A 72,089-nucleotide genomic window follows, 5' to 3' on the forward strand; every position below is an offset into this window, starting at 1 on the left:
ATCCACTCGGCTCGAATTATTATTTTTATTAGTATATATATACATATACACATACACATATAAACATATATATACACATACACCTATATATATACACGCATTACACATACATATATACTTGAATATAAATTAAATTATAGTTTATATATACCACTCTATTAGATTTTGGTCCCCTAATACACGTTTACAACTATATCTATACGTATTAGCGCAACCACGCCAATAAAAATTAATATCAATTCTAAAAGTTAAACCCTAAACCGATAAACGACTGATTGCTCATCACCTCAATGTTTCATGTCGTTACCCTAAGTCGATCGTCTCCTGCTCTCAACGTAATTGTTCGTGCAATATGATCATCGCCTCTTCGGCCACAACATTGTAATTCATAAGAAAAATATTATGCCATGAAATGTGTATGTTTTAAAGACATAAAAGCTTGAGATGAAACATTGTCACTATATCTCTCAGCAAATTTAAATCGGATGACATGGTTGTTCAAATCGCTCTCGAACATCACTCGAAGCTTGCTCGGAATATTTACTGCTCAAAAAATGCTTTCTTGATTTGAGTCTCGGTTTTAAATGAGCCGCTCTGCTCAGTTGGGTTTGTAAACGAGTCAAGCACGAGCAAAGGTCCACTCGGTTGGGTTCGGTATCATATATCAATTGTTTAAAATAAACATATCATTACCACATATTCAAAAATTTTTAGAACCTTAAATTTTAAAATTTATAAAAGAAAAATAAAGGACAATTTTTGAGTGAGGAAAAACATATAAATAAGTATACGCTATAAAAGGAAGATACATCCAAATGAAAGGGGGTGAAAAAATAAATTTTGTAGGTTTAAAATACAACTTGGATATTTGTGGATTGTTAGAGGTTTCTCATCTTCAAATATATAATTTAATTAAAATCGTATTTTAAGTTAACTCCCTTTTATAAAACCTCGCTTACATCTAATTCCTCGTTCATGTCTAGGGCCATTCAAATCGCTCGCCGCTCTCGCTCGACGCTCGCTCGGAAACTGCTAGGAAAATACTTCTTCGATTTGACGCTCGGTTGTAAACGAGCTACTCTGCTCTGCTCTGTTCAGTTTGTAAACGAGCTAAGCATGAGCAAATGTTCGCTCGGCTCGGTTCGTCTCGAATTATTATTTTTAATTAGTATATATATGTGCAGATTAGTTACACTAGTTAGCTAGTTTGTATTTTTTTTTCTTTTATTGGGGTTTTGGTTGTTTCTCTTTGTTTAGCATATATACGGTATGTCGTATATATGAACTGGTGGGAAAATCAGCCTATCCACTTGTACTTATCTTTTTTTGTTGTGAAATGAATTTACCAGGGTAACCTTTACCCAAAAAACATGTATATACATATATATATTCACACACATATATATATATATACAAATATAAATTATACATATACACACACCTATATATTTACACACATTACACATACATATATACTTGAATATAAATTAAATTTATAGTTTTATATATACCACTTTATTATATTTTGGTCCGCTAATACACATTTACAACTATATCTATACGTATTAGCCCAACCACGCCAATAAAAAAAATTAATATCAATTCTAAAAGTTAAACCTTAAACCGATAAACGACCAGCTGCTAATTGCGTCAATGTTTCATGTCGTTACCCTAAGTCGATCGTCTCCTGCTCTCAACATAATTGTTCGTGCAATATGATCATCGCCTCGTCGGCCACAACATTGTAATTCATAAGAAAAATATTATGCCACGAAATGTGTATGTTTTTAAAGACATAAAAACTTGATACCAAACATTGTCACTATCTCTCTCAGGAAATTTAAATCGGGCAACACCGTTGTCCAAATCGCTCAAACCTCGCTCGACGCTTGCTCGGAATATTTACTGCTCAAAAAATGCTCGCTTGATTTGAGGGTCAGTTTTAAATGAGCCGCTCCGGCTCGGTTCGATTTGTAAATGAGTCAGACATGAGCAAAGGTCCGTTTAGTTCGGCTCGGCTCGTGAACGTATCATATATCAATAGATTAAAATAAACACATCATAACCACATATTCAAAAAAAAATTAAAACCTTAAATTTTAAAATTTATAAAAGAAAAAAAGGACAATATTTGAGTGGGGAAAAACATATAAATAAGTATATGCTATAAAGGGAAGATACATCAAATGAAAGGGAGTGGAAAAATAAATTTTGTAGGTTTAAAATACAACTTGGATATTTGTGGATTGTTAGAGGATTAATATTTTGATTACTTTCTCATCTTCAAATATATAATTTAATTAAAAAAAATTTATGTTAACTCTCTTTTATAAAACCCCTTTTACATCTAATTCCTCGTTTAGGGCCGTTCAAATCGCTCGTCGCTCTTCGCTCGCTCGACGCTCGTTCAGAAACTGCTCAGAAAATACTCGTTCGATTTGACGCTCGATTGTAAACGAGCCACTCTGCTCGGTTCGGTTTGTAAACAAGCCAAACATGAGCAAAGATCTCCTTGACTCGGTTCAGCTCGAATAATTATTTTTAATTCGTATAAATATATATACATATACATATACACATACATATATGAACATGTATACACATATAGAGTAGGGATCCTGCGGAAAGTGTGTTTTTCCTAGAAAGTGTAGGAATGGCATTTTCGTAATATCTGTGTTATATAATTAGAGACTTTTAATATAGTAAGGGTATTTTGGTAATTGGACGTGTTTTAAATCAGTCAAGAAACTGCCATATCAATAACCAATCCCTAAATTCATGCGATCCCCCCCTCTCTCTCTAAACCCACCTCCAAAAACCTCAAAACGGTGATGGCCGCAACACGAAGTGGAGGAGGGGTTTTGTGGGGTTAGGTGGCGGCGCAGGATGACGCTGTGGTGGTGGTGCTCAGCAACCAGAAGGGGGGTAGGGTAGAGGTGTTGGGGGGTTGTTCGTGACGTGATGTTCAGCAGTGGTGAAGGAGGCTTGCGGCAGGGAGGAGCGGCTGGCGTGACGCCGCCGCCGACGATGAGTCAAGGGTTCCAGCGAGCCCTTTTGAAATCTAGTTCAGTCTCATTTAACTCCAGGTTAGGTTACCTGATTCACTTTCCTATCTTCATTGTATGTTTTAAGGTTGATGTGTTTTACCATTATAAGGTTGATGTGTTTTACCATTTTAAGGTTGATGATGACAGTGTGTTCTAAAATGACACCTGAATATGTTGATGATGACAATGTGTTTTAAGGTTGATGTGTTTTACCATTTTAAGGTTAATGTGTTTTACCATTTTAAAGTTGATGATGAAAGTGTGTTGAAGACGAAGACACTGGGTTGTGTTGAAGACGAAGACACTGATTGGTGTGGTTGTTATTTTTTTATTTTTCTCTGGATGTTATGTTCAAAGTAGTGTGTTTTATGTTATATTTCTTTGTTTGGATTCCTTTTTTATGGTTGTTGGGCAAACTGAGTATGTATTTTAACATAAATGATCTAAATTGTTTGTTTGAAATGGATACAAATATGTTAGATAGTAGATGTAAAACACAATGTCAAGAAATCCTCCAGCAAATCAAACAAAAAATCAAGTTTAATACACAATGGTATTAGTATGTTTTCTGGTAAAACACAATGTTACGATTTCTTCCAGCAAATCAACAAAAAATCAAGTTTAATAGTCAATGGTATTAGTCCGTTTGCTGGTAAAACACAATGTCAATAAATCAAGAAATCCTCCAGCAAAAATCATTGTATGGATTGTATGATTTCAATTAATTAAAACACAATGGTATTAGTCTGTCTGCTGGTAAAACACAATGTCAAGAAAAAAAGAAATCCTCATAAAAAATCATTGCTGGTAAAGATGTTGTGAAAGACCAGATACGAATTCCTGTGAATATATTGTATGGATTGTATGATTTAAATTGAAACTGTGAACTTGAATTAAATGGGATATTTAGTTTTCGTAATTTTCTGATTAATTAGTTATCCTAATAATATAATCCATGATTAAAATAATATTCAAATTACACAATTTCCCTTTTAGTTAAAATCCTTCAATGCCATATGCCGCGTTCTTATTGCTTCCTAGATTTTCTAGGAAAAACACACTTTCTATCCAACTTCCACTCTCTCTCTCTCTCTCTCTCTCTCTCTCTCTCTCTCTCTATATATATATATATATAGGGGACTGCTAAAATGAGAACCACTTCGAGTTGTAAGAGCCGTGAGAACTACACCGTACGAGGCGAGATGGACCATTTTTTTTTTCATAAACGTAGACGCGTGTATTATAAACACATTTGTAAAAAGATTCAAAAAAAAATATCGTGTGTGTAGTTTTGAGCACCACAAGTTTGTGTTTACGGGTATCGTAAATTAAACCAGAAATTTTTCGGTACCCGTAAACACAAACTTGTGGTGCTCAAAACTACACACACGACATTTTTTTTTTGAATTTTTTTTTACAAATGTGTTTATAATACACGCATCTACGTTTATGAAAAAAAAAATTGGTCCAACTCGCCCCGGATCAAGTAGTTCTCACGGTTCTTACAACTGGAGGTGTTTCTTATTTTAGCGCAATTCTATATATATATATATATATATATATATATGTATATATATATATATATGTATATACACACGAATATAAATTACACATATATACACATTCTCCTATATATATACACACATTACACATACGTATATACTTGAATATAAATTAAATTTTTAGTTTTATATATACCACTCTATTAGATTTTGGTCCGCTAATACACATTTACAACTATATTTATACGTATTAGTCCAACCACGCCAAGATGTGTATGTTTTTAAAGATATAAAAATTTGAGACCAAACATTGTCACTATCTTTCTCAGCAAATTTAAATTGGGCGACACGGTTGTCCAAATCGCTCCAACTTCGCTCGACGCTCGCTCGGAATATTTACTACTAGAAAAATGCTCGCTTGATTTGATGCTCGGTTTTAAATGAGCCGCTCCGCTCGGTTCGGTTTATAAACGAGCCAGGCACGAGCAAAGGTCCGCTCGGTTCGGCTCGGCTCATGAAGGTATCGTATATAAATAGATTAAAACAAACATATCGCAATCACATATTCAAAAATTTTTGAAACATTAAATTTTAAAACTTATAAGAGAAAAAAAAGGACAATTTTTGAGCGGAGAAAAACATATAAATAAGTATATATTCAAAAAAATTTTAAAACCTTAAATCTTTCTCCGAAGTCTCCAACGATGTCCCGAACAACCTGTATTTTATGTTAAAATCTCAAAAAAAAAAAAAAATTCTATCACCAAATTTTTTTCTGGACACTCGTCTCGTTGTCATGATCAAAAAATTATTTGGAACGAATGAAGCTAGTTCGTGTGACTCATTTTGACCCAATCGCGCGGATGAGACATGTTTATTCGTGTGGATGAAAATTATGATTTGGAACGAATGAAGCTAGTTCGCACGAATGACTGTTGGTTCGTGCGAATAACTGCTGATTCATGCGGATGAAAGTTGATTCGTGTGAATGACTGACTGGTTCGTGCGGACGAATACAATTTTTCAAACAGATCAGGACTTGTTCGTGCGGATCTTGCGCACGAATATGGCACACGTCCGTTCGAACGCTGATGTTCAATTTTTTTGATCCAAACTCATTATTTCTTCGAATTTGATGATGATTCTTCCATAGACATGGTCGAAAATCATTTCTGATCAATCCTATGGCTTCAATTTGACTTTTCATTCGTGGATTGACCTTCAATTTGATGTTTTACGTCTAAAAACCCATAATCATGAGCGTAGCTGATTCAATCAACTGTTAGATCGATTGAATCGGTACCGTAGCTGTGATACCAATTGAAAGTTCTAGATCCGGTGGATTTAGATGAAAGTTTGAATAAGATAAAGCTAATACGATAGAATCTTGTAAGAAGAATCAAAAGTAGAAAGCTTCCATTAATACCAAAAGAGCATATATCATTTTACAAGCCGGAGAGAAATCCGAGGTCTCTCCAGCCGTTCCTAAAACTTTTCAAAACTTATCAACTATGAACACATGACATCCTATTTATAGACATTGGAGCGCATACTCTAAACTATACAATATTGACACCTCTATCCAGCCTATTCGAACAGTGACGGACAAATAGTTTTGGGCTAAACAAATAATTTTGGAGATGTGATAACCTAAATTTTGTTATATTGATAACTACAATTTTGTGTATAATAAAAATAAACTTTGCTAGATGTGATTAGTCTTTAAATTGGTGGATTATAAAATTGGGCTTGTGATACTTAGTTAAATTAAATCATATAAATTACGACCTAGATTAATTAGACATCAACAATAATTTGGTGTCTAAAATAAAATACTTAAAAAGCCATATAGTTAACGTTTTATATATAGTTATTGTTTTTTATATATAGTTAATTTGTTTTTGTTGGTGTAGTATATTTTAAGGTAACACTTTCGCTAGTTGAGTTTTCTTTCCAATTTTTCCATGCGGTTAACCAAGACAATATAAATGCATCAAGTGAGTAATCTTTTTCATTTTCCCCTTTTAATTTCATAAACTTTTGGGTGCATCATGTTATACAAATATTTGATTTATTTTACCTTTGGCATGCTATGTTCAACGTGTTAATATATAGATGTCTATATGTGTTAACTTTTATTTTATATGTTATGTCATGTTAGTCTATTACATGCTATCTTGTCATGTGGATCCACGGCTGTCTAGGCTCCCCATGGCCATAGGTTGTAGCCTAGTATCACCACCAGTATTAGACTCGCTCTTCGGGGCTTGAGACTAATGCACGCTATAGTCTTGAGTCTTATATTTAGTTTGTTTCGTATTGCTAACTGATTGTGCATTCTTGTTTGGTATATATGGATATGTTGGCTATGTTGTTGATATGAGACAATCTTCATACTAACCTTGAAAAGCATGTTAAAACTATTTTCCTAAAAGTAAATATATAATTATTTTTCTATAAAATGAGGAAATTGCTCACCATTATATTTGTTGACCTAAAAATATATTTTCTAACGTGATGTAGGTAACCAAGGTTGATGATCTGGATGATGAGGATACATAGCATGGGCCTTAGGAAAATAAATTGAAATCTTATATTATGTTATATTTTTGAACAATGTATGAACAATTTTGGTTATTATATGTTATGTAACAAATTAAATGGATGTGCTTTAAATATTGTAACAACGGTTAGTTGTCATGAGCTATGGACAATCATCATGCCCCGTATCATTCCTCTGCAGGTCGAGGTGTGACAAGGCTGAACAATGCCATAAGGAAGGATCACCTTCCTCTTCCCTTTAGTGCTCAGATGCTCGAGCAGTTATCCGGGATAGCAGTTCTATTGCTTTCTTGACCGATTCTCCGGTTATTTCCATATCCCCATTACACCAGAGGAGGATCAGGAGAAAACCACCTTGCATATTCTTATGGGAATATTGCGTATTGTCACATGCCTTGTGGAATATGTAACGTTCCTGCTACTTTTCAGAGATGTATGGTGGCGATTTTTCATGATATGATTGAGAGCTCCATGGAGGTGTTAATGGATGATTTTTCGGTGTTTGGGAGCTCTTTTGATCATTGTTTAGCCAATCCAGAGAGGATGTTACCTAGATGTGAGGAGACAGGCTGAAGTTGAATTAGGAAAAATGCCACTTCATGGTGAAGTAGGGCATAGTGTTAGGGCATAAGATTTCATTAGCTGGTATAGAAGTAGATAGAGCCAAAATTGTGACCAGTACTCAGTTACCAACCAACGCTACTTCTGTCAAGTTTGTTTGGAGCTTCTTAATTCACACGGGTTTTTATCGTAGATTCATAAAGGATTTTTCTAAGATTGTGCGACCTATGACGCAACTCCTTGAGAAGGATGTCGTGTTAGATTTGAATGCGGAGTGTATGAGGGCGTTTGATACTTTGAAGGAGAAGTTAGTTAGCGCCTCGATTCTTGTGCTCCCGATTGGAGCTTGCCCTTTGAGCTCATGTGTGATGCGAATGATTTCATAGCTGAGGCCCTCTTAGGACAGAGACACAATAAGCATTTCCAGCTGATTTACTACGCTAATAACACTCTTAATGATGCTCAGGAGAACTACACTACCACTGAGAAATAGCTCGTGGTGGTGGTTTATGCTTTTGATAAGTTCTAGCCTATCTTATTCTTTCTAAGAACATCATTTTATTCCATAACACAACATTGAAGTACTTGTTCAATAAAAAGGATGCGAAGCCGCGACTAATTCAGTGAGTGTTACTTCTTTCTGAGTTTATTATCAAGTTGAGACAAAAGAGTGGTGCTGCGAATGTAGTTGCTGATCATTTATCTAGGTTAGAGAAGTTGGGAGGTACAAAGAGAGAGTAGTGCGATTGTGGATACCTTTCCCCATGAGTTTTTGTGTGTGGTGGCAGAGAGAGGGAGGGGGAGGATGAGTTACCTTGGTTCACTGATTTCACGAACTTTCTTTCATATGGTTTCCTAAGGAACGACAAAACGTACCAACAAAAGATGAAATTCTTTGCGGACATGAAACACTACCTTTGGGGTGACCCTCATCTTTTTAGGATTGACGTGGACCAAGTGGTTCGTTGGTGAGTGGTAAGGAAGCAGAAGAGGTGCTTAAGCATTGTCATGAAGGCCCTACGAGAGGCCGTCATGGAGTTTTGTTGACCGCTAGGATTTTTTTTTGTCTCCGCGTTCTATTGGCCGACCTTTTTTAGGGACGCGGCTTCATATGTTAAGAGTTGTGATAGGTGCTAAAGGGTTGGCAACATCTCATCTCGGGATGAGATTCCCTTAAACATCATGCATCCAAGTATCAATGTATGGGGTATCAATTTCATGGGATCGTTTATGTCACATGAGAATAAGTACATACATTGCCGTTGATTGTGTGTCTAAGTGGGTGGAGGTACTTCCTACACCTACTAATAGGGCGAGATTTGTAGTGGGATTCCTATGGAATTGTTTTGCTCGTTTCGGTACCCCAAAAGCCTTAGTTAGTGATAGGGCACCCAGTTTTCTAATTCATTAATGGAGAAGGATTTGCAACGTTGTAAGGCCTATTGTGGGCAAGTAGAGGTGAACAAAAGGGAAATCAAGAGGATCCTTGAGAAGACCGTAGGGCTAATAGGTTTTCTTGGGCTAAGAAGCTTGATGACTCACTTTGGGCTTTCCACACAACTTATAAGACACTCACCGACTCCATGCCATTTAAGATGATCTATGGGAGGGTGTGCCATCTCCTGGTAGGGTTAGAGTCCCGTGCTCATTGAGCATTACAAATCGTTAATCTTGACATTTCTTTAGCGAATAATAAACAGCTTCTTAAGTTGCACAAGTTAGAGAAATTGAGAGATCATGCATACGAACACACCCATGATTACAAGGTTTGTATGAAGGAGTCGCATGATAGGAAATTGGAGGGGAATAAAGACTTCAAGTGTGGGGACAAAGTACTTCTATATAATTCAAGTTTAGGTTGTTTCCCGGTAAGTTGAAATCTCGTTGGTCAGGATCTTTGTGGGAAAAGAGGTTTTCTCGTATGGGAGTGTGAAGATTAAAGGAAAGGATGGAGAGATCTTCAAGGTGAATGGACATCATTTGAAACCTTATATAGGAAGATCGATTGAGAAAGATGAGGTCGAGGTTGCGTGCCTCGATCATCCTACTGAGTGATAGTTGATGGGAGATTCTAAGGCTATAACCCAAATGTAGAGTTTGTATATTTGTGGTTTTCATGTTGTATGTTTTGTTTTTAATTTGTTTTGCAGGGATTCATAGCTTATTTGGTGAGGAAAAGCATCAACTTTGAAGTTCCATGTAAGTATATATATGATTTTATGGTTGGAACATGTTTCTAGAGGTATTTGGAAAAATTTGGGAATGCTTCACAAATTTTTCTAAGGCAAAATTTCAATAAAAAAACATTCTGTGCAAAAGTGATGTTGGCACGTCACCAGCACCGGGTGCCATCACCCTCGCGACGCGCGAGGGAGCTTGAGTTTTGGAAAAACACCCTCCTCGTATATCGCAAGGAGGTGGGTGCTTTTACGTCACGACACACCAAGTGTCTGCTTCCAGGAAAATTTGATTTTTGGTAAATAATTTAATCCCGTTCACACCTAATACCTACTTTGACACCTTTTTGACTCTCGGACAACTTTTCGCTCACTTTGATTTTAGCGTTTACGCGTTTGTTGGATTCCAGGTACGTGCCCTTCCCTATTTTCTTTGAGTCTGTAATTTGAATGAGTTTTTACTTTTATCAAGTCTCGTAGTCTAGGTCGAGTCTTTATGAGTTGGTATGGTTTAATTATTCTTCGAGTCTTTGATTGAGTTGGTGTAACTGTGTTAGGCTTGATTTAAGCTTATTTTTGCAGGTTTGGATCGAACGACTTGTTCAGAGTCTCCATTCAAGCAGCGGATGATCTAAAGATTATATACATGTAAAGGCCACCTAACAAGAATTTTAGATACGACCGCGGAGGAAATGCTATATGATCATATGGTTAGATTGAAGACATGCACAACCGGCACTAAACTTACCATATTAACCAGCTAAGTCTCTTCTGATTCATGGTATTTTCCTTTTTAGTAGTATTCTATCCTACATTGTGGAAAATGTAAGTTTTAAGTGTGGGGATAGGTGACTGTCGTCTTAAGTTTGTATTTTGTGTCTATTTTATTTTTTAGGTAATTTTTATTTAAAAATGAAAATTTGAAAAAAATGTCACTGATTTTCTTGCAATTAAATGAAAAAAGAAAGTAATATTCGGTTTTGGTTGTCGAATATTATCTAGCCTGCGTACACACAAGTCTAACTTTGTTAAATCTTACTGCATGTCCCGGTGGAATATAGTTATTCATATGGGTTTGGGTGAGCGGTGTTAAGCAGTTAAGCGAGTGCCACCTTGATTGATTGGAATCCTTAGAATCTATTTGACTTTTATATAACTGATTCAATAATACAATTAATAACACTTATTAATTAGCAAAATGGAAACATGAATAAAATACACAACAGGCACAGTTCCCGCCAGGGATCAAGTTATAGTAGGATTAATTAATTATAATATAAACAGAACCATAGTGGGTTTTAGATTGTACCGCAACAAATACCAATAACTTGCACTCTGGATGCAATGAACAGTTCCGCTAGTAATCCAAATCACAAAATGCCCGACTCGCAGACACCAGCGCAAGAACCAACTGAACCATATACAAGAGGCGGTCTCAAGCAGTGGTTCGCAGGCGACGCGACAGCCCCGGTGGTAGCAGTTCGCCAGTGGTGCGACGGGGCCGGTGGTAGTGGGGCGGCTAGGGTTAGGGTTTTGTGAGGAATTTATAAAACCCTTCTTGATAATTCTTTAATTGTGTAGATTAAGTTCCTTATTTAAGAAACTTAATCACACTCTAATCCTCTAATTATTGACTTGTCCAACAAGCATCCCCTTTGATCTTTCATTCTATTACCCAATAATAAAAGCTAATTCATCTAACTTGTTAAACAAAAGATCAGTTATATCCTCTAGTTCAATATCCAATAGCTAACTTTATTTCGCAACCATAATTATTTCTCCAAATATTTTGAATGTTAAATATTTAATCACCACAAGTCTATTTTCGCCTTTTGTGATTAATAATATTTAACACTTAAATACTATTTCTTTGTTTTGTCTAGATTGTAACTAGTTGGATTATACCTCGACAACCACGTTAAATAATCAATAATTAGACACCTAGTTCCGACACACTTGTCTTGCCGGAATTCGGTTATTTATGTATTTTTTCTACTCGTGATGTGTATGAGCAGGATGAAGGGGAAGTGTGTGTTTATTTAAGACGGAGAAGAAGAGCAGGAGAGATGTCCACCATTGGATGATCACCTAATCAATGGCCAGGAGAAGCTGTTGCTGGCTCACACGGATCGTCACCATTAGCAGCGACACCTTTAGCCGCGACACAGGGCATTAGCAGTGACACGCGATGTTGTCGCCGCTAATGCCATGCGTCGTCGCTAAAGGTGTCGCCGCTAATGGTGACTTTTCTTGTAGTGTGGTTTTAGTGATTGTTATTTTAAATGCAATCGTCACAGAGAATATTCATCTTAAGGATTTTTTTGCATCTTTAAGAAAAATTTGGTTCAAGGTGTGAACAATCTTAAGGATTTTTTAGCATCTTTAAGAAAAATTTGGTTCAAGGTGTGAACAAGGTTGGTAAATCCTACACCAGAAATATGAAGAATAAATCATTCATAACACTACTTGAAAGCTGCCTACTTTGTGACAGCCAAATTTGTAGCAGATTTATAGCCAAATTTGTAGCAGATTTATAGGAAACTGGTCTTACCTACAGATTTGCTACAAAAAGGGGTTTCGTGCAAAATAAGCTTGTCGAAAATAAGGTTAACGACAAAATTATGACAAAAATTTCCCACAAATTTTCGACAAAAATCTATCATCACAAACGTTGCCACAAAATACCTACAAACTGGTTTTTTATGTTTTTTCTACAATTCTTCCACAATTATGCCTATTTTTATATTTTATTTTATGATATTTTACTTTTAAAATTAATAACACTAATGAGAAAAATTATCCATAATTACGAATAATTATTTTTATTTTATGACAAAATTCGTACAAAATTATAAAACTTTCTCTTAACAGTTTGCTACAAATTTCCTACAAATAAAATATATATTTTTTAATGTTGCGACAAATTTCCTACAACTTAGAAACTGTTTTTTTTTTAAGTTTTGTGACAAAATTCCTACAAACAAAAAAAAACAAAATTTAAAGATTACAACAAAATTCCCACAAACCAAAAAAATTTTTTAAGGTTGCCACAAATTTCCTACAACTCAGAAAAAAAAATCTTGCGGCTGTTTGCTACAGATCTGTGACAAACTGTATGAAATTAAAGAAATTAAATAAAACTATTTTTTATGAAAAAATGCAGCAAAATTACTATTATATTCCAAAAAAATTGCAGCAAAAATCTTAAACATTCCAAAAATATTAAAGCAACATTCCGAGACATTCCAAAAATTTTAAAACATTCCAAAACGCAAAAAAACAATCCTAATTCAAAGCATTCAAAACTAATCCAATCTTTAACATTGCAATACTTAACAAGATGAGAGTTTTTACTTATTTCTGATGTTTTTTCAGTTTTTCTTCCATAGTTTTTTGTCATGCCGCTTGGTCGCCTAGCTCTTTTTCGCGCTCTTGTTGAAATTGTTGGAAACAGGATTCTATGTTTTGTCGGGCCTCTCGTTCTCTTTCTAATTCCGCTTGAACTTTTTGAAGCTAAAAGCTGTAGAAAAAGATATAATTAATACGTATTAACAAAAACATATAGTCGAAATACACATATCATTAAACAATAACACGATACTCGAGTCGGGTGTCGGGTTTTAGGCAAAAAGGACAGACCTAATTGGTATGGCCATCTTGAATTATACAAGAGCTGCCTTAGATCAAACCTATTATCGTCATCTAGTGAATAAATCTATTTCCTAGTTATTTACATCTATTTTGTTTCAAGATGGCCATACCATTTAGACGTGTCCTTTTTACTCCACACCCGACTCAAATATCGTAGTATTATTGTTAAATGCCTTAGATCAAACCTATTATCATCTAGTGAATAACTCTATCTCCTACTTATTTACATCTATTTTATTTCAAGATGGCCATACCAATTAGGCCTGTCCTTTTTACCCGAAACCCGACACCCGACTCGAATATCGTATTATTGTTAAATGATATGTGAATTTTGACGATATGTTTTCGTAACATGACGAATTTTGATAATATTTTTGAAAAAAAAACACATGTTTTTTTTTTCATTTTACAGCTAAACTAGAAAAACACATGTTTTTTCATTTTACAGCTAAACTTGAAAGTCGGGTGTCCGGTAAAAAGGACGGGCCTACCTTCAATACCACCGTCATATGGAACCAATATCAGCAAACTCATTCTTCCCAATATCTTAAATTTTTTTACGATATCAAAATAACAAGAATACATATGGAACCCATATCAGCAAACCCGTATCATACCGTATGGTATAGTATAGTATAGTATAGTATAGTATAGTATAGTATAGTATAGTATAGTATAGTATAGTATAGTATAGTATAGTATAGTATAGTATAGTATGGTATAGTATGGTATAGTATGGTATGGTATGGTATGGTATGGTATGGTATGGTATGGTATGGTATGGTATGGTATGGTATGGTATGGTATGGTATGGTATGGTATGGTATGGTATGGTATGGTATGGTATGGTATGGTATGGTATGGTATGGTATGGTATGGTATGGTATGGTATGGTATGGTATGGTATGGTATGGTATGGTATGGTATGGTATGGTATGGTATGGTATGGTATGGTATGGTATGGTATGGTATGGTATGGTATGGTATGGTATGGTATGGTATGGTATGGTATGGTATGGTATGGTATGGTATGGTATGGTATGGTATGGTATGGTATGGTATGGTATGGTATGGTATGGTATGGTATGGTATGGTATGGTATGGTATGGTGTGGTGTAGTGGTATGGTGTGGTGTAGTGTGGTGTAGTGTGGTGTAGTGTGGTGTAGTGTAGTGTAGTGTAGTGTAGTGTAGTGTAGTGTAGTGTAGTGTAGTGTAGTGTAGTGTAGTGTAGTGTAGTGTAGTGTAGTGTAGTGTAGTGTAGTGTAGTGTAGTGTAGTGTAGTGTAGTGTAGTGTAGTGTAGTGTAGTGTAGTGTAGTGTAGTATAGTATAGTATAGTATAGTATAGTGTAGTCTAGTGTAGTGGTGTCGTGTCGTGTCGTGTCGTGTCATGTCGTGTCATGTCGTGCCGTGTCGTGCCATATCGTATCGTATTGTATCGTATAGTATAGTACAGTACAGTACAGTACAGTACAATACAGTGTAGTATAGTATAGCGTAGTAAAGTATAGTACTTGTAGCTTAGAGGACTAGAGCACGTGGCTACGAACCACAGTGTTGGGGGTTCGAATCCCTCCTCGCCCACAACCGGCCCAAAGTGAGTGGCCTTTCCCTCTAGGGTAGGAAAATCATGATCGGGATAGCGGACCAAAAGCTACGGAACTTGGGTGTGGGTCTTTTGTTGAAATGGAATGACCTTTTTCTTTATTATTTGTCGTAAATGAGTGAAGCATTACACATAATATGTCGGTCCCCCATTAGCGTATTTTTTTTGTTGTACGCGCTCATAACTCTTCCTCAACCATTATAGGGGTCAATTGCTACAAATTATTGACGAATTTAATATTTATTTTTTAAAATTATTTGATTTTTATAATTGATAATTAACAAATAAAATACTGTTTTTTTTTTTGTAGGAAATCTGTAGCAACCGGTGCCAATTTGCTACAAATTTCCGACAAATATAAGATTTTATTTTGTAAAAATATATGTTTTTTTTTTTAAATTTGATAAATTGCAAATAAAATAACTTTCTGTTTGTAGGAAATCTGTATGAACTGTTGTCAATTTCCTACAAATTATCGATAAATGTACAACTTTATTTTCAAAATTGTATGTTTTTTTATAATTGATAAATAACAATGTTAGATTGCTACAAAGTGCCGACAAATTTACCATTTTATTTTTAAAAAAATATACGTTTTTCTAAAATAGATAAATTAACAAATAAAATAACTTTTTGTAAGAAATCTGTAGTAACTGGTGCTAGTTTGCTACAAATTTCCGACATATTTAACATTTTATTTTTAAAATTATTTATTTTTGTATAATTGATAAGTAACAAATAAATTAATTTTTTTTGTCGATAATCTATAGCAAGTTGTGACAGTTTGCTACAAATTTTAGACAAATTTAACGTATTATTTTAAAATTATCTATTTTCCTAAAATTGAATAATAACAAATAAATTAACTTATTTTTTTTGTAGGAAATCTGTAGCAACTAGTGTCAATTTGCTACCAATTTCGGATAAATTTAATATTTTATTGTTAAAAATTATTTATTTTTCTAAGATTGATAAATAACAAATAAATTAACTTTTTTTGTTGAAAATCTGTAGAAAGTGGTGTCAATTTGCTACAACTTTCCGACAAATTTAGAACTTTTAATTTTTAAATTATTTATTTTGTTGTGGGTACAAATAATACAAAATTTATGTGTTTTGTCGGAATTTTGTCGAAAAGCTAATTAATGTTGTGGCGAAATTACTACAACTGGTAGTTGTGTGACAATTTTGTCGGAAAAACTAAAGAAAAGTTATGGGTTTTTTTTTGTTTTTCTTTTTTGTGAGAAAACTGTAGAAAAATTGTAACAAAAATTGAGTTGCGGAAAATTTGTGGGAAAATTTTGTAGGAAAATATGTAGTTTTCTAGTAGTATAAGTAAGCTCGTTAATCATCAACATTTATGAACAAACTATCATCACTAGTATTTATGATTTGATTTTGAATGAATCAGTTTTGGGTATTTCAATCAAACGTAGATGAATAATAAGGTTGGTCGGACTGATAGCGGGGAGTTGGTTCGGGGAGTTTGTTTGCCGAGCGGTGAATGACCGCCGGCTTCAAATCGGTGAGTGGGAGTGGTGATTTCGGTGTATACTCACCGCTGCGGGGAAGAGGAGGGAAGGAGGAGAGAGGGAGTTTAATGGTGGATCCCAACCCCTTTCAACCAATCACAATTTTTTTTTTAAATTCTTTACCACTCTCTAGGTGTTTGAATCATTATCAGTGATTAAGTGCAAAATAGGGAGTGGAATAGGGACTTGACATGGCATGATATCATTGGGTAGAGAATGACTCAAAGACCATAAAATGATTTAATGATACATCCACCCTAAGTGCCAAATTATTGGAGAGTTAATGTAAAGGAAATATGGAACAAAAAGGAACAATATTTCAAGAAATTGATGGCAAATTAGTGGAGAATTAATGTAAAGAAAATATGGAGCAAAAAGGAACAATATTTCAAAAAATTGATGGAGATCAACTGACTTAGCATGAAGAGATGGATTGCAAATTGAATTGGAAGACTAGGAACAAATTGTGAGGTAATTGATGGAGATATAGAGTTGGTTTCCTAAAATAAAAAAAAATAAAACTTTTTAAATGTTTTTAATCAAAACTACGTCGTTTGATAGGTTTCACATCTAAACTTACATGCCTAATAGTCCCACACTTACTAATTTTCATATATATATATATATATATATATATATATATATTAGGGTTCTAGAGTGAACAAGGAGTAACTTGTGAACAAAGTGAACAGATCTTGACCATTGATTTGTTAGATGATAAGATTTAATTTAGTAATTATTTGATTAAAATATAATAAAGAGAAATAATTAATAGGGGTAATAATGTAATAATACACCAGGCTCTTTAGATTCTAATTAAATATTTTCTTCCATAATAATTGCTCTTGTTGATTTGGTATGAAAATACTAAACATAGGTGTATGTTGGATAAAGCAAACAGTTGTCCTGTACTTGATTTGTCAAAAGTTTGTGTATGAATATACACAAATGTACATGGGTAAAGCTTCAAGTTTATGTTTTCAAATGTGTTGAATAAAACAAACAGTTGTTTTATACTTGAAATACACAAGTGTATATATATGTACATAGAAGCTTTAACGTGTGTACACAAGTGTATTGATGTAGTTTCAGAATTTAAGATGTGATCAAACTAAATAGCAAAGCGTTAGCTATCATTTTGAATATATTAAATGATTCGAAAAAATTGGATGAAGATATAATAGAATCTCAGAACCAAAAACCAACACATGTTTGAACGTAAAATACAAATATAAGCAACAACAAGACTAAATATAAGCAACAACAAGACTGATCATATATATTAAATGACAAATCAAGTCTCGTGCGTAATGGGTCGGGGATTAATTAGAATTATGTATGTGTGGGAAAATAACATTGTAGATTGAAAATGATTACTGCAGAAAGATTATGAACCGTGTACCCTTTCCACCTTTTGAAGGAACTAGAATTGTTTAAGAAGAAGGAAATACTAGAGCAAAAAAGTGCAGCCTGATCTTCTCGATTTAGAGAGAGAATGTTGTAATTTTGTTTATGAATCATTAATTTGAATTCCTAAAAGGCAGGAATTGGTTACAATATCATGGTAACTGATTAGGATAAATCTTCATTATAATTGGTTTAAAATTAAATAAGAATTAAATCTAATTAGTTAATGACAATCCTATCCTTTTAAAATCAAGGGTCAAGATGAGTTCACACACTTCACAAATGAGGGGGGTGTTCACTTTTGAACCTAACCCTATATATATATATATATATATATATATATATATATATATATATATATATATATATATATATATATATATATATATATATATAGGCCAAAGATGAATAGAAAACCCCTTTAGTTGAGAAATGCTTAAAATATTTACTCAGTGCCTTTTACGTTTTATTGGCTCAAAATGCTTGAAATTATGTATACTGCATGCCCTATTTTGAAAAAAAAAAAAAAAGTTTGGTAACATAGAGTGGGGTTTTCTTAATTCAAGTGAGTTTTTCTAGTTAGCCCTGCCATATATATAGGCTGGAGTTATTGTAAAAAAGGGGTTTTATTTAAGAATGATAAGAAGTGTTTTAGACCATTAGATCTAGATTTTAATAGTTGAGATAAAAATGGAAAATGTGTAAACCTTCTTTTATTTTTTATTTTGACTAATTTGACTTAATTAGGGGTAATAGTGTCTTTTTCTGTGATTTAAATAAAGAAACCACTTCCCAAAACAAAATTTGTTATCATTAAAACTCCAAAAAATCCATTAGTTTCCTTTGCATCGGAGATAATGAATCAAGATTTAAAATTCAGATTGTTTTATAAAATAGTCAATCAACCCTTTTCTTCATTTTGTTTTGACGCAGGTTTTAGGAAGTTCATCTGATTCAAATAACCGTATTTTAAAATATCTGAAAACATTGTATTGTGATTTAAATCATGTTGTTTTAACATATAAAAGGAATGTATTTTACGATTTAAGTCATGATGTTTTAACATCCGGAGTATCAATACAACACTTCCCAGATGATGTTAAAATACCATGACTTGAATACCAAATACAATCATTTCAGATGCTAAAACACTGTAACCGTATTACGATTCAAGTCGTGGGGTTTTTGAAATCTGTAAAGTGTTTTATACCTACAAAATAACAAAAGGTTAGAAACATTGTATTGTAATTCAAGTCATGCTTTTTTAACATCTAAAATAACAATACAACAATTCTCATATGGTGTTAAAGCACCATTACTTGAATAGCAAAAAAATACAATCATTCCAAAGTTAAAACACCATAACTGTATCTTCTTGTTCCATTAAGTAATCCGTTATGAACTCATTCGCCACAAACGTAAATTAAAAAAAAGTTATCATCTTGTAGCAGAAAAAATTATATGGTGAAAATGATTCTTACGATTAGATCCGTTATAATTTGTAAGAAACGTAATTAAAAAAGATTCGATTTCCTAATTTATCTCAAGAAAAAGATTAAAAAATATTTTACCCCTAAATTGAATTATATTGGAAATTACGTTGATACCCTTAATCTCTAAATTAATAATTGTCACGTCACGTGTCGTCTCCATGTTTCTTCTCACACTTCTCACATAACACAGCTTGAACCTACAAATATATATATATATATATATATATATATATATATATATATATATATATATATATATATATATATATATATATATCCTACTTACTAGCATATGAGTTTAGTAAGATATTATAAAAATTGATGATAAGTTCATGATTAAATGATGTTTAATATCATCAAGTATTAATTCGGTAATTTATAGTTACAAGAACTTGGTAAAATAATTAAATAAAACGGTAACATATGTATGATGCTTACCGGATAATTGGCTAAGTTCTTAAACGAGTAGTTAAGCTACTTAGTGAAATCAATTATGTCAATAGGCAGTTGACTTTATAAAGTCAAACTAACCCATGATATGATCGAATGATAATTTCGATATAAAGATCGTAGGATGGAATAGTCTTGAATGATTATGACTAATTTAACCATCTTACAAATTTCAATGATAGTTTGGCGCTTAACAAGCTAGTGGAAGCTTGGGAATGAAGCGGGTCAAACGAATCAGGAATGAAGGAAAAACATAATTTGGATGCTAGGTAAGTACATCTTACACTCTTTGTATTAAATACCTATCGTTTTATAGGTTACTAATAATATAAAGTCTTTTTTGAGTTATGATATTCCGACTCGACATGTGCGGTTCGGAACAAGAGACAATGAAAATAAACCATGTTTAATGTTTAATGGTTAAAATGAACTAATATTATTATTTAGTTGTAAAACGACTAAAATATAAAGAATTTTAAATGATTACCTTATAAGGTGAACCAATGCAAATGATAAGGTAAAACGGTAATTCGGTCACTCGTTGACGATGACCGTTAGTTTTGAAAGACACTTTATGGCATAAGATATAAAGGGGTCAAAATTATCAAGAAATAAGTTATAAATAAAATGACAGTACGGTGTAAACTGAAGCGAGTCATGTAGACAAGATGATACTAAATAACATCTCGCAAAGATAAACGGTTACTTAGACCGAATGGGTCGAATGGTGAAAATATCACCATTTGAAAATATCGACTAATGTATGTAAGTGCAGTTCCTGCCGGGTAACTGTCGCTTATCAGTTCTGGTCAACCAAAGCAGAAGTCCAAGTTAAAGTCAACCATAACGAAGAATTCAAGACCACATGTAGACCATGCATTGATCAAGGGGGAGCTGTTAATGCACTTTGGGTGAAAAGTGCATGCCTTCCAATTGTTAGGGTCTTTAGTATACATGTCCTGAAAGTTAGTCCCAAGTTTATCCTAGGGACAACTTGTCCAAGTTTTAGGAGAACTTTTGTCTGAGTTTTATGTGTAGAATTGGTTTGTCCGAGGTTTAGTCCCTAGCCTATATATATGTGTGTATTGTGTAGATTAGGGCAAGAAAAACTCTTGTAGCTTGGTGCACCTCTCCCACTCGTTCATCCTTCTGTGTGAATTCTAGAGAGAGAGAGACTATGTGTTAGTGAGAGAAAGCTAGGGTTTAGATCTTTGTGATCTAAACCAGCTTATAGATGATGTATACTCCTTTGGTTTGTGTAATCTGTGATGACTGTTTCATCAATAAAGAGTTCATCTTCTACATCTTTCTATCATGTTCTTCATATTTTGTTCTCCATGTCTTGAATCAAGTGCAATGTTTGATGTTCGTCATCGATCCCTTCTTTCACAGTGGTATCAGAGCGTGGTTACCGATTCAGAATGGTCTAACCGCCGTCTGAATCACCATTGCTCTTGATTTGATGTTTGTTTCCGCCAAACATCTTAAAGACTTGAAGATTTTGCAGAAAAGTTGAAGAAAATGAAGCTGTTCGTGGTTGTTTTGTTCTCCAAGTTGTTGCAGATATGAGGTTTGATCCAAAAATTGCTCTGTCCGAGCTTTTCTTAGTGTTAAACTTGTCTGAGTTTTAAAACTCTGTGTTTGTTGTTTCCGGGTGTTGGTGAACTAGTGTGAAGTCACACTAGGGAGATTGTCCGGAGACTTGTTTCTTCTGAGCTTCAGCTTGTCTGAGTTTTCATTTGAATGTCTGAGTTTAGCGCTCCGAGTTTTCTTAATCGTTATTAATGTTCTGAGTTTTAATCCTGTCTCCAAGTCCGAGTTTTCCTTTACACCCTCAAACTTTGTGGGTCCGAGTTTTAAGTTTCTTATATTTGTTCCGAGTTCTGCAAGTGTAGTCAAATCTCCGAGCTTTACTGTGTACGAGCTTTGATTAACAAACAACTTTCCGAGTTTTTAAAACTCTGTCAAAAATGGTTTCTGAGTTTTCAAACTCTGTTCTTTTTGAAAGGGTCAGACATTCCGAGTCTCAATCATTCATCAATCATGTCCGAGTTTAAACACTCTTGTGTATTGTCCGAGTTTTGATGTCAGTCCGCATTTGATGTGTCTCCGAGTTTTTTTAAATAATGTCCGAGTTTTACTTGAATGGTCAGAGGTTAAACAGTTATTCCGAGTTTTGTTTTAAAACAGTCAAAACAGTTAGTTTCTCGTGATTCCGAGCTTTGCAAAATTTCCGAATTCTTTGCAGTTTCAAGTTGCGGTTTCAAGTTGTTTAATATTCCGATGTTTAACATGTATTTGTTGTTTCCGAGTTTTAACAGTGTCTCCCACTGTCCGATGTTTTGATTGTTCTGAGTTCCTTTTAAACAGTCAGGCTTCCGAGTTTTGAATGTCAAAAATGATTTTCGAGTTTTCAAACTCTGTTCTTTTTTGAAAGGTCAAACATGTCCGAGGTTTAACAATTAAATGTTAACCGGTTAACACTTCAAAGTCTCACAGGTCCGACTTTTGGAGTTTGTGCGTGACTCTGAGTTTTCCAATGCTCCGAGTCTTGACTTTTGTTTGTTCCAAGCTTTACAGTTTTAAATGTGTCCGAGGTTTTTTAAATCAACTATGTCTCTTTCTGTCCGAGTTTTGATCTCAAATCAGTTCCGACCTTTTACTTTAGTTGTATAATGTCCGAATATGTGTCCGAGTATTGAAGTCAGACAGATGGTCCGAGTATTGAAGTGAATATTTGAGTTTTGACAGTCAAATATGTCTCTCAGTTCTTTGAACATTCCGAGTTTCAAACCTCGGCTTTTAAATCAAAACATCGTGTCTCCCTTTCATTACCTGTGTTCGACTTTCATTACCTGTGTCCGATGTTTAAATCAAAACATCGGCTCTCCCTTTTGAAACAAGTCCGAGTTTCATACAAAACTTGAGTCCGATGTTTACCAAACCTTGGCCTGACCGTTAAATCAACACCTTTAAACCTCGGCCTGACCGGCTTTGTCCGACTTTTAATCTTCACTATGGTCCGGATTTTACAGTCAAAATTCCGAGTTTGTGATTGTTCTGAGCTTTTTAAACAGTCAAGTTCCGAATCTCCAGAGGTTAGTGACGAGAAGATGGTGATGGTAGGTGGTAGATGTAACGTTACGAATGGGCATTGTGCTGATAATACGATTTTAGCAGAGTAATATCCGAGAGGAAGTAAGGAGTTTAGAGGTTCGTTTTTTAATGTTCATGGCCCGAGTGATACCATGTCATGGTTTTCTGATCATAGGGTTGAATTGAAGACTGAAGAAGATGGAAGAGTTTTTCCAGTGAGTGATAATCCGTCTTCAATAGTTGATTGCCTTTTAAATGAAGCAAGGCAGAGGGGAGTTAAACTGCAGATAGGAAAGTCTATAACATCAGCCTCTACTTCAGCTGGTGGCAAATTTACGCTTAAAATTGATAAGCGCACGATCGATTATGTGGAGTTTATTGAAGCTGATTATTTGTTAATCGCCAGTGGCAGCAATCAGCAAGGTTATAATCTTGCCAATCAGTTTGGCCATTCTATCATTAAACCGGTACCGAGCGTATTTACATTCAAAATCGATGATAAGCCGTTGAGTGATTATCTGGAATTACATTCCCGAAAGTCAAGGCGAGTTTAAAGCACGAACCATTGCAGAAGAACACTCCGGAGCTTACCCAGGTGGGGCCCATGTTGGTCACGCATTAGGGACTTAGTGGACCGGTTGTTCTTCGGTTATCTGCTTGGGGTGCTGGTGATCTCTTTAGTTCGGAATATAAAGGAACGCTTCTTGTTGACTTTTCTCCTGATGTGCATAGTGAAGATTTGAAGTCTTTGTTATCTCCACACAAAAAAAAAGAATCGAATTTATGGGTTTTTCGGATCTCTCTGCTTGTTCTGAATTTCTTTGTACTCTAAGTACTATTCCGATGATCTGATTCGAGGTTTCAAGAGCTTTCGGGTTTTACGAGTTCCGAATTTTCTAGAATTCCGGGTTACCTGGGGTACCGGATTTATAGCTAAATTTAGAAGTTTGTGTTGTTCGGAAGTTTCAAATTATGCATGTTCCGAGTTTTTCTAGTTATTCCGGGTTACCTGGGGTACCGGATAACTAACTAAGAGTCAGAATTACGTGTAGTTTGGAAACTTGAAGTCGGTTTCAGATTATCGAAAAGTTTTATGGTACTTATGTTGTCCGGATCAAGTGAGGAGGTGAAGAGAATACAACTTGCTTGGATTTTTGTATTGTTTACAAAGAAAAAGGGGGAGTAAAAATTTTGGAAATCCTGTTCTCTTTGTAAACCAAAAGCTCGTAGTGCTACATCGAAACAAGTTCATGTTCACTATCTTTGAGATTAACTTAGTGTTAATCTTACCGGTGGCGAAGTGTAACATGAAGCAAGTTGGAGCTAGTGTATGATTGAGTATTGTCAAGTTTGTTCGAGGTTTAATCAAGTGTTAACGTGAGGAAGCAAATTGTTTCGTTTGGCAACTAGTTGAAGGTCATGCCTTTATCGTATGCCGGTTAGAGTAGAGAAGATTAGTCTTCTTGGTACCTCTTCCAAGTGGGTGACTGATCGGATTCTCGAAATAGGGGTTCTTACATTGAGGGGGAGATCAGAGCCGAAAGTCATCGGGAAATTGGTGGATTTGTGAAGATACGAGATTGGATCTTGAAGATTCGAGATGAAATGATCTCAGACACTCAGTTGAAGACCTTGATCAAGATGGTGGATGTACTTTTACAAAGTTCAGTTTGTTATTAACTTATCGAACTGAGCTTCATGTCTTTGTGAAGTTTGAAGTGTTCAAGGTTGGGCATTGGAAATCCAATGTTTCTTTCTACTACCGGTTAGGTTTGAAGATTAATGTATCGAGCGATATTCCTACATGTGGTTGTAGGTCGTTTCGCGTTAATTTGATTCGGGAGTAGTTTGAGGGGGAGGATCTACAGTGTTTGATGTTGGATTCTTCGGGTTTCTCAAAGCGGCCTTAAGTGATCGTCAGCAAGTCTTTAATTAGAAGGGTTGAAGATCGCTGTGCTCTACCAGAAAGATCAAGTCTCAGCCAAAGTTGAAAGCTGACATGATATCTTCAGTTAAAGGGGAGTCTCTAAGTGCAGTATCCGGTGATTGAAGATTATCGATGCCACACAGAACTGATGCAACAGTTAAGGGGGAGACTGTAAGTGCAGTTCCTGCCGGGTAACTGTCGCTTATCAGTTCTGGTCAACCAAAGCAGAAGTCCAAGTTAAAGTCAACCATAACGAAGAATTCAAGACCACATGTAGACCATGCATTAATCAAGGGGGAGCTGTTAATGCACTTTGGGTGAAAAGTGCATGCCTTCCAATTGTTAGGGTCTTTAGTATACATGTCCTGAAAGTTAGTCCCAAGTTTATCCTAGGGACAACTTGTCCAAGTTTTAGGAGAACTTTTGTCTGAGTCTTATGTGTAAAATTGGTTTGTCCGAGGTTTAGTCCCTAGCCTATATATATGTGTGTATTGTGTAGATTAGGGCAAGAAAAACTCTTGTAGCTTGGTGCACCTCTCCCACTCGTTCATCCTTCTGTGTGAATTCTAGAGAGAGAGAGACTATGTGTTAGTGAGAGAAAGCTAGGGTTTAGATCTTTGTGATCTAAACCAGCTTGTAGATGATGTATACTCCTTTGGTTTGTGTAATCTGTGATGACTGTTTCATCAATAAAGAGTTCATCTTCTACATCTTTCTATCATGTTCTTCATATTTTGTTCTCCATGTCTTGAATCAAGTGCAATGTTTGATGTTCGTCATCGATCCCTGCTTTCACAATGTATATTGTTGAGTTTTGTGTTCACAGGAGTGAGTGGGTGAACGATAACTTGCATCTCTAGTAAATAGCAATTATTAAAGCAAGGTGTTTAAAACGGGTAATATATTGATCCGAGTCAGGTATGTATAATAGGTTAACTACTCAATTGAACTAGAGGTTATTGAGAGTTAAATGAAGCAAATAGACACTCGGTTACCCTAAATAAGTAAACCGAATGATTTAAATGGTGGTCATGGTGTTTTGAAAACCTAATGACCTTTAATAAAAGAATCTTAGCTAATAAGAGGGATTTTGGGACAAACATGCTTTTAAAAGCCCTTTATCATAAATGAAAGGTTAAAAGTTACCAAAACGTCCTTGTAAGCTAAATTGAGCAAACGACCTTTAAAGGTTGTTTGGAAACAAGTTTTATGATTAAATAAATACTTAGAATAAGTATAGAAAGTGAAAAATGTAAATTCTTGGGTCGAATGACTCTATATGAGTCTTTGCCGTAAAACAATAATCCAAGGGGTAAAACTCGGAACATATAGATATCCACATTAAATCCACCACACATATAGTTGTGGTGGAAGATTACTTGATAAGAAATGTAGGAATACGATGCTAGAAATGAATGAAAGCGATTTTAAGCTTTAAAGTGCTTAACTACACTTAATGGGTCAAAATAAGCACTTAAGCGTAAACAGGTTTTAATTATGTAAGAAACCCGTGATTTGAGACTAATATGATAGGAGATATTGAAATTATTAATTTCATGAGTTTAAAGATCAAATAAACATATTTGTTTGATAAAATCACGAACGGGTCAAAATTTGGTAAAAAGGGTGATAAGCCGAAGACTTAAAAGTCTGAAATTTTATTAATACGGATGTTGGATTTTAACCCCATATGATGGAAAATTAAATTACGGTCACGTAGGAAAAAAACGTGACTTAAATCGGATTAAAAACGAGCAAGTTATGCCCGTTTCCGTAAAAGATAAGCTAGCTGGAAATATGCAGCTGCAACAGCAAACAGTCTGTGATATTAGAGGCGTCGCCCCACGCGACGACAAAGGCAAGGGGCCGTCGCGCAACGCGACGAGGTCCTGGTCTGCCAAAAAATTGTTATTTTAATTGTTTTGTGCTTGGGACTTGTTTATACGCGTTATAAACTACCTATAACTAACTTATTTCATGTTTTATGAAATATAGGTACTAATCGAGTTACCGGAAGACGATCAAGCTCAGCGATGAACCAAACACATAAAGAACAAAGCTTCCGCGAATAGTTTCGTCGTCACGTTTTAAACGGCGAATTAAATTACAAAATGTTGAAATGTTTTATTTAGTAAAATGTTTTAACAAACTCGCATTTTTAAGTGTATGTTTAATCTTAAATACACTATTATAATCGAAATTTATTTGATAATTGTATAAAATGGACTAAGTGTCTTACACATAGTTAGTTAGTGAGAGAATTCGAAAACTCCTCCTTAATGAAGGGAAGGAGGCTTTTAATGAATGAGTGGCAAAATTGAAAAAATATATAGGTAAAAAAATTGCACCATAAGATCACAATTTTTTTTATCTTTCATTCGAGTATATTCGAGCATATTTTTCGACACAAACAAAAGATTAAACATGCCGTTCTTTTTTCAATACTACTATTATAGTATTGCACATTTGCAATACTACATAGCCTTAGGGTTTATGTTTTGAGTTTAGTTTAGCTTTTAGGGTTAGTTTTTTTTGAAGGGTTTCGGTTTCAGGTTTAGTTTTTAGGTTTTTAGGGGGTGGGGTGGGGGTGGGAGGATTTAGGTTTTTAGGGGTAGGGTGGGGTGAGGTGGGGGGGGGGGGTTAGGTTTCGGGTTTAGTTTTTAGGTTTTTGGGGTGGGGGGTTGGCCTGTATAGGTTTTTTCGTAGTGTTGCACGTGTGTAATACTAACTATTTTTTATTTTTTTTCAAAAAAAATTATTTTTTTGTATTTTAACATATGCTAGATTTAAAGCAAAAAAAAAAAAAAAATTGTGTGGTTTTTAAGTTTTTTTTTAGGAGTTTCGAGTTCTAAGAATAAAAAGGAGTTTTGGCTTGAACCTTCCTATAGAAATGGGATCAGGAGAAAACGGTGAAGAGTTTGAAAACGATGAGAACGGTTCTTAGAGCGACACGTAGCGCGCTACAATTTAGGCGGAAACACCTTGTTTAGTAATTTTCCCCCTATTCTATTCCATACATCGCGTTATTTGGTGGCGTTGAAACACCTCTTGGGATTTAATTAATGTTTAACTTCATGATTTTGGTGGCGTTTTGTTTTTTTTTTCATTCCGATAAAATAAGCTTCACTAAAGGATGCAAAAGCTAAATATCTTGGTGTTCAAACAATAGGATCATAATTCATTAAAAAACAGACGAATCTTACAATTAAAACGAAAAAGAAAGAGTTCAAACTAATATTCATAATCTGATTGGAGTGCATCAAAGATATACCCATTAGTTTGCTCCTCACTTTCCTCGGCATGAATCAGATTGGCGTTTGACGTCATCAACCGGTGTAACGTGCCTCGCATCGTAGATTCAAACATAATCACAATCCGGTTTTTAATAGTGTTTGAAGGTCTTAAATCACATAGTTGTTCAAGGTGGTAAACATTCTCTATGTTTAGGACTTGATCCATTGTGAAGGAATCCTTCTCTTCGTTGCTATAAGCAAATGTCACCATCCTCAATTCTTCATTCAAACTCCATCTTGTAACGGTTGGTTGCTCATAAGCAGCAGCAGCATCATGCATTAGCAGCATCATGCATCCGCTGGATATTTTCTTGTCAACGTTCTTATTACTGTTTCAGTGGCTAATGGAACACCAAGTGCTAGAATATCCCTCTGGACCGCCACATCCATAGCAAGTATGTCTTTGATGGTTTTGACCTTTACTTTTCTCCTGTCTAAGAACTTTAGAATGAAACGTTTATCTACATCTATCGAACCTCCATGCAATAGCTTGAGCCATTTTTATTTTTCTTGTATGGCATTTTACACACTTTTTGGCGTTTTTAATGCTTATAGCGATATACTTTTTTGTATTTTTGCTTTTCTACTTATATAATTGTTTTATTGGCGCATTTTAGATGAGCAATATATTATTTTTGGTGCTAAAACAATAACAGTTGTAAACAGACCTTCTGAAATCTTATCTATTTATAGTACTATGTGCTGTGAAGATTCCCTTTCTTCATAGTTTTGACACTGAAAAGGCTAGAAGATATGATGTATCTAGCATTTTTTGGCATTTTATGTGATAGCATTTTTATGTGTAAGCATGATACTGTTTTTTTATGTTCTTTTTTTGTGCTATATTCTTTTAGCATGTTATGTAGGATACAAACCTAAAATGTGACATATAATATAACATGGCATTTTGAAACATGAAAAATATACAAGGGATTTTAACATAAACATGCATATTGTAAATGAAAACAATAGTATGTGAAACATATGGAGTTTTACAGTTGCTCCTAATATAAACATGTGAAAGTGTAAACCAAAATAACATGGAAAATATGGCAGTTTAACAAACTAATCTACTTTAGTGGCCATCCTTTCTTCTATCCTTTCCAATCCTCTGTTGTACAATTATGCTATTCTTTCTTTCCCTAATTGTAAGAATTTGTTTAATGATTTTACGAGTCGAGTTCTGCTTTCATTTAAGTTATGGAGTAGGATTTTTGCAGTGTACTTGATTCTGAGTTCATTTAGTTGTTTCTTTTGTATGTCATATGGGGCCTCTTCTTTTTTCTAAACCACATGCCCAGACATACATCTGCCCCATATACGTTTTCATATGCCTCATTGTAAATATCCAACAGTCGACCAAGTTAGATTTTGTTCTCCAATCCATTTTCTGTCTCACAATCTTTGCCCTTTTTATCTCACGAGCACTTGGGTGTTGTTTACTAACCAAGTGGTTTGCAAAATCATCTTGCTGCCAGTTTGAAATTTTTGTATATTTAGTATGGCGTTATGGCTACGTCCCCGTTTGGGATACCCGTTAATTAGTGGATCAAATTTGCGTTGATATTAATTGTATGGTGGCAAACATTTAAACTCTTTATTCTTTCATTGTAATTTTGCACCGGCCAGTAGCTAAGCATTGTTGGGATATTATTTAATTTCATTTTTAATGTAGCACCAAATCCCATGTTCTGTACAACTTGTATTTGATTTGCATTAGGACTGATAAACCAACGAGTCAAGTTTGTTAGTTTCAATCTTAATAAAATTCTAACCCCATCGAACTGATAAAACGGTTCTTCCTGAACCTCAACTTCCTGACTTGTAGCCTTTCTCTTTTTGATGTTTACGCCCCTTTAAGTATGTACCTTTACTTTCACTTTCAGCCCTATTTGCCTAAAGTAGGAGGAAAAGAAAAATGGTGTTTTTGAGGGTTGCCGTTTTTTCAATAGTTATTACACATTTGGCGTTCAATGCTTCCACTAACATTTACTCATACATCAATAACCTTAGTTGGGCTTCACAGTTATATAGCTTTTTTTTATAAGGATACCATGTTTTCATGAATTTCAATAGTTAATATACATCATGGTGTTCAGTAACTTATATATTTTTTATGAATGTAAAAGGTCTATAGTTGGCGTTTCATAACATAATTGGCGTTCAAAATTTGTACAATACATCATGACATTAGTTGCCCTTCACAGATTGATGATATTTCAAAGTTACACTTAATATGGCGTTTACAAAACCAAACTCAAAGTATACATGTACAACGTTCATCGAAATCATACACTTGCATTTTCCACATTTAAATCATACAAAATGTAACGATTATAACCTTGTTTTGATGTTCCATTGTTCATTTTTTTGTCAGTCTTATGGCGTTTATTTTCAGGAGACTTTGCGGACTTCATTCTAGTCGAATCCGTACATAAATTATTGAAATCAAAACACCAATATCATTAAATAACTTTGAATACTACACGACATTTAACTCAATTTGGATTTTCTTTTCTTGGATCGTTATTAATCTTCAGACAGACAACGATAAAGTATCTAGGGTTTTCATGTTTTCCGTATAATTTGGGCTGGTTTTGTGGAAGTAATAGGTTTTAGTGTTGTTTGAATTCTTCGATTAGAGGCACAAGTACTTTTTTACCCTTAATGAACCTCGCGCTATGATGTAAGTGATTGATATTTACATATACCACCGCTTTGTTTTAGTCCATAGATTGTTTTGATTTAACAGATGAGGATCATTTTCACAATTTAGGGCGTTTTCTCTAAATCATATATATGTGTATGTGTATGTTGTGTGTGCGGGAAGGTTATCTTGAAAACGCTAGATATTACGAGAACCTTGAGAACGAATGAAAAAAAATGCGAGAACTTGTCAAAAACAATTCAGTTAAAAAAACAATTATACATATCATTATTATTTAAATACAATATTCAAAATTGAATATACACATTTAAACTTACATGTATTCGTAAATAAAGAAAATTTACACGTGTGTAAGGTTGCCATTTACACATGTGTAAATTTGTTGTATTTCCACAGGTATATAAGGAGAGGATCATAAGAAAACTCTATCAAACGATTGATATTTGTGTTGAATTTTTTCTGAGTTTAGTTTTTAGAAGTTAAAATTTAGGGTTTAATTTTTAGAGGTTAGGGTTTAGCTTTAGCATTTAGTTCTAGCTTTTAGACGTTAAACTTTAGGTTTAGATTTTAGATTTTAGGGTTTAGTTTTTTTTGTTTAGGGTTTAAGGATTAAGTCTTACTATGGCTAGATAGAGTTTTTTCACAACGAGATCCCTCCCCAATATATATATGGATGGTGTAACAGACCAATCTCAAACTTTGATTTTTTTTTAAATGGTGAAGATAAAGTTTTCAAAGTTTTTGTAACTCACATAGGTTTTCTTTCTATCTCTCCCTTCCCCATATATATATATATATATACTAGAAAACTTGGAAATTGTCCCGTAAATTTACTACCGAAAAAATCGGTGGCAAATTTAGCCACCTATTTCCCACGGATATGTAAGTTAAGAGTACTCAGCATCGTTTGGTAGCAAAGCGGTGGAAAATTTTGCCACCATCTATTTTTGGTGACAAATTCGTGGAAAAATAAAAGTAACTTCCTTAGATTATCCCAAATATACGCGTATTTTTTTAATTTCTATCGTCTTAGCAGTAACAAAATGAAATTTTAAGCCCAAATTTAACTAGGTTAATATCCCGCTCATTATTTAGGGTTTTGATTGAAAATCCCCTTCCTTGCAATCACAACTAAATAACTTCATCAATCCAAAAACCTGTTCAAATGATCGAGTCACCTAACAGTTCTACCGTACAAGTCAACTCGACGAACAAATCGAACAACTCATCGAATCTCGATCACTCGGATCCGAATCCAAAACCAAAAGTTGTTATCGCTTCCGTTGAAATGAGCAATGCTGACGTCACTGACGATTGTTGTGACACTCTAGGTTTTCCCGAATAACCACTCTTGTATTAACAGTGTGTACGTATGAATTATTAAATGAAAGATGTGAATTATCTTGATGTGCTATGTGTTGATAACGTGTATGTAATATATATATATATATGTGTGTGTGTGTGTGTGCATAAGAACTAGTGAACCGAGACCATGACTCGAGACCAGTCGGTCTCGAGTGAACAGTAAATAGTTGGGCCGGTTGGGCCGCAAACCCCTTTGAGCCCCACTCGAAACCCTTGTAGGGTGCACCACCCAAACCAAGTATAAAAACCCATCACCCATCTTTCCCCTACACTCTCACATATCACCCTACACACTCTCTCCCTCACTAAAACCCTAGAACCCCAAACCTCCTCTCCTTTCTCTCGGACCAAACCGGTGACAACAAGGACCCTCGGTTCAAGCTCGGAATCATCATTCGGAAGCTCACTTATCGACCCTTCATACCCTCACACTTCGAGTCTCTACCGGTTAGTGTTCTAATGTGTACTAGGTGTTATATGTGTACTAGATGTCATGTGTGCTTGATGGATGAAATATATGCTTAGCCTCTTTTGCATGATCTTGATTGATTTAGTGAGTAAAAATCATGAAATACATGAAGATTGTTGTTTATCTATGATGTAGATGCTTGATTCTAGATAAAGTTATGGTTAGGAAGAATAGAGTGATTTATTATCATGCTAACTTGACACATGAATAAGTAGAAAAATGTATGAATATGGTGCTATCATGTTCTCGGTTGTGTGTGTAAATGATGATGATTGATAGTACACTAAACTAGGTGTATTATGCTAGCATAAATCGGTTTAAATGAACATGTTGGTTTAGGATGAAAACCCAATGATGAACTAGATGAATATGTGTTGAATATGATATGAAGATTTGAATTTGTGTGTTTTGATCCATTTTGAATGAAGTTTAGACAAGAAAACATGTTTGTGCATTTTCATTGGATAGTACATGGGAGCATGACATGGGAATTCTATTGGATAGTACGACTTATGCAGACATGCAGGAAACAACACGGGGTGGAGTCGAAACCCTTGGTCTCGACTCGAGACCATTGAGTTACAACTCGAGACCGCAGTGATTGCGACTCGAGACCTGGACCAAGCAACCCAAAACAGACTGTAGGGACTCAAGACCATCAAGGTCTCGACTCGAGATCACACAGTCTCGGCTCGAGACGGGACTCGAGACCTCTGAGGTTGCGGCTCATGCCTGCACCACTCGAGACCAGCCATTTACAACTCGAGATCTCCTGGATGCGACTCGAGACCGCATGTTCTCGAGTCAAGACCGCCTGGTCTCGACTGGGCTGCTTGTCTCAGTTATTGGGCCGAATTGTATGGAATGTTCATGCTTGCTACTGTTTAACTGGACTATGTGTTACTATTAACTGATCAGGTGATAGGACTGGCCCAATAACCGTATATGTTATGTGCACTGTGTGATAGATACGTGTAGAATATACGTGGCTTCTCTGTACCCAAACCTGACCTATACTGGTAACCATGCTAGGACGTGGTGACCAGCGTGCTTGACCAAGTAACCTAATCTGCCGAGCAACCCAAGGTGAGTTCACACACTAAAAGCATGCGTCCCAGGGAGGGACACGGACAAACTGCCAACGTTGGGAAAAATACTTTTGAACTATTATTTCCGTGGGGAAATACGAATGGGTACTTTTAAATTACTATCTCAGGGGGAGATACGTTTGGATATTATTTATAAATCACAACTAGCCAAGCTAAATGAAACCCTATCACATTAAGTCCCTGCTTACAGTACCGATTAATCGCCGGGGGCAAACGGATTATTAGTTGATAGCGCTATTAGGTTTGACAACCTCACACCGTGACCGGGGGGGTCGGGCGTGAACTAGTAGACCTTGCATCTTGGTCAATGACGATAGACATTCACTCGGGGCACAACAACTTTCCATCAACAGTTTCGGTATCTACAGTTTAGTGAGCTTACAGATGGGGTAGCTCCCCATAACGTGATTATAAATGCTTTATCTAAACAACTTACGTTTTCGAAAACTAAAACTTGACCCCTCGTGAACTCGCCAACATTATGTTGATACCCTACTGCATGCTTTGCAGGTACCCAGTGACTCAGGAGCTTGCAGCTTGTGGATGCGTAGTGGTCGTCTAACCCGTGTGTTGGGTTCTAAACAAACTTGAAATAAGAACCTTGCTTTAAACTATTTTGTCTATGCTTCCGCTACTTACCTAAACTACTATTTGAATCTAAATCTTTTGAACTTTGGTTATGATATTTGCTAACCCTTTGGTTGGTGAATACTACTTATGATATTAATCGAATTGCTCAGTATAATTGGTGGCTGGATCCTGGTCAGTCACGCCCCCAGACGGTGGCACTTCGCATGTGGATTTTGGGGGTGTGACAGATTGGTATCAGAGCCATTGGTTATAGTGAACTTGGTTTTAAAAAGGGGAAATCTTTTGAGAAAAACCAGACTATAACCTGTGACTCGTGACGACACTACACTCCAAGTGCAAGACTTAACACATTAGACCTCATAGCTCGGACTAGTGTTTACTTGCTTGCTTGCTTTGTGCTTTCTGTTCTGCTATACGTACTAGTGTGCCTAGTTAGATAGATACACCTCCCTCTTCTATCTCATTCTCGCTACATTACGACATCACACTCATACTATGTTTTCTGATTATGAAGACAATGAGTGGACGTGGAAGAGGAAACATTAACATGACTCAGGCTCAATTCACTAACCTGCTTAACACGATGGCTGCAGCCTTCGCAGCTCACCCTGGAGGTAAACTTGTTATTTTAGGATGTTTAGATCCTACCGTCACATCGTCTTTTCACCCCTAAACCTATTCGCTTCGCTTCGCTTCTCACAACAGGTCAGCATGCGCCTGCGCAACCACATGTTTGTACCTTCAAAACCTTCATGGAGCAAGCCTCTCCCTTTCAATGGCACTGAGGGTGCCATAGGTCTCCTACACTGGATTGAGAAAGTCGAAGCCGTCTTTGTTGTCTGTGAGTGTCCCCTTGCGAATTGGGTGAAGTTTGCTACTGGTACGCTCGAAGGAAACGCGCTTTCCTGGTGGAAGGCGCAAATTCAGATGTTTGGTTTGGAAACTGCTAATGCTACTGCGTGGGAAGATTTTAAGGACGTGATTAAGGAAGAGTATTGTCACAGATATGACATCCACAAGCTCGAAAATGAGTACTTTGAGCTCAAGATGGTTGGATCAGAGATCGAGGCATACACCAAACAGTCCAACGACTATGCTGCTCTTTGCCCAAACATGTCTCGACCTATGTATCGAAGAATCGAATTGTACATCAAGGGTTTGGCTCCAGAAATCCGAAGCCATGTGACCGCAGCCAACCTCAATACCATTCAGCCAGTCGTTCGTCTTGCTCACAAACTCACTGATCAGGCTGTGGAACAGGGCAAGCTGCCCAAAAGGATCAGTGCTACTGCTGGAACTTCTAGTGACAACAAGCGTAAGTGGGAAGGAAATCAAAGCAAGGATGCTAACCCCACTCAGGCCCCAACCCAGTAAAGGAAAACTGACAACAACAAGGGCCATCAACAACAGGGTGGCTATCGCGGGAACCACCCCAAGTGCAACAAGTGCAACCGACACCACAGCGGGCCTTGTGGGAAAGGTCAGTGTCAGCGATGTAACAAGATGGGGCATGAGGCCAAGGACTGTAGGAGTCCACGTCCCGCAGGGCAGAACCAGCAGCAGCAGCAACATCATGGGAACGTCAAGGGTTGTTTCCAGTGTGGAGCTGAGGGACACATTAAGAGGAATTGCCCTGAACTGAACCAGAACCGCAATAACAATCAGGGAGCTGGAAACAACGATCAAAACAACAACAATGCTGGGAATGGTGCAAGAGGAAGGGCTTTTGTGATTGGAGCTGGAGAAGCAAGGAATGACCCCAACGTCGTGGCGGGTAAGTTCCTACTCGATGATCGTTATGTTTCCATATTATTTGATTCTAGAGCCGATGCTAGTTATGTATCCCTACGTATTAGTAAGAAGCTTAAGCACCCGCCTACACTACTAAGTTCTAAGCATATCGTCGAGTTAGCTAATGGTAGAAACATCGAGGCCTCACATGTTATCAGCAACTGCAAACTAGTACTGTCAGGTCAGACCTATAGCATCGATCTTTTCCCTATCGTTCTTGGAAGCTTCGACGTCGTCATCGGTATGGATAACGCGCTGAAATCCTATGCCAAGAGAAAATGGTTCATATCCCCCGCCGTTCTGGCAAACCCCTCATCGTACAAGGTGACAAAGGCGGAGAAGTCACAGGCATCATCTTGTTCTTAAAAGCCTAGAAGTGTTTACGAAAGGGGCACACCGCTATCTTAGCACTTGTCACCAACACACAAGAAAAGGAAAAGAGGATTGAAGATTTTCCAGTGGTACGCGACTACCCCGAGGTATTTCCTGAAGAACTGCCTGGACTCCCTCCCCACCGTCATGTCGAATTCCAAATCGAGCTAGCTCCCGGAGCAGCACCTATAGCTTGTGCGCCTTATTGACTAGCCCCCGCAGAACTGACGGAACTCTCTACGCAACTACAGGAACTATTGGATAAAGTATTTATCCGTCCTAGTTCGTCACCCTGGGGAGCACCAGTACTCTTTGTTAAGAAGAAGGATGGCACATTCCGAATGTGCATCGACTATCGTGAGCTGAACAAGGTTACCATCAAGAATCGCTACCCTCTCCCACGTATCGACGATCTATTCGATCAGTTGCAGGGATCGAGCTACTATTCTAAGATTGACCTACGATCAGGCTATCATCAGCTAAGAGTCCGTTACGAAGACAATTCCAAAACTGCATTCAGAACTCGTTATGGTGATTACGAATTCCTTGTCATGCCCTTTGGAATGACCAACGCGCCTGCAGTTTTCATGGATCTCATGAACCGAGTATGCAAGCCTTACCTCGACAAGTTCGTAATTGTGTTTATCGACGACATCCTGATCTATTCGAAAAGTCAAGAGGAGCATGAACAGCACCTACGCCTTATTCTCGAACTCCTTCACAATGAACAACTGTACGCCAAGTTCTCGAAATGTGACTTTTGGCTTCGTGAAGTCCATTTCCTTGGGCACGTGGTCAACAAGGACGGAATTCACGTCGACCCAGCTAAGATCGATTCTGTAAAGAACTGGCCTACACCTAAAACTCCGACCGAAGTTCGCCAATTCTTGGGATTGGCAGGATACTATCGTATATTTATCAAGGGATTTTCGAAGATTGCTCATCCCCTCACGACTCTCACCCAGAAGGGTATTGCTTACAATTGGAATGAAGCTCAAGAGTCCGCATTTCAGAAGCTGAAGGATAACCTCTGTAGTGCTCCTATTCTCTCGTTACCTGAAGGTACCGACGACTTTGTGGTCTATTGCGATGCGTCTATTCATGGGCTCGATTGCATGTTAATGCAACGCGAGAAGGTTATTGCCTACGCTTCTCGACAACTTAAGACTCACGAAAGGAACTACACTACGCACGACTTGGAACTGGGAGCAGTGGTTTTTGCTCTTAAGATATGGGGACATTACCTGTACGGTACCTAGTGCACTATTTACACCGATAACAGGAGTCTCGAGCATATCTTCAAGCAAAAGGAATTAAACATGCGACAACGTCGATGGGTCAAACTCTTGAATGATTACGAATGCGCAATCAAGTACCATCCGGGCAAGGCCAATGTCGTGGCAGACGCCCTCAGCCGAAAAGACACTGCACCCAAGCGCGTGCGAGCGTTACAACTTACTATCCAGTCTAACCTCCCTACTCAGATTCGAAATGCTCAGGTTGAAGCACTGAAACCAGAGAACCTCAGGGCTGAGTCCCTGCGAGGATCGAGGCAGCGATTAGAACAAAAAGTAGATGGCGCTTACTATGTGACAGGGCGCATTTGGGTTCCACTCTATGGAGATCTACGTGAACTTGTGATGGACGAAGCCCATAAGTCCCGTTACTCAGTACATCCTGGTTCGGATAAGATGTACAACGACTTAAGGAGCACATATTGGTGGCCTGGCATGAAAGCCCACATAGCAACATATGTCAGCAAATGTTTGACTTGCGCAAGAGTCAAGACTGAGTATCAGAAACCAGCAGGCCTACTCCAACAACCAGAAATCCCGAAATGGAAATGGGAGCAAATTTCCATGGATTTCGTCACTGGCCTACCTAGATCCCAACGCAGGAATGACACTATTTGGGTGATAGTAGATCGATTGACCAAGTCTGCACACTTTTTGGCTATTAAAGAAACATACAAGTTTTCTACCTTGGCAGACGTTTACTTAAAGGAAGTGGTTTCGAGGCACGGGGTGCCAACTTCCATTATTTCCTATCGAGACGCTCGTTTTACTTCTGAGTTGTGGCAAGCTATGCACAAATCCTTTGGCTCACGTTTGGACATGAGCACCGCTTATCACCCACAAACGGATGGGCAGTCGGAACGCACAATCCAAACCCTAGAAGACATGCTTAGGGCATGTGTGATCGATTTTGCCAAGAATTGGGAGAAGCATCTACCGCTAGTGGAATTCTCCTAGAATAACAGCTACCACACCAGCATTCAGGCAGCACCCTTCGAGGCATTGTACGGTCGTAAATGCCGATCACCTCTTTGCTGGGCGGAAGTTGGTGATAGCCAGGTCACAGGCCCAGAACTGGTGGTAGACACAACGGAGAAGATTGCCCAGATCAGACAACGCATGGCGGCAGCTCGTGACCGTCAGAAAAGTTACGCTGATAAGCGTAGGAAACCGCTAGAATTCCAGGTCGGGGACCGGTTCTACTTAAAGTCTCACCCTGGAAGGGTGTGGTTCATTTTGGTAAACGGGGCAAGCTGAATCCGTGATATGTTGGACCATTCGAAATTACCGAGAGGATCGGTAAGGTTGCTTATAGGCTGAACCTGCCAGAAGAGCTAAGTGCGGTGCACAACGTCTTCCACGTGTCTAATCTGAAGAAGTGTCTGTCAGATGAAACACTCATAATTCCCTTCAAGGAACTCACTATTGACGAACAGCTACACTTTACTGAGGAACCGATTGAGATCACGGATCGAGAGATCAAAACCCTCAAATGTAGCCAGATACCTCTCTTGCGAGTTCGTTGGAACTCGCGACATGGCCCAGAGTTTACCTGGGAGCGGGAAGACCAGATGAAGTGCAAGTATCCCCAGTTGTTCCCAAATGAAACCCCCAGCACTGAAGCTACGACCGAATTTCGGGACGAAATTCCAAACTAACGGGGGGATGATGTGACACCCCGTTGAAACACTCTCACTCATACTAGCTTGACAGTGGCTGCCTTAATTTTCGGGACGAAAGTTCTTAAAACTTGGGGATAATGTGACACTCTAGGTTTTCCTGAATAACCCTCTTGTATTAACAGTGTGTACGTATGAATTATTAAATGAAAGATGTGAATTATCTTGATGTGCTATGTGTTGATAACGTGTATGTAATATATATATATATATATATGTGTGTGTGTGTGTGTGTGTGTGTGCATAAGAACTAGTGAACCAAGACCATGACTTGAGACCACTCGGTCTCGAGTGAACAGTAAATTGTTGGGCCGCAAACCCCTTTGAGCCCCACTCGAAACCCTTGTAGGGTGCACCACCCAAACCAAGTATAAAAACCCATCACCCACCTTTCCCCTACACTCTCACGTATCACCCTACACACTCTCTCCCTCACTAAAACCCTAGAACCCCAAACCTTCTCTCCTTTCTCTCGGACCAAACCGGTGACAACAAGGACCCTCGGTTCAAGCTCGGAATCATCATTCGGAAGCTCACTTATCGACCCTTCATACCCTCACACTTCGAGTCTCTACCGGTTAGTGTTCTAATGTGTACTAGGTGTTATATGTGTACTAGATGTCATGTGTGCTTGATGGATGAAATATATGCTTAGCCTCTTTTGCATGATCTTGATTGATTTAGTGAGTAAAAATCATGAAATACATGAAGATTGTTGTTTATCTATGATGTAGATGCTTGATTCTAGATAAAGTTATGGTTAGGAAGAATAGAGTGATTTATTATCATGCTAACTTGACACATGAATAAGTAGAAAAATGTATCAATATGGTGCTATCATGTTCTCGGTTGTGTGTGTGAATGATGATGATTGATAGTACATTAAACTACGTGTATTATGCTAGTATAAATCGGTTTAAATGAACATGTTGGTTTAGGATGAAAACCCTAATGATGAACTAGATGAATATGAGTTGAATATGATATGAAGATTTGAATTTGTGTGTTTTGATCCATTTTGAATGAAGTTTAGACAAGAAAACATGTTTGTGCATTTTCATTGGATAGTACATGGGAGCATGACATGGGAATTCTATTGGATAGTACGACTTATGCAGACATGCATGAAACAGCAGGGGGTGGAGTCAAAACCCTTGGTCTCGACTCGAGACCATTAAGTTATAACTCGAGACCGCAGTGATTGCGACTCGAGACCTGGACCAAGCAACCCAAAACAGACTGCAGGGACTCGAGACCATCAAGGTCTCGACTCGAGATCACAGATGGGGTAGCTCCCCATAACGTGATTATAAATGCTTTATCTAAACAACTTACGTTTTCGAAAACTAAAACTTGACCCCTCGTGAACTCGCCAACATTATGTTGATACCCTACTGCATGCTTTGCAGGTACCCAGTGACTCAGGAACTTGCAGCTTGTGGATGCGTAGTGGTCGTCTAACCCGTGTGTTGGGTTCTAAACAAACTTGAACTAAGAACCTTGCTTTAAACTATTTTGTCTATGCTTCCGCTACTTACCTAAACTACTATTTGAATCTAAATCTTTTGAACTTTGGTTATGATATTTGCTAACCCTTTTGTTGGTGAATACTACTTATGATATTAATCGAATTGCTCAGTATAATTGGTGGCTGGATCCTGGTCAGTCACGCCCCCAGGCGGTGGCACTCCGCATGTGGATTTTGGGGGTGTGACAATTGTACCCACTAAAAGACACACCCGCCCTGAGCCTAGCAAGACGAATGAGGAGGAGATCCTTCAAGAAAAGCATAAGTCATGAATGAATGTGTAAATATGTAATTAGTTTTACTGTTCAACATTTCAAATGATTTTGATTATGATTATAGAAACAAACTTAAATCTAAATCTTAATGATGATGTCCAAGTTTGAAGGATTTTTTAGTATATCACGACTCGAGAGGAGATGCGCTTCCAGATACTATCTTTTCAAATTTGTTAACGTGTTTCTAGGTAGCATTATCGCCGGGGCTGCGTTTGAACAGCTTAATGCGTTTCTAAATCAGCTAGCAAGTCGGTATGTTAGTTAGTATGTACGTGCCATGGCTAACTTTGATCTGATTTTGCAGTTGCATGACTTAATTTTCTGCATTCTGTGCTATCATGATTCTTGAAACAATTGGCGTCGTGATCCCAATGAAAGCAACGTTCTTCATAACATATATAATGGTTGACGGGTGGAGTGGTACTGCTGAAAAAGATGAAGAAAAAGAAAGATTCAATGGAATTATTGCGGGGTTGTTGGCTGAAAAAGAAAAAGATAAGCTATGTTAACAACTACAGTTCGAAGTGTGACACTTGTGCTCCGTAAATACCACACGATGTAGGACAAAATCTTTTATCAAAGAAACAATGTGTTTTGGTCTCAAAATTTGTTTATTTGTGTTTTACAATTTCACGTTTTGATTCTGGTTCGATTTCAAGCTTTAAATCGTTTTCTAGAAAGTTATACGCAAACTGATGCGTAAACATAATCAGGTTAATACAGCAAACACTCCGAACAGTGATATAGGCTTAACATACCTTAAATAACTTTTATATAACTTAGAAATAAGTTTTGAAGGCTTTGGTGTGTCAAAAACAAGTTTATTTGATCACAGGGACTATTTGCGTCACCTGTGAAAGTCTACTGATTCGTATAGTATCGAACATTCTGGAACTTGATCATAAGCTAAACATACCTTAAATATCCTTTACATAGCTTAGAAATAGGCTTTGAGGGGTTCGGTATGCGAAAATACGCTTAATTGATCAATAGGGACTAAAAGCGTCAAAAAGTGCCTAAGTTTGCATTTTCGCGCATATCTCATGTTCTGAATATATCCGGACATCCAAAAATTTTTGTAATCATTAAAATATTTGATTTTAGTGATTCGAATGCAAAAATACCACTCGTCGCATAATTTGGATCGATTTCGCGTCCGTTACGACTTCCGTCGTAATTAACCGAATAACGCGATCGTATGACCAAACATGTGGCACCTAGGGAAAATCTGCAGCAATCTTGAATTATCTCTTCACTTTTCTGTGCTTACTTGTCAAATTTCGAGACGAAATTTCTTTCAAGTTGGGGATGATGTGACAACCCGAACTTTCGAGGTCAGTGTCTGTTAATCTCGCGATTCTGTTTTCTTATTAATTATCTTTTACGTCCTTCTTAATGATAAAAATTGTTTTACACTTATGACTTTAACGTGCTGAATAAATAAAACGGGATTAAGTAGGTTGCGTGTTTAGTGGGTCACTTAAGATGCCTAAGGGTTAAGTTGGGCCGCCACCACTTGTAAAAGATTTCGACCCAACCTTAACCTCCTTAAACTATTTTCTGGGCTTACCACCTTTCGACCCAATCCCCTAAATTAATCAGACTTGGCCCAGCCTTCTTATTGTGTACATAAATTATGATTCCCAATATTTAACCTACTCTGAACCCTATGTTTCCCAAAAACCAACGACGGAAACAGATCTTGTTCAAGCAACACCTTCTCTAGTCAAGCCCCTTGGTTAGTAGTTTTATATTTATCGAAATTCTTATTTGTTTAATATTATTTGTGTGTGAATTAATTGATAAACGTGGCATGTGTATGTTAAATAAATCGTGATGGAATGCTACGAATAAAATACATAATTAATAAGATCGAGCCATGAGAAACTTAACGAATAACTAGTGCATTGAACGAATAATATGAACCGGCGAAATATAATCAGATAGATGGTGAATCGGTTAGTTTATCGTGTGAACTTGAATGTGTGTTACCAACTTTTGTGATCCGATAGTGGTTATGTATGTTCCTGAGTAACATTAGAATGATGATTCTGTGAATGCTTGATGTTAAAAGGTCTAAGGGTTTAGTGGATATTGTGGTCCAATTACAATAAAGATTTGATTGTATGATTGTCAGCCCATGTGTTTGATCTAGTCAAACAATAATGTTTGGTTTGATACAATAGCAAAGGTTGTCGGCCATTTACTTGAGTGGCCCAATAAAATAAAAGGTTCAAATACATTTTATAACCTACAGTTGTGTGGTCCAATAGTAGTTTAGATCTATAAAATAAAAGTTGGCCATTTACTAAATTGATTTGATCAATCAAATCAGATTACATGCATCATCATGTGAAAGAGTTGAAAAATGTGATCAGCCCATGTGGTTACAAAGGGATTCGGCCCAATCACAATTAGAGGAATCATTGGATATCTTGATAGTGTTTATTAATAATAGGGAATGTTATGTGTAATGAACCATGTTAGGAGGTGATGATTTGATGAGATTGGAAACTGTTGTTAACATTAGTTATGTTACTTAAGTAACTTGGGCTCGATGGGCTAAAACATACATCAGGAGCCGTCTTGTTCAGTATCGAGATATTATCAGCATTACTTTTGCATTTGTTAATGAACTGGAACAGACACTTGGTAACTAACGTTTTCGAAAAGCTGTGAACTCACCAGCGTTGTCTGATACACTTGTTGCATGCTCGCGGGTCGTTAGATTATATGGAGTTGGAACTTGCTGTCTGAAGTAGCTGGAGTGGTCATGGGTCGAACTGGATGGATACATATGATGGAATGACTGATATTATACATTGGTTTTGAAACAGTTAAACTATGATTTCTTTTATTTGCTTCTGCTGAACATGTTGGTTTACATATAAACTCAGTGTTGGTACATTTCATTAATAATTGGCAATTTCATTTTTAAACTTGTTATGAGTTCAACATGATTGGTGGCTCGTTATTGGTTTGTTACACGCCTGGCAGGGTTTTCCATGGGTGGTATTTTGGGGGTGTGACAATTTGGTATCAGAGCCACTGGTTATAGTGAACTTGGTTTTTAAAAAAATGTTTTTATAAAACCGGGACTATAACTGAACAGTTCTGAAAACGGGAATACGACCATGACACTCAGCTCCACCAGATTGCAAGGTTCGTCTTTTCATTTGTGGTATACATTGCATGGGTAGTGCACATTTGTTTATGATGTAGCATACAAACACATACTCATCACAATAGTATGATTACATGAATTGCTTGCTTACATTGTGATGCGTTGATAGCATGTCGAAGTCCTTAGAATCTTGTGATCTATCGTCTTGATAACCTCTGTTTGGCATTCGAGTTTGAGGAACCATTTGACATGAGTTAGGAGGAACTGGGATGAGCATGCAAATCATAATATTATTGTGGGTGCACACATAATAATAATGTGAGGTGCATATGAGTCCCAGGGAGGCTTAACAAGTGAAAAAGGGGTTCTGTTCTGTTATTTAATTAGTGGGAAACGTAACAAATCTATAGGAGTCCTAGCAATGATTGCCTCCTACTCGAACGTGATCTTATCACTCCCTTCTGAATCCTTACGAATCTTGATGCTATCGAGCATTACCTGAACACCCATTTGAACACCTAGCAAACTGAGTAGAATGTTAGGTGCTTGTACAAACGTCCCTGAGTTGGATGTTGCAGCGTCAATGATTGGTCTATACCACTCTCACTCCTCTTTGTTTGCGGGAACTCAATGTACTGATGACTTAGAACCTGAAGTGTGATCACTCCTGCAACACCCTGGAAACATACTGTGTATTACTTAGTCAACTTGCAAGGACGATGGACAAGAGGGTAAACGTAGTACTTTACCGACCTCAGTAATTGGACGACCCTGATTACCGGCAACGAACACCAGCGAATTGACTTCAATCGAATCCTTAACCCCATCCAGTGACTCATGGGAGTCAACTCTTACGAATCAGTCGGGACATAAGCAATGACAATCGACTACGGTGTGGAACGCGTAGCTGCCAGCACAATGAGTAGCGTCCTAGTACGTGGCACGGAAAGGGAAAAGATGGACCCTGTCGGTGAAAGATCGTAGGGCTCCGCTTCAAGCAACGACAGTAGAGGTAACAGTTACGGCAAAATCAAGGTACTTGTAATCGTAGCCTACAGTATGGAAATGAAGGTTCCTACGGCATGGATTGGCTGTTGTTATATCAGAGGCGACACACGACCAAGAGAACGATGACAGTACTGGAAATTCTCGTAACAAAAACAACAAACACTGGGAACGATGCTCATGGAATGGCATTTAGGATTGGCGTGGGCGATGCCAGGATAGTAGCAACATGGTAGCTTGTATGGGAAGCTAAACGTTTCGTCTCTGTTCTATTTAACCCCGATGTTTCTTGAAACCGAACCTGTTGTGGAATCGGCTGATGACAAGACAAATGGAACCTCATATGTTTGTGGGATGCAAACTCGACCTCGTGGGACAAGTGCTCGACATCGACCTTCCTACTACTATCCTTAATGGTTTTGATGCAGTAGTTAGTGTGGATTGGTTATCCAGAGATCACGTAGATAGACACTGTAAGGAGAAGATTCTGCATATCCTTCCCTTAGTGGAGGATCGTTGTCTGTTCTAAAGCGTTTAAGGGGTGCAAGGGCTAGCGTCATTCCAGCTATGTAGGCCCAGAAGTGTCTACGGAAGGATTATTCTGCTATGTTAGCACTCGTACTGATGTTAAGGCTAAGGAAAAGAGGATCGAGGATCCACCAATTGTTCAAGATTTCTTCCTAAGTGCTACCACAAGAACTATCAGGTTTACCTTCACATCGTCAGGTGGAATATCAGATCGATATCATGTCAGAAGCAGCCCTTGTTACTAGTATTCCTTATTGTCTTACACTAGGAAGGTTGCAGGAACTGCCTAATCAACTTCAGGAACTATTGGACATGAGTTTTATTGGATCAAGTTTTTCGCTTTGGGGAGCCCCAGTTATATCCGTGAAGATGAGCCTTATCGTTGGACATATGTACTGATTTCCGAGAACTCAACAAGGTGACAGTCAAGAACCGTTTACCTTGACCATGTATTGCCAGCCTATCGACCAGTAGCGAGGGTCAAGCTCTATTGTCAGATGGAAGTCTAAGGGGAGAATGTTCCTATAACGGCATATCAAACGCAATGTAGCCATTACGACGTTGTATTCCATGACCTTTGGGCTAATCGTCACACCAGCAGCTTTATGGATCACATGAATCGACTATGTTTATTGATGACGTGTTGAATCATTTCCAGGAGAAAGGGACATCATGGGCGGCATTTGTATCTTATTTTAGAGCACTTGAGGGAGGAGCCACTCCGCGCGAAGTCCTGTTAAATGTACCTTGTGGATTCGAGAGGTACCTTTTTGGACATATAATCAACGAAATAGGAATACACGTGGTTCTCGCTAAGACCCGTTTTTGTTAGAAACTGATTGACACCAAAGATCCCTTCGAGGATACAGCAATTTCTTGGTCTCACTAGATATTATCACAGATCCATCGCAGGATTTTCGAGAATCGCGCAGCTTACATCTCTTTAGCACAGCAGGGTGCTGTGTTCGAGGAAGACAAAACAGGAGGATGTCTTTTCAGCTTTCGAATCCCAACTCCGCAATGCACTGCACATCATCTTTACCTAAGGGTATGAGTGATCTAGTGGTATACCTTAAGGGTTCGGATCAGAGTCCCAGTTACACATCAATGCAGCACAAGAAAGTGATGATTTACGTAGTGGATTTACAGGAAGAATTGCACGAGTCATAACCTGTGGTAGAAGCCATGGTCCTTGGAATTAAGATGGAGGCATTACTTGGACGGTACCAATTGCACCATTTAGACCGATCACAAGGGCCTCCTGTGTACCTTTGTTTTGAGAGAACTACTTATGTGATGGCATCGCTGGATGGAACCTTTGAATGTTTACGACTGTGAAACCTGAACGTGCACGAGCTTTGCAGTTTACTATCGATTCTAATCTACCTGATCAGACTCGCCATGTTCAAACTGGAAAAAAACTAAAGGAAGAGAATTTTCAAGTTAAACCAATGCAGGGCATGGAAAAGCAATCGTTGGCGGGTCAGACGATATTCGCTACCTCATGGAACGAATGTGGGTCTCACTATACGACTACTGTAGGGAACTCGTGTTGAGCAGGCACACCGGTCTCGATATTCTAGTTGTCTGGGTTTTGATGAGAGATGCTAGGATCTATAAATCTTGCACTGGTGATCGGGCATGAAGGCCCACCTAGCTATGTATGTAAATGATGTTGACTCATGGGAAAGCCAAGGTGAAGTATAAGCAACCAGAAACACCCATATGGAAATGAGGACAGACTGCCATGGATTCTATCACTAGTTTACTTACAACTCGAAACGGAAACAATTTCACCTAGGTGACCGTCGATGGTCTCACGTTACCAGCACACTTTCTTGCAATTAAGGAAACTAACGAGTTGCCGCAGTTTGTGAATATTCCTCTGAGAGAGGTGGCCTTTAGGCATGAGGTTCCAACTTTTGTTACCTCTAATATCAAGCTATACCTGATTCATGTCAGACAATACACAACACTCTTGACTCACGTCTAGACATGAGCATTGCTTTTCACTGTGGGACAAACGATCTGAGTAAACGAACCATCCTTACACTCGAAGATATGTTGCGGGCATGTGTGTGACTGGCTTTAGTGAAAATTGGAAGGACACCTACCTTGGTTGAGTTTACTGCAACAGTTACCATTCTAGTATTCAAACAACTCTGTTTGAGGTATTGCATGGATAGTAACACTAATCTCCTTGTTGGATTAAGGTGGGTGACAACCTAATCATAGGTCCAGGACTTGTACTCGAAACTCTTGGGAAGAATGCTTGGATCGAAAATCATTTGGCGACGACGAGTGACCGTCAGAAAAGTTGGTAAGCTTAGAAAACACTAGGAGTCGCTGACGGCGAACGTATCATGTTGAAAGTCACACCCTGGGAGGGTGTGGTACGCTTGAGAAGCGTGGCAAGATTGATTTAACTTATGTTGAGATATCCAGAATTCTGGAAAGAATAGGTCACGTCGCCTACGAACTAGGGTTACTCGACGAATTGGGTGGCATACACAACGCCATTTATGTCCCGAAGTTGAGGCAGTGTATGTCCGATAAAACTCAAGTTTCAGTTCTCAAGGAATCTGTCGGAAACATGGACCAGGAAGTCAAGGTTCGAATTTCAATCGTGAGAGTTCGTTGGGACTCAAGACGTGGACCGGAATTCACGTGGGAACGCGATGATCAGATGAAACTCAAGTATCCTCAACTTTTTCCTGATGACCAATCTAATTCCGGTACTACTGGTGAGTTTCGGGACGAAATTCCTCTTCAAGTTGGGGATGATATGGCACCTGGGGAAAATCTGCAGCAATCATGAATTATCACTTCACTTTTCTGTGCTTACTTGTCAAATTTTGGGACGAAATTTCTTTCAAGTTGGGGATGATGTGACAACCCGAACTTTCAAGGTCAGTGTCTGTTAATCTCGTGATTCTGTTTTCTTATTAATTCTCTTTTATGTCTTTCTCGATGATAAAAATTGTTTTACACTTATGACTTTAACGTGCTGAATAAATAAAACAGGATTAAGTAGGTTGCGTGTTTAGTGGGTCACTTAAGATGCCTAAGGGTTAAGTTGGGCCGCCACCACTTGTAAAAGATTTCGGCCCAACCTTAACCTCCTTAAACTATTTTCCGGGCTTACCACCCTTCGGCCCAATCCCCTAATTTAATCAGACTTGGCCCAGCCTTCTTATTGTGTACGTAACTTATGATTCCCAATATTTAACCTACTCTAAACCCTATGTTTCCCAAAAACCAACGACGGCAACAGATCTTGTTCAAGCATCACCTTCTCTAGTCAAGCCCCTTGGTTAGTAGTTTTATATTTATCGAAATTCTTATTTGTTTAATATTGTTTGTGTGTGAATTAATTGATAAACGTGGCATGTGTATGTTAAATAAATCGTGATGGAATGCTACGAATAAAATACATAATTAATAAGACCGAGCCATGAGAAACTTAACGAATAACTAGTGCATTGAACGAATAATATGAACCGGCGAAATATAATCGGATAGATGGTGAATCGGTTAGTGTATCGTATGAACTTGAATGTGTGTTACCAACTTTTGTGATCCGATAGTGGTTATGTATGTTCCTGAGTAACATTGGAATGATGATTCTGTGAATGCTTGATGTTAAAAGGTCTAAGGGTTAGTGGATATTGTGGTCCAATTACAATAAAGATTTGATTGTATGATTGTTAGCCCATGTGTTTGATCTAGTCAAACAATAATGTTTGGTTTGATACAATAGCAAAGGTTGTCGGCCATTTACTTGAGTGGCCCAATCAAATAAAAGGTTCAAATACATTTTATAACCTACAGTTGTGTGGTCCAATAGTAGTTTAGATCCATAAAATAAAAGCCGGCCATTTACTAAATTGATTTGATCAATCAAATCAGATTACATGCATCATCATGTGAAAGAGTTGAAAAATGTGATCAACCCATATGGTTACAAAGGGATTCGGCCCAATCACAATTAGAGGAATCATTGGATATCTTGATAATGTTTAATAATAATAGGGAATGTTATGTGTAATGAACCATGTTAGGATGTGATGATTTGATGAGATTGGAAACTGTTGTTAACATTAGTTATGTTACTTAAGTAACTTGGGCTCGATGGGCTACACACACCGACATCGGTAGAGCCAGTGGGCCGTACCTTAATTGGAATAATGTAACGAGCTGTCAAGTGTTATTAGTCGGTTATGGTTGCGATACGTAATTACTTGTGATTTGAATACTTATTATGCATTACGTGAACTACATGTGACATGAACTTACGTGAACTGTTACGCCATATGTGCCACGAGATGATCAATCTGTGTTTACAACTTGTTTTAATAAGTGGATTTTGGTGCATGAGTCTGATCGATATCGTTAACTATGTTAGGATTGTTTTGAGCAATTGAACATGTAACTAGTCTTACCGAGCAAACCAAAGGTGAGTTCACTACTCTTGAGCATGCGTCCCGGTGGTTGGGACAGTAAGTGGGTATCCCGGGGAGGGATAAGTCTTTTGGGTAAAACTGGAATATTGGATAAAAATCTCACTCTTTCACTCTTAAGTCCCATCTTTTTGTGTTACCGGAGAGGTAACGGGTATTAGTTGGTAGCGCTACTTAGGTTTGGCACCCTCACCCCGTACCGGAGAGGACAGGTGTGAACTAATGACCTAGTCATGCCCAGTGCTTTGATAGGAGCACTGGGGAACGGGCAAAACATACATCAGGAGCCGTCTTGTTCAGTATCGAGATATTATTAATATTACTTTTGCATTTGTTAATGAACTGGAATAGACACTTGGTAACTAACGTTTTCGAAAAGCTGTGAACTCACCAGCGGTGTCTGATACACTTGTTGCATGCTCGCAGGTCGTTAGATTATATGGAGTTGGAACTTGCTGTCTGAAGTAGCTGGAGTGGTCATGGGTCGAACTGGATGGATACATATGATGGAATGACTGATATTATTCATTGGTTTTGAAACAGTTAAACTATGATTTCTTTTATTTGCTTCCGCTGAACATGTTGGTTTACATATAAACTCAGTGTTGGTACATTTCATTAATAATTGGCAATTTCATTTTTAAACTTGTTATGAGTTCAACATGATTGGTGGCTCGTTATTGGTTTGTCACACGCCTGGCAGGGTTTTCCATGGGTGGTATTTTGGGGGTGTGACAAAACGAACCGACATCCGAAATATTTTCAAGCATATTTCATGTTCCCTATGCTTTAACTTCATTGTAGAGCTTTGAAATGGGGTTAACAGGGCTTAAACGCGTTAAAAATGCATCAAAAACCAAGTTTTACACTTGCAGTGACTAAAACTGACATTCTGTCAAAATAGTCTAGGAGGGGCGCGTATGACTTAGTGAAAGTCTACGCGGCCCGCGAGAGACCCCCAGATCTGCAAAAACTGTTTTTTTTTTCTCAAAGAGCAGCCTTTCCCTGGGTTTTATACTTGGTTTTCTTATACTAGGGACTGGTTTTTAGGCTCCCATTGTATCCAAAACAGTGTGCCACACATGGATGGTCCAGATCGAAGCTCAAATTTCGAGGAACGATCCTAACGGTTGTGGAAAATCTATATAAACCCGTCCATTTCATTTCTCAACTCACACATTTGATTCAATCTGCTCTAAGTTGGAGTTTTAACACTTCATACCTGAGTATTTTGAATCAAATCTTCCTTGCTTGGACCTTTTGTAAGTTTCTTTCATACTTTTATGCATTTTAAGCATGACTTTCTACTTTGACCAGTCTTTCGTCAACACAAAGTTCGTTTGAATTTTGCAACGTGAGCGTAATCACGATGGTTATAGTTCCTTGTGACTATACCTACTGATTACCACGCCGATTAGGCGTAGTGACGAGTCATAGTTTCGGTCAAAGTGCGTGTTTATGCGTATATTGCAACGAAACTATCCTTGGGTATCAAAACACTTTGTTTTGATATCAAACTTGTTTTCTAACTTAGTTAGGAGTGTTTTAACATGTTTAACTCGTCACTTTTAGTCTAGTGCTTGTATAGGGTCGTAAGATAAGCGGTCTTAACAACCGCTTAGACTTTTGAACCCGACCCGTTTAGTCAATCATTAGGATTCGACCAAACATATTTTGTGACCATAGTTGTATAGGGAATAACCTTCCGAGGTTATACCTTATGGTCACATCGTTTAGTTAGTTGTATGATAAGTAGTTTATATGCCTTAGGAAAATGACCAAAATGCCCTTTATGCGCATAATTTCATTTTAAGCATATGTAACCAATATTTTGACATTTAAGCTGATTATATTACATAATTCGATATGTTAAGGCATATAATACTTGTCATAGGACTAGTTAGGCATCTCGAACGCGCATTCGCGCGAACGACGTGTTAAAGTAGCATAGACTACCTTAACGGGTCGTAATGGGTCATCAGCACTTAGGTTAGCTTTCGATTTAGAATGTAGGCTTTGTTAAACCATATCACATGAGTTCCAATACTCATTTGGTTTACGAGACCTCATTCTACCCGATCTTCCGATTTAGGTGTCGATTCACTAACATAGTATCCATTACACTAGGAACCGCTTCAACACTTTAATACGTGATCCTTTGAGCTTTGTTATATCTTTTGAACAAGAACTATACGCAATCCCAGGCGAGTACATAGTTCCCCTCTTTTACCGTTTTCAAATGTCTTGGGGTGATTCATATGTGCAACCAATTTGTTTTCCAAACGTATGCCATATATGTGTTTACTAAGTGCTTTTATGTGTATTATTCCGATTATGCAAATACAGTGCTTATCCAATTCCTTAAAAGAACTATTTATCTTCATAGTTAGATTCTTATAGGATATTTGAAGTACAGTCTTAGATCTTCCTATGTTCATAGTGAGATTTTTAAGAAGTACTTTACAGACGATGGTTGGTTTTTGTGTAGATTGTTGGTGATTTAGATATTGAAACTAGATAATACAATAAGCACATGGTGGATACGCCGCTGGTACTTCCTATATATATAAGTGTGCTTATTGTATTACCCTTCGTGGCGTTATCTTGAATCACCATTAGGATTTAGGATTGTTTTGATTCAATAAAACAGTGTAACAGAACCCAGAATTCTTAAAGCATCTATCTATCTTCATAGGTTGATTCTTGTAGGAGGTTTAAGTACCAATATTGGAGTCCCTGATTGTATTCATTGTGTGCTTTAATGCGTATGTAAGTAAACAGTGTAACAGAACCCAGAGTCCTTATAGCATCTATCTATCTTCATAGGTTGATTCTTGTAGGAGGTTTAAAGTACCAATATTGGAGTCCTTGATTGGATTCATTGTGTGCTTTAATGCATGTTTACAGGTTGATTGACATATTTATAGTTTATGTGTTTATGTGGTAGTTGTGATTTAGATAACGAAACGGGTGTAACAAAATAAGAACATGGTGGATACGCTGCTGGTACTTCCTATATATAATTGTTCTTATTTTATTACTCTTGTAGCGTTATCCGAATCACTTTAGGATTTTGTGTATGATTGTTTCAATATTCGATTATCCAAATCTTAGTAGAATCTTCCATATCTTTATATGTTAGATTCTTAAGGATATCTAAAGTATTATCATGAATCATTGATTTGATTTATATAATACTCACACAAGTTTTGATTAATTTCAAAACTGTTATTATTAATCCTTAATTGGTTTTCTAATAATACATTAACAAGTTTTACAATGGTTTAAACAAGATTACAATATACAACTTTAAATGGCATAAAAATTACTTAGTAATAATCATATTGCCAAATACAATACTTTTGTCACGAGTTTTCACAATCAAAATTATGTATTGCAATACTAAATTTTTTGGCCATTTCCTTGGCTTCAAGATTCATTTTCATTCGACAACTCTTGTAGTTGTCAAAGTATTGCAATATCAAATGTTTTGCCATTTATTTGGCTAACAAAACCTATGTATTCGCCGGCATTTTTATGCTGACTGTTTTTCACATATGTTTCGGGTTTTCAATTATTCAAGCATGCAACGCATAGGACTACATACGGGCCTTAGACTTCTAAATCAAAAGACAAGTACATGTATTCTTTGTTTGTAAAACGATGTTAATAATATTGAAACAATTTAGTACCAGTAGTTGTGAGCAATTTGTAACGTGACTCCCCGATATTTCCGCCGCGTGTTGTTGTATTACGCGATTGGGGTGTTACACGAAGATAGGATATAAACACTTGGTTTTGAATGTTTAGATATTTATCTTATTAGGATAATTATAGTTATTTTATGTTTTAGTTGGTATTTTTTATATGCTTTTGAAAACGAGATGTTTTATATAATTTTAGGGTTTTATTAGACATTTTTATGTTATTTATAGTTTTATTGATATGTAATTTTGAAATCAGTAAATGGTAGCAAATAAATGGTAGCAAATAACTATACCAAGGTGGTCACAATTGTGCAAAAAATGGTGGCTAAATTGTGGCAATATCGATCGCTAAATGGTATTAAAACTCGCAAATTGTGTAAAAAATGGTGGCTAAATGGTGGCTAAATGGTGGCAATATCAGTGGCTAAATGGTACGAAAACGCGTCACAACTCGGTGGCAAACTCGGTTGCAAACAAGGCGGAGCGTACTGAAGCGATGGAAAATAATTTCGACCAATTTTGTGGTGGTAAAAATAAGGTAGCAAAATATAAAAATGGTGGCTATTTGGTGGCGTTAGGGCAATTTACGGTGGCAAACTGGTGACAACAAGGAAATTGCTACCATTATGTAACAAAAAATTACATGACAAAAACCAGGTTTTCTAATAGTGATATATGTATATATATATATATATATATATATATATATATATATATATATATATATATATATATATATATATATATATATATATATATATATATATATATATATATATATATATATATATATATATATATATATATAGGTAGAGGATCCTGTACATTAATCCAGAAGTGTGTGTGAGAAGTGTATTATAACACTATATATAACACTATATAACACCATATAAACACCGTATAACACTATGTAACACCATATAACACCATATAACACTATGTAACACTATATAACAATATATAACAATATACATTTATCATGGACATGCTATCAGACAAAATATAGTGTTATAGTATGACAACTTCTCATTTATATATATAGTATGACAACTTCTCATTTATTAAAATTGTATGACAATTTATCTATATATAAATTATATTTTGAATGACAACTAAGTTTTGCCCCGCCTGTGTTAAGACAAATATTTCTCTTTGATAATATCTATGTTTGTGTTTCGATTACTTTTACATACTGCTTATAACACGATCTCAAAAAAATTCAATCAAGACAACCAATTAAAACAAAACACCACCATACATTTGATAAAAAAAACTAAAACGATGGAAAGACAAAAAAACTAAAACGATGACAAGACTATAATTTTACACCGAGGAAAAATCGTAACTTGACAGGGAAAAAAACATAAGATGGCAAAAGTGTAAATTTGAACTAAGGGCAAAAGTATAATTTGGCTGAGAGGGAAAAAAACCAATGGCAAAACTGTCAATTTTAACAGAGCGAAATCGTAATTTAACCGGACCAATGGAGAGGTGTCAGGTAGCTAAAAAAACTAACGGTGGCATGACTATAACTTTACATTGGGGCAAAATCGTAATTGACAGGGAAAAAAAGACGATGGCAAACTGTAAATTTGAACTAAGGGTAAAATCATAATTTAACTTTAACTGAGAGGGAAAAAACCAAATTCAACGGCAAATATGTCAATTTAAACGGGACAAAATCGTAATTTGGCCAGACCAATAGGGAAGTGTCAGGTAGCTGCTGTCTGACACTATTCCCCTCCATGAATTATGTAATATACAAGTAAAATAAAATACTACTATAGTTTTGTAAAAAAACACTAAAACGATGGCAAGATCACAATTTTTTACCGGGGAAAAAGCGTAATTTTTGAAATGGGGGCAAAAGTGTAATTTTAAGCTAGGGCAAAATCATATTTTTATTTTGAACTATGGGCAGAATTATTATTTTAAATTGAGGGCAAAATCGTAATTTTGAACTAGGGAAAAAAATAATTTTATTTTGAACTATGGACAAAAACGTAATTTTGAGCTGAGCACAAAATTATAATTTTGAATTGAGGGCAAAATCGTAATTTTTAACAAGAAAAAAAAACATAATTTTATTTTAAACTGAGCACATAATTTTAAACTGTACGTAAATTAATTGCATCAATAGGGAATAGTCCTCCCCACTCTCTCTCGTACGCTCTTTTTGAAGTGTACAAGTTTTTCTATTCATTAATATTGTATGACAATTTCTAATTAATTAAAAGAAATTGATTTTGAGAAGCCTACCTTGATATAAAAAAAACAAATTTTCTAAAAATACATGTATGCATATTTATAAAAAGATGCTTAAAACCAAAATTTTCTTTTCTACTGTTTAATTAAATATAAACTATTGACCTAAGGCTAACCAATTTGATAAAGGCATATGCCTTTTAGAGAAGAGATCCTAGGTTTAAATCTGGACAAATGAGATTAATTTAGTATTCCCGCTTGCTGTATGCGCATATAATGAATATATGTATGGGTCATCGGGGGACAAAAGTGAAAGTGCACTAATTTTAACTTTATTTTACTAATTTCATGAAAATAACGTTAAAAGCTGAGGACGGTTAATCATGCATCATGTGGTGGCGTTGATAGCTGGCGTTGATAGCTGAAAGACAAAAGAGTACATACACTAATCGGTCTTTGTCCCGATTGCTGCTGAATGTTATGTTCCTTATATCCAAGGCTTGATGCAAAACTACTATCGAGCCGGGGGTCTCACTGGAAGCAGCCTCTCTATTCCTACGGGGTAGAGGTAAGACTGTCTACATCTTACACTCCTCAGACCCTACCTTTGATTTGCTATTGGTAGGATTTACTGAGTACGATGACGTTGAATGTAAAAGAGCAACAACAAGCCGCCTGTCAAAAAACAAAAAGAATGATTGACCTAAATATAGGCTGCATTTAGAGGTTATTAATTACTTTTTCAATGTTTTAAATACGAGATTTTGATTTTTATATCATCACAAGTAATAGGTTGCTTATCATTTTGGAGCAAGTAGATCAGAATGAAAGAAAGTCGCTTCGACAAAGCATTGACATTACCCTCGCATCATAAAAGCAACAACAGATATCCTGATCAATAGTAGATAGGAAGTTTAGGCTAGACAGTATGGGGACCGTCCCCACCCCGTCTTGGCCCGGCGCCGCCCTGCACACCATTTTCGAAGCCCTGTCGTCATCTCAATCGTCAGGGGTGGGACGTTGGGGAATGGGGACGCTCGCATAAGGACAAAAATTGTTGCATCTTCTTCTCACACACACATATACATACAACATATACATATACATATATATTTTAGGTTCATCCCTGATAGAAATCAATCCCTTGACCTTCTCATTAATTTACTGAATATTTATAATTACAATATGGCTCCTCTATTTTGGGAGAGATATATCACATTAGCTGTACAATATAATCATACTAAATATATGTTCAATATAATCGCTATTATACCCCCGAAGTCGAAGCGGGAGGAGACTGGATGCTGAGACTGGATCTGAAATCTTCAAAGAGGATGCGCGGAAGGCCTTTTGTGAATATATCAGCAATCTGGTAACGAGAAGGTACATGGAGTATCCGAACTTGACCGCGTTGGACTTGTTCGCGGACAAAGTGTATATCCAACTCGATGTGCTTCGTCCTTTGGTGTTGAACTGGGTTGCCAGAGAGGTAGATGGCACTAACATTGTCACAATAAACCAAGGTAGCACGCGTAAGGGGGTGACGAAGCTCGACTAAAAGATTACGAAGCCAACAAAGTTTTGCGACGACATTGGCCACACCACGTTATTCTGCCTCGGCACTTGAACGGGACACAGTGCTTTGTCATTTGGAGGACCAGGAGATAAGGTTCTCACCGTAGTAGATGCAGTAACCACTGGTCGATCTGCGAGTATCGGGGCATCCTGCCCAATCGGCGTCCGTGTAGGAGACAAGGGAAGGAGACGAGTTGGCAGAGAGAGTTAAATCGAAAGATGTTGTCCCCTTTATGTATCGTATAATCCGCTTAAGTGCAAGCCAGTGGGGCGTACGAGGAGAATGCATATGCATGCATACTTGCTGGACAGCATAGGTGATGTCTGGCCTAGTGAAGGTGAGGTATTGTAAAGCACCCGCCAAACTACGGTATAAAGTGGGGTCGTGGAAGATGTCGCCCGTAGAAGTACTGAGCTTAGTATTAGTATCAACCGGAGTGGCCACGGGGTTGCACGATTGCATACCAGCCCGTGCAATGATGTCAGCCGCATAGGACTGCTGAGAGAGAAACATAGTGCGGGCATGGCGAGAGACAGAGATGCCCAAAAAATAACTTAGCGGACCTAAGTCCTTCATGGCAAATTCACTTGCAAGCTTGGCCATGAGGTCGTGACGAAGCTTGTCTGAAGATGTGACAAGGAGAATGTCATCGACATATAGAAGAAGATAAGCCGTTTGTCCCCCGTGATGAAACGTGAACAGAGGCGCATCACATCGACTGTGATGAAAACCCATAGTGAGGACGTAATCTGTGAACCGCTGGTACCATGCCCGTGGTGCCTGTTTGAGCCCGTACAATGATTTCTTGAGAGAGCAAACATGATCCGGAAAATCTTTGTTGCGAAAACCCATGGGTTGATACATGTAGACCGTCTCATGGAGATTCCCACGAAGAAAGGCATTAGTAACGTCTAGTTGATGTACGGACCACTGTTTACATAAGGCAATGGATAGTACTGTCTGAATAGTGGCCGGTTTGACAACCGGACTGAACGTTTCCCCGCAGTCTGTGCCTACCTGTTGTGTTCGACCGTCACATACCAACCGTGCTTTGTATCGCTCCAACGTGCCATCCGATTTAAATTTATGTTTAAATAACCACATGCTTCGTATGACATTCATATTTGGTTGCCGTGGAACCAACTCCCAAGTTCTGTTTCTAATTAATGCATTATACTCGGTAGTCATGGCAGAGTACCATTCCGGGATAGTCAAGGCATCAACCGGGTTTTTAGGAATGGGGAGTATTTTAGGGTCGGTGGATGTATGAAGGTTGAGAGGATGTTTGGGTTTAAAGATACCGCTCATGGAGCGGGTGTTAATGGTACGAGTGTGCGTGGGTGGTTGGGCAGGAGCGGCAACTGATGGGCCGTTGGAGGTAGTGGGTGGGGGATCGAACGGAGAAGGTTGGTCTGTTGGGGCGGTAGTGGAGGATGGGGTATGGGCTGAGGGGTGTAGGTCGTGTGAGTGTGGGCTGGGATGTTTTGTGGGCTGATTTGGGCCGAAAGAGGGTGAGACGGATTGTGGGTTGGTAGGGAATGGGGGTAGTGGGCTGAGGTGTTAGCTGGGACTGGGTGAGGTTGGGCCGAGGTTATGTTGTGGGCTGAGGTGGAAGTTGGGCCGAGGTTAGGGAGTGGTTGGTGTTGGCTGTTGGCAGGTGTGGTAGAAGGCGGTGGGGTAGGTCAGGTAGTGGGGTGTTGGGATATGTGTGGGCATAGATGGTAGGGAAATGGGTGGTTTAGGAAGTCGTATGATGGAGTGGGGTTTATGGTTTGAGCGAAAGGGAACGTAGTTTCATCAAACGCTACATGGCGAGAGATGATGAGTTGTTTAGTTTGGAGGTCGAGACAACGGTACCCTTTATGAGTGGGAGGGTATCCGAGAAAGACGCATGGGTGGGAACGGAAATCCAACTTGTGGATAGTCGTGGAAGGCGCTAAGGGGTAGCAGAGGGACCCAAAAACGCGTAGGTGATCGTAGGTTGGGGTGACAAGATATAGAAGTTCGGTGGGTGTTTTATCATTGGTAGTTTTGTTTGGTAGAATGTTGAGGAGATAAGTAGCAGTTTCGAGTGCGAATTGCCAAAAATATGTGGGGAGGGAGGCATGGGCTAGGAGAGTACGAACCATGTTGTTAATTGTGCGGATTTTCCGTTCCGCCTTGCCGTTTTGGGAGGACGTGTAAGGGCAAGAGAGGCGGTATTAGATGTCGTTGGTGGTGAAAAAGTTTTGAAAGGTTGAGTTGAGGTATTCACGACCATTGTCGCATTGAAATGTCTTAATGGTGTGTTCAAATTGGGTTTTTATAATTGATGCAAGTTGAGAAAAGGTGGGAAAAACATGAGATTTATTAGATATTGGGTATGTCCATAGGAAGTTTGAAAAATCATCCAAAAACAGAACATAATATTTGTGACCGGATGAACTAAGAATAGGAGATGTCCATACGTCACTGTGTATAATATCAAAAGGTTGAATGGTGCAATTATTAGAAGCAAAGAAAGGTAATTCAATACTTTTTCCAAAAACGCAAGACTGGCATACATCATTATTCAAAGTATCAAAAACAATAGAACTAGAAGTTTGTAATTTATTTAAAGACGGGCGTCCTGGATGGCCAAGACGATGATGCCAGAGTTGACCAGAAATAGCGGCAAGAGCAGTTGCTTGGGAGGGGGACCCGATTACCAACGGGTAGAGGTCACCGCTGCTGTTGCATCGCAGGAGCGGGGTCCGAGTCTTGTAGTCCTTCACAAGAAAACCAAAGGGGTCAAATTCAACAGAAACAGAATTATCCGTAGTAAAACGGCGAACAGATATAAGGTTTTTGACTAATTTTGGAGAATAAAGCACATTTTTGAGGACAAAGGGAGGGAAGGGTTTGGGTAGGTATTTGGTGCCTTGTCCTAAAACCGGAATGGTACCGCCATTACCTACAATTATATTTTGAGACATGCAAGAATTAGAAAAAGAATGGAAGTCACCTTGTTCATGTGTCATGTTTCCCGTTGCGCCCGTATCCATGTACTGTGTGGGGTCTGGCTGCTGTAGTGACATCGTGTACATAGCCTGCTCGATATCCGTGGGTGTATAGGCAACATTGCTTTGATGGTTCGGCCGCGGGCCTAAGATACCAGGGCTTTTAGTGTGGGTTTGATTAGGCCGATTGGTGGAAGGGTATGGGCATGGCGGCACAGGCCAAGGGTAGAAGGGAGTTTGGTTGTTGGAGGGTGGTGTGGGCCAAGTGTTCATCCATGGGTAATAGGAAGGCGGCTGCCACGGATACTGAGAAGAAAACCGGCCACGGCCAGAGCTGGACCGGCCACGTCCCCAATGACCCGAGCGTCCACGGCCCGAGCCGTAGCCGCGGTCATGAGTGCCATAGTTTCGGTCGTGGTTGCGAGACTGATCAGCGGCCGGGGAGCGGTTTGTGGATGCGGTTAGAGCAGTGGAGGCAGACTTGGATGCATTCAAGGCTTGTTCGGCTTTGCGAGTTTCCACTTGAATTACGCTGGAACGGGCAGAATAGAATGATGGGAGTGGATCTTGTTGTTGGAGTATAGTAGCAATGCCCTCATACTGTTCATTCAGCCCCGCAATTAACTGCAAAACCAATCGATCATTGTCAATCGGAGCATTCACATTCGCCAACTGATCGGCCAGGACTTTGAGTTCCTGGCAGTATGCGGATATATTGGGGAAGCCGTCCAAACGGGTGTTCGAGAACTTCTGCATCAGGTGAATGGCGCGGGAGCTTTTATTGTCTTGAAAAAGATCCTCGATAGCTTTCCAAGCATCGTGAGCGGTGGCGGTCTTGTTGATAATGGTGTGGAGGAGATCGTTGGAAATTGTACTGTATATCCATTGTAACACAATAGCATCAAGGCGTTCCCATTCAGCGGTCGGTTTTGTGGTGGAAGAAGATGTTTCAGTGGTGGTTTCGGATGCAGCAGGTTTGGGTGATAGATGATCAAAAACCAAGAAGGCTTTACAGTGTAGTTTAAAGAAAGTTGCCCAGGAATTGTACTGCGATGATTCGATTTCAAGGGTAACAGGTATGTAATTTTTGATGTGGGAGACGGTAGTGGCGGGGTGGAGTTTTGATTCCACGGTAATAGGGGTGTTAGTAGTGTTTGTCATGGTGAGAACAAGGAGGAAGATGAGGTGGGGAACAGCCGAAAAGAAGAACAGCCGTGAAGAAGAAGGCTGTGTCGTAGAACAGGGGGTGGCGGCAGGGGAGAGGGGTTAGGGTTGGTTCACTGGACTCTTGATACCATGATAGAAATCAATCCCTTGACCTTCTCATTAATTTACTGAATATTTATAATTACAATATGGCTCCTCTATTTTGGGAGAGATATATCACATTAGCTGTACAATATAATCATACTAAATATATGTTCAATATAATCGCTATTAATCCCCCATTTTCTTAGCTTCATCCTTTTTGCTCCATCCTCACACCCGATCTACGTGACGCTAACGTAGAGGGTCATCCTCCAAGAATGAGCCTCACCCATACCGAGTAGCCTTAGTTTTGCCATGTGATTCTTGTTTTCCTTTATATTGGGGAAAATATTATAATATCATTTGTACGATACATCGTACAATATATAATAGAAATCAAACAAGAATTAGAAATCTGAGTCGACGTGAACTACACCCTTTCTGTAAAACAAATTTCCTAACAGTTCTGTATGTTTCTTTTCCTAACAGTTTTGCATTTTACTCTCAAGATACAACAAACAAAGTAGTAATTTTAAGACTGGAATGAACTCAGTAATCTCGAAACAACTCCTGGTTTTCTAATGTTTAATTTGTCAGACTACAAGGTATGGTGATGGTCCATCCTTGGAGGATGATCCGCCACGTAGGCGACACGTCATAGTCCTCCCAAGGATGGATCATCCTCCAAAAGTAGAGGGCATGGGAGGATGATCCTAGTCATAGTCCTCCACCACTTTTATGTTTTTTTTATTTTTTTAATCTTCAACTTTTTTTTAACATTTAACAAATAAAGTAACAAAATATTTTCATTAATATTAAAAAACATTACATAAACTTAAAAAAAAATTAAACTTAAAAAAATAAATTAAAAAAAAACATAAACTTAAAAAAAATAAAGTTAAAAAAAAAACTTAAAAATATCCTAATATATTAAAACAAGCTACTAGTCTTCGTCTTCCATGTCGTGGCGGGGTTCGTTTGTAGCGTTGTTCCAAATGTACTCTACCAAGTCCGCTTGTAGGTTATGATGTGTGTACTCGTTACGTAGAGCGAAGGCATTCAAATCTTGTTGTTCCTCACTATCTGCAACAGAATTTCCAGTAGACGCGTTTTCGTCGTACTCGCATATCGCTCTCCCTTCGTCTTCAATGATCATGATCATGTTATGAAGGATGATACAAGCGTACATAATGTGTCGTAACCTCTTTGGTGTTTGCGAACGTGCGGGATGTGAAATGATGTGCCATTTTTTATTTGTAGAACACCAAAAGCCCGTTCAATATCTTTTCTCGCACCCTCTTGAAACTTCGCAAACTTTTTTCTTTTCTCGTTTGTCGGGTGCGGGATAGTTTTAACGATTGTCGAGTACGTTGGGTATATCCCATCGGCTAGGTAGTAACCTCGCCTGTATTCCACCCCTGAAACCGTAAAGCTTGTGTCTAGACCTGTACCCGCCACTACATCCTCAAATATCTGTGACTGGTATATGATGTTAAGGTCATTGAGCGAACCAGGTAGACCAAAAAAGGCATGCCATATCCAGAGATCCTGTGACGCAACAGCCTCTAGAATAATAGTCCGATGTCCATGATCTCCCCTAGTATACTGACCTTGCCATGCAACTGGACAGTTCTGCCACTGCCAGTGCATGCAATCAATGCTCCCGAGCATTCCTGGGAAACCATGTCTCTGTTTGTGTGCTTGATATAATTTTTGAACGTCGTTTGCGTTCGGTTTCCGCAGGTATCGCTTGCTATACAATTTGACAAACCATTGGCAAAACTTGTGCAAACATCGACGTGCGGTTCTTTCAGACATCCTAATATACTCGTCTAATGCATCGGGTGCGTAACCGTACGCAAGTTGGCGAATGGCCGACGTACATTTTTGTAAATTACTGAAACCCCTTTGCCCCCTAGCGTCGTTTCGCAATGTAAAAAACGGATCAGACTGGGCCATGTCGCCTGCAATACGTAAAAACAGTGGACGACTCATGCGGAAATGACGTCGAAAAATCTCGGCTGGGTACACGGGTTCGTCGGCAAAATAATCGGCTACTAGTTTATCGTGGCCGGCTATAAATTTAAAACGAAACATAAATGAAATTAATTATAAAATACATTTTCAAATCTATATAAAACATGAGGAAAAAAAAGTAAAATATCTTCTTGGTCTCGGTTATATTTTGCTCGTCTAGTTAGCCTTTGGGACGACCCTTCATCAGACGCCATGAACACCTGAGCCGCGTTCATAATCATGTTGTGCATAATAGCATCCTCTTCCGATGAATACCACGCAGACGAAGACGATGAAGACATAGAATAAATTGAAGAAATGGAAGAAATCGGTGAAGCCATGATAATTTTTTAGCGAGAGATGGGGTGGTAGCGGGTAAAAAAATAGAGGAGTTTTTATAAAAAGGGAAGAGGGTTATAAAATGTGAGAGAGATGTGAGATTGTAGTGGGTGAAAAGTTGTGAAAAAATGAGTAAAAGAGGTGAGTATTTATAAAAATGGAAGTGAAATGGGGAGGATTAAAAAAATAGCCGTTGGAAAATTTTTAATTTTCTTTGTTTTTAACGGTCAAATAAGGAATGGGGCCCACATTTTTGGAACGTCGCCAACGGCGAGATTCGGACGGGGAAGCCGCGACGGGGAGGGGGCGGCACAGTGTTTGCTGCGGCGCCAGACCTCGACGGTGTGGGGACGTCCCCCATACCGTGTAGCCTCATGAAATAGAACAAGATTGTGATAGATATTTGATAACTGAACAAGAGACCCTAGTGTGACGTGCCAAATGTTTTGAAGATTACATATACTCATATGTGCATAAAGGTGTGGGTTCCTGGCTACTCCCTTGGTATCATGTCATGAAGAAAGTAGTGTCCCATATCAATGGAGGGAAGGAACGAATGTTTTCTCTATCTAAACCACAAGTGAACTAGTAACTTTTCTTTAGTTTTTGAACCTCTCTCTGTTTCTCTACTAATGGAATCAACTAATAGTTTTTTATGGCTAAACAAAAACCCCTCATCAAAGATCCCTAAAAACTGTTTGTAATTGCAATTAAAACAACTTTAATATGCTCATCTTAAACAAATGCGGTTACATGTGGCACTCCCACCATTCAGCTTGAGAGGTTTGGCTAAGACAATTCACCTAGACCATTAGACCAATTAGATGCATCACTTAGCTTGAACCATTTCAAACGCACTAATGTGAGCATCTATCCTTTATCGCCTATTAACTCATTGTAAAACTATCAATCTGGGGCTAGCTCATTTGATAAAGGCACTAGAGATGATGTCTCAGATATGGGCAACGGAATTATTTAGAATTATTTGTGTAAAATAGGGTAGAGGTAACATTTGTAGTTACAAATAGAAGAAGAAAAAAATTGTCACACCCTCAAAATACCACATGCGGAATCCACCGCGAGGCGTGCGACGTAGCAGGATCTAGCCACTAATCACATTGAACTACAGTAAATAATAAATACGAAATCTGAAGTCAATATGAAAAGTGCAAATCAACATCTGTTTTACACAAGTTTACGTTCAGCGGAAGCATTGGAAATTGTTCTAAGTATTCGAAAACAAATTGTTCTTAAAGCATAGCATAACATTAATGTTTTAACAAAAGATACGACCCATGACATCCTTGATGTGCTAAAAGTGGTCAAATAAATATAAACTAAATTAACCCTAATTAGACACTTAAATTTTAAATTTATAAAACTAAGACTCTCTAATCTAAACCTTTCGAGATACCGAACAAGACCCTCGACCCTTCTCGAGGAGACACTTATGTCACCCTAGAGGCTGTTACGAACACCGGTTGGTTAGACTCCCTCACAGGACATCTAAAGAGTTTACGAAAGTACCCTAACAAGATTTACTCCCTCACAGGACCTAAACCTAGGGTAGACTTGGGTTCTTGATTAGAGTTGTTAGATAGCAGTCAAAAGGTACTCCTCACGAAGCTCCTACCTAGCGATTTAATGACTTAGATGTCACACCCCAATCGATGGAGGAAACATCGGGGCGTGGCATTGAGCGAAACAGATTGTCCAAGAGAATCCATAACAACTATTAATTATAATATATTTAAAGTTCATGTCCCATACCATCAACATATAAAATAAAACAGTTATTACAGACATTGTTCTCAAAGACGAATCATTGTTCCAACAACTCATAAATTTATTCGTGGGATTCTAGACCACCTAAACTTGATTCCATGACATCCAGCAAATAAAAGCATCCTAAACACCTGTCACATACGTTAAAATAAAATCAATACACATAGTGTAATGGTGAGCATACAAGTTTAATAGCATATAGTAGCGAAAGCGATTTTACGCATAACCAGCATGTAACACGTAGAAATGTGAAGCAAGTAAGCTATCGACAATGACATATGCACAGACGTGACTGCGAGTTGTAGAATGCGCAACACATATCACCACTATGACACGTGAAGTAAAACCCTTAACAACCCCTGTCCACGACAGGTGCTGAGTCCAAACTATAGTACTATCGTTGCTAAGGTGTCAGGCAACAATCACTGTGAAAACATAACATACAAGCATTCATCGATTAACACGTATAACATGCGAGAGTGGTTAGCGTATAAAATGTGTTTGCGTTGTGTGATCGATGTGATTTGATATAGGTAACGTATGTAACACCCAAAAGTGCTTTAAGCAAAAAGGGATCGAGTATACTCACAGAGCGTGTTTAGTAACTAAACACAATCTTGGATTGAAGGGAGCGCTTGAGAGATTAGCCTGATCAGAGAACGATAACGTAAGAGTTGAACAGTGTGTCGAATGAGATGAGGGACAGATGGTGGTTCGATCGGATGACCATTCGGTCGGGTAGTCATTCGACTGGCAAGTGAGTTTGTGAAATGTTTGAACTTTTGAAGTTTTCGTTGTAGTATAAATAAAGTCATTCGATCGGATGGTCATCCGGACGAATGAGCGTTCGATCGGATGGCTATTCGATTGAAAGCTGATATTCTTTGAAGTTTTGAAATATTGTTTAAGTGTTAAACTTACAGGTCACCCGGGGCGGATAGTCGTTCGGTCGGATGGTCGTCCGATCAGACGGCTATTCGACCGGCGATCCGATGTTTCGTAACTTTTGTAAAATCAACTAAGTTGAAAGGTTTTGCAGTTTAACCGAGACGGCATGATGACGTGTTAAACAACGGAAACCACACCAAGTTTAGCTCAGCCGTTCGGATGGGAATCACCCCATACGATCAGACTTAACTGTTCAAAATGAAGTCTCGTGTTCAACCCATGAATCGATTGTCTCTTCGATAGTAATCCGTTCTCAGACCGTGTCACAACCCCCGACCCCTATCTCGGGAGCGGGCGGCCGTTAGCCAGTTTCGGTGGTATCGGTGTTTATCAATTTGGCAGCGGAATTTTTCATCAGGACCGTAGTTAGGAAATATTTTATCAGAGTAAAACCACCATATTTTCATTATATTAAACACATGGGATAAAACCCAAGTTTTTCAGTACATACATTTTCATAGGAATAAATCCTATTTTATTTAATAAAAACATCTATTTTATTTTAGGTAACTTTATTGCCACTTTTCCAAGCCTTCAGTGCTCTCCAGCTGGCTTTTATTGGCTTCATACTAAGTTACCTGAAACACGTGTTTAAAACATTTTATCAGCAGGAAATACTGGTGAGTGAATCCCAGTTTAATCAAGTTTAAATAAAAAGTCACAGTGAACAGTATTGAGTGCGATCCCGCAATTACATTTGTTTCCAAGTTATATCAATTATCACCCGTTGGTACTGTCGAAACCCGACTTGTGGAAATGTTACTCCTTAACCAGGTTGTAACCAATTTTGTATACAAAACCCCAACATACCCACGATAATTGTATTCTTACAAATACTCAATAACTGTTATCCGCATAGAAAGGTATTTAAGGTTTTGTAAAAACATTTAACAAAAAGTGGATCAACTCACAAAAATGAGCATATAAAAAGAAGGATCACTCACATTGCTATTATAGGGCTTTCCTTTGTGATTCCCTGGTTATAATCTAATTAAATAAACAATGCACACGCGTTAGTATAATAACCCATTTTAACATTAGTAATACCCTCCCCGAGACGGCATTCCAACGACTACGTCGGGCAGAACCACGACAGCCGTTACGGAACCCTAGATCAATCGGGCAGAGTACATAATACGTATCTAGGGGTTATGATACTTACAACGAGGCAGAGCTTAGCTAATTAGGGGGGTATAATACCCGCGTATTATTTCTATTATGTAGAAATTGAGAGAGAATCGAGAGAAATGAACGAATTGACTGAAGGCCCGATGCGTTCTATTTATAGGTGCTGATCTTGCTTCTCTCGCGGCCCGCGTAAAACAAGCAAAGGGCCTACGCGGCACGCGTTGACTCTGGTCGTCGTCGTAGCTTAGCTGGGTCATCAGGTAGGCCCGCCAGGTGTTGGGCCAGGTGGCGGCCTAGGGTTGCGCCACATTTTTGATATTACGCGGCCCGCGTAAGGTTGAGGGGGGGTTCACGCGGCCCGCCTCAACTTTAAAGTTAACGAATTCTGATTTAACCTCTATACCGCCCGCGTGAAGGTTGGGGTGGGTCTACGCGGCCCGCCTCAACTTACTTTTTCTTGTTTTCCATTATTTTCAATGCTATATTATATTTTTGGTTTAGCTTTCACATACGGGGTGTATTTTAGGAAGTGCAGGGTGTTAGAAAAATATTCGGGAGGGTTGTTATATTTTGGGTACAACTCCTGGATTATTTAATAAAATATATAGTGCACTCACATCAAGTATAGTAACCCAATTCTACTTTATCCCTACGTCACGAGACAGAACCCCAACGAATTTAGACAGAGCCTTGACATACGTTACGGGGCCCTACGTCAGTCGGACAGGGTATCAGTGATCATGGGCCACAATACTTAAAACGGGGCATGGCTTTATTATTATTATTATTATTAATTAAATGAAATAAATAAATAAATAAATATATATAAAATAGAGAGAGAGTTCGAGAGCTAGAGATGAGAAAAAGAGTTAGGCAATTTGTTAAAGTTTACCTGTTGTCTATTTATACAACTTTTCGAAACTTGGAAATCAAGTAGAAAGATTCCTTCTGTTTCATGTCTTGACACGTATACACCAATGAAGTTTTAATTCTTTTAAATTTTTAATTCTTCGTATATACCATATCACAAATTCATATGTAAGTAACTTTTAACATTATTTGATTATTTGATTATTTGATTATTTGATTTCATACGTCCATTTTAACTTTCGGTTATTATTATTATTATTTTATTAATTTATATATTATAATTAATTTAACTGCTTCACTTATTTGAAGCTTATAACTTCTAAAATATGATGTTTTATAAAATGATGAATATGCCATTACAACGAGAATATTTTTATCTATATTTTGAACCAAGTTTCATTAAAAACAGAGTAGGTTCAAATATAATATATTTTTATAATTTAATTATTAAATGGTTCCTACGCTTGCCCAAAATACCTCATATTTCCATTGGTCAACTTACCCATGATGCATCCTTTTAATAACATAAGTTTTTATATAATTTATATAAATAAAAATTTTGGGAATGTTACATCCTCCCCACCTTGTTTTAAATCTCGTTCTCGAGATTCCCTAAAGTTTAGTTTTTAGGTATATTCTGGTCTTTATTTTTAAATTTCACTTTACTTTGACTAGAACTATTCTCTATGCTTGGAGATTCTTACTTTTAATTTGTATGATCTTTTAATGGATTTAAATTCTTCATTTACCTCTATAACTTTGAAGAGGTACAACTAAAGATTTATCAGTTAGGTATGTATTCCTGTCATTTCAAATAAATTTAAGGGTTCCGAATGGTAAATCTTAGTAGAATTATAGGGAAAAAGAGTTCTTGTAAGTATATCTAGTCATGGTTACTCTTATTTTCTCAAGAGCTCTTAATAAAGGTAAAACAACTCTTTAGATGTTTTGTGTCTTAGCACAACTTTTGGTTACAGGTTTCCTAATGCATTAATAATCGTAAAGGGAAATCTTATACTTTTCATGGCATCTCAACTTATAGGGTTTCCGTCGTTCATCTTGTTGCACGAGTTTCGAGACTGATGATCAAGCGAAATAATGTTTGACATTGGAATTATAGACGTATACGAGAGAGATTCCTGATAATTAAATCTAGAATTATCATTGACACACCTGTTCGTGATTTATCCCTAATTGTCAATCAATATGGTCTTTGGATTTCCTCATGGATATACAAATCTATATAATCATCTATTTCACATACTGTAATATACACATCATTCATTAGGTCAGTGTATTTAACAGATTCATATTTCCAAAAACAGGTTAGACATCAAATCATGGTACTATTTAGGAAATTCCATTAACATAACATATACCCCATCTCACCCGGTCTCGCCGGAGAGGTACCCCCATCACATCCGGACAAGCTGGAGTGTATATCACATCATACCCAGACTTGCCGGAGAGGTAGTTATCATTGTATTTCCCGTAAATAGAATTTTCTCAAATAATGATCATTTATTATGGCTTGTATCAAGGAACAAGGAAATTCGTATACTCATGATGGATCATATTCTAGAACTGAGTAGTATTAATAAACAAGAAATAACAGTGGCCAGGTGTTATTGCTTATTTATCATACAAGCACTGTTCTAGTCATCATCCTCACAGGATACCAATAACCATCACACTTTATCCATGCAAGTAATTAGCTTATCTCAAAGCTTTATACTAAGGCATTTTTCTTAGATTCAAGTCTAAATATTGTCCTGGTTGTTACCAGTGAATAGCAATATCGTAACTCTTTCATTTAAGCATAGATATTATTATGGTTGTAGTTTTCTTTTGGTTGGAGAATGGAGTTTCAAATATATCATTGTCTCCATTGATACTATAGTTAGGTTCAATGTAATAAATATACTTACAGCCAACTTCATTCATGCTTATATATTATGAGATTCCGATGCACGGAATATTTTATTGAGACAAATAGTATTTTAAAACATAATATGTTTCAGAATTTATTCTTATAATGGCTTCGTGTTTTCATAAAAATCACCAATGATATTTTCTCTTATATTTATCTTACAAAAGATATTATGTTGGGTATACTATTAAGAAATTCTATCATGTATACACAAGTGTATATTTATTATTTAGAAACAAACGAAACTTTCAAATTTCTACTTTAATATTTAAACTTATGTAATATATATATACGCACATATATAAAGTAATAACTATACATCCGATGGTACCAATCATCAAGCTTATTTCCATGACTTATTTTTATCCTTTTACAAAAATAGTATATTGAAATAAATTTCTGTCAAATTTATTTTGGAATCAAAGGATGGATACTTTAACCAAAATATAAACTTTCTGGACTCATAGGAATAATTTCATTTTTTTAACTAATGGTTTAAACTATACCAGACTCACTATTTATATTATCTTAATAATTTCTCCTCAAGTAACCATCTATATATCTATTCCACTTATCGCATTCCTACCTTTTCCTTTTTGAATCAATTATAATATACTTTTAAGATTGAAAAGCATTATTTAGAAGACTATGTGCATATATGACTTATGACATGGTATTTATGGGTTACCCAGAGATATATATACTATATGTAAATTACTTTCTGTAATTGAAAACTTTAGTTATTGCAATGTAGCGGATATATATTAAATATTAATATATAGTATAAACTTAAAACA

General features: G+C 37.6%; 1 protein-coding gene and 1 pseudogene across 1 annotated transcript; one reads left to right on the forward strand and one right to left on the reverse strand.

Annotated features, from left to right (window-relative positions):
- Positions 1-23,004: 23,004 nt before the first annotated feature.
- LOC110876616 lies at positions 23,005-23,915 on the forward strand (annotated as a pseudogene).
- Positions 23,916-60,533: 36,618 nt separating this feature from the next.
- LOC110874848 lies at positions 60,534-62,456 on the reverse strand. The gene is made up of 2 exons (XM_022123233.2): positions 61,034-62,456; positions 60,534-60,797 (listed from the first exon to the last, which is right to left on the reverse strand). The coding sequence occupies exons 1-2, from the start codon at positions 62,187-62,189 to the stop codon at positions 60,751-60,753; spliced, it is 1,203 nt and encodes a 400-aa protein (XP_021978925.1). The 5' UTR covers positions 62,190-62,456; the 3' UTR covers positions 60,534-60,750.
- Positions 62,457-72,089: the final 9,633 nt, after the last annotated feature.

The sequence above is a fragment of the Helianthus annuus genome, chromosome 9 (genome assembly GCF_002127325.2).
Source record: "Helianthus annuus cultivar XRQ/B chromosome 9, HanXRQr2.0-SUNRISE, whole genome shotgun sequence".
NCBI classification, from domain to species: domain Eukaryota; kingdom Viridiplantae; phylum Streptophyta; class Magnoliopsida; order Asterales; family Asteraceae; genus Helianthus; species Helianthus annuus.

Bases quoted from the DNA above. Each gene is read 5' to 3' on its own strand.
- LOC110874848 (XM_022123233.2), bottom strand. From the start codon at position 62,189: ATGACAAACACTACTAACACCCCTATTACCGTGGAATCAAAACTCCAC. The intron at 60,798-61,033 runs GTGACTTCCATT...TTTCTTGTGAAG, and splicing joins AAACATGACACATGAACAAG to GACTACAAGACTCGGACCCC.